The sequence below is a fragment of the Muscardinus avellanarius genome (genome assembly GCF_963383645.1).
Source record: "Muscardinus avellanarius genome assembly, chromosome: 1".
Lineage (NCBI taxonomy): Eukaryota > Metazoa > Chordata > Mammalia > Rodentia > Gliridae > Muscardinus > Muscardinus avellanarius.
The window spans coordinates 223,391,912-223,458,551 of record NC_137786.1 but is presented as its reverse complement, the minus strand read 5'-3'; the positions used below and the strand labels follow the sequence as shown (position 1 = coordinate 223,458,551).

Here is a 66,640-nt window from a genome sequence, read left to right as displayed (position 1 = left end):
ATGTTTGGCTTAGTGATTGACTTTGATATGTTGTGAATGTACCTCATGTACAGTGGAGAACTGCCCTCTTCCCCCTCCCATCCCCTCAGTTGGGTCACCTTATTTGCTCGTCTATAGTATCTCCTTCTTCTTCTTGAGTTCCTCCTCTGACCAATTTTCTCCCTAGCTTTCACATATTAGGGAGAGCAGCTGATTTCTTATTTTTTGTGACTGACTCATCTAATTTAGCATAATGTTCTCTAGTTCTATTAATTTCCCTGTAAATGATGTAATTGTGTTCTTTTTTATGGCTGAGTAAAATTCCATTGTGTACATATCCCACAGTTTTGTGATCCATTCATCTGTTGATGGACATCTTGGCTGGTTCCACAGTTTGGCAATGGTGAATTGTGCAGCTATGGACATAGATACACATGCATTAGTTTGTTAGTTTGGCTTCCATTCTTTGGGTAGATACTCAGAAGTGGTATTGCTGGATCATATGGTAAGTTCATTCCCATTCTTCTGAGGATCTTCCATATAGTTTTTCAAAGTGGTTGCACTAATTTGCGATCCCACCAACAATGTATTAAGAAATGTCGCTGCTTGTCTGAAAACTTTGATAATAATCTCTACTGGGATAGAAAAAGTGTGTCTCTGCTTTTGGTCCAGTTTAAGTTCAAGCTCTTATAATTCTGCATTTTAAAATTATATCATGAGAGTAGATGATTAGGAGAGAAACAGTGAAGAAAGTCCTCTATTATATATTAATTAATAAATAATGGTGTGCTTATGTTTGGTAAGATTTTCCACAACAATACCTGTGCACTCACATCTAGTTTAGGCAACTAGAACCTTGTCTTTCTCCCCTTCCTTCTCCTACCCCTCCTCCCTAGGCCTGTATCCAGCTTCCTGGATCCTGGGATATTTAGTACACTCAGAAGTAGTAGGCAATTCGTGGGCGTTACTTGTTGCAACAGGAAAAGCATTTTATCATTTGTGACTCATAAGCTTCTCATCTGGGGAAAAGGACCCTTGTCGTTAAAATGATTCAGTGTCTTCCCATCCTGTGGGTTTGTGTGACTCTGGCCTTTTTTGCATTTGGTGAGTCTAGAATGGAAGAAATTCTCCTCCTCTTCATTACCATAATAACCATAATCTAAATGGATGTTCCCTCCTAATGAAACCATTCCATTTGCCTTACTTCATTTGATTGTTACCACTATGCTGTGATGCATATGGGGAAGAAGCATTATTCACTGCATCTACTTTATAAATATGGAGATTGAGGTGTAAACTGTGTAAGTGACCTGACCATGTTCATTATAAAACAAAGACAATGATTTGAAATTAGAATAAGGGTTCCCAACTTCTGTGCAATAACTTTAACTTAAACACAGGCAAATTATCATTGCTTAATTTTGCCAGGAAGAGAAGAGCTTTAGAGAAAAACAGGGTTTCAGGGAAAACCATACAAATATAATCATATGAGTTTTCCTGGGTTGAGTCCATGCTATGCCACTGCAAAACTTTAACTCAATTTCTCCATCTTATTCCATGTTTCAAGCAATGTATGCCCTTTCTGAATGCCTAAATTTTAGTTTGAGTCTCTCCAACTAAAATTTCCCTGAGTGGGATACTCATGGAGGATTAGTGAGTTAGAATTTGGTCAAGAAGAACTCTCCTAGGTTGCTGTTATGCCTGGCACATGTTACTCCTATGCTCCACTTCCCAGGCACCTGTACAGGCAAACACACTGGGGTGGAGGGTGAATTGGCATCATACCCAATCCATCAGCTCCTGGGAAACTATTAGAAATAATCCCCCAAATGCCAATGTCAGGGCCTATGAATACTGTCTAATGTCACTTTACTTAGGATTTCCTGGCATAGGGATTAATGAGCATTGATATGGGGTTGTGTATTTTTCTAGACCTGAAACTCTGCTCTCCCCAACCCCACCAGTGAAATCAGTAACATTTCTCAGCTTCACTAAGCTTCCCTTTTTTTCCCGTCTATATAACTAGGTTAATCATGGGGCTGTTAGGAAGAGTAAATGAAACCATGACCCAAAGCTTGTAGTTCAGTCTGTATTGCTTGGTAGATGCTCATTAGTATTGGTAAGAATTTTATACAACAATCCTATTTCTCAGTATTTATTTTTGCAGTACTAGGGATTGAACACAGGGCCTCATGCATGCTAGGCATGCCAGGAAAATGCTGTAACACTGAACTACATAACTACATTTCCAGCCCTCCACTTCTGGGAATATATATATATATATATATATATATATATATATATATATATTAGAATTGGCTATTTAGGCTTCTTTTGAGATGTGTCTGTTGAGATCATTTGTGCATTTATGGATTGAATTACTTATTCTCTGGTAATCATTTAGAGTTCTTTATAGTTTCATGATATTTATTTCTCTTTTTCTGGTACTGAGGATGAAACCCAGGGCATTCTACCTTTGAGCTATATCCCCAGGCCTATTATTTACTTTTTATTTCAAAAAAGGGCCTCACTGAGTTGCAATGGGCTTCATTAAGCAGTACCTGAGTCTGTTGAGAACCTCAATCCTCCTGTCTCAGCCTCCCAAGTGCTGGGATTACAAGCGTGTGCCACCATGCCCTGCTCATGATAATTATAAGATGAGTAACTTGCAAATGTTTTCTGCCATTCTGTAGGTTATATTTTATTCTCTTGATGTCTCCTTTACTATGAGAAAGTTTTCAATTTGTTTTCATTTCTCAATACTTGCTTTTATTTCCTGTTCATGGAATTATTGCCTGTGCCAATATCTTAAAGTGTTTCCCCTATGTTTTCTGCTACTAATTTCAAAATTTCAGGCCTTACATAAGGTCTATTTTTTTTTTTTTGGTGGTACTGGGGTTCCTGGAATCCCTTCTACCTCCGGGCTACACTCCCAGACCTATTTTTACATTTTTATTTGGAAACAGGGTCTCCTAAGCCAGCGCACACGGCTGGCTTCGAACCTGTGCGATCCTCCTGTCTCTGCCTCCCAAGTGTGGGGATTACAAGCGTGAGCCACCACTCCCGGCATGGTCTAATTTGTTTTGAGTTTATTATTTGTCCAGGGAGAGAGACCGCTACCTACTTTTTAATATTTCTACTTGTGGACATCCATTTTTCCCATTGAAATGAGGAACTCAGAGGGTTCTTAGCACTCCCATGTTTATTACGGTAGTATTCACAATGGGCAAGATACGAAAGCAATCTAAATGCTTAGAAGTAGATGAACAGATAAAAATATAGTATGTGCATATTTATCTACAGAATTTATAGATAGTACATATCTAATATAGTATTAAATGCATGGAACCTAATAATGGAATATTATTCGGCCACAGGAAAGCAAGAGATCCTGTAATAAGCAACACCTTGAAGGCATGATGCTAAATTAAACAAGAATATAAAAATACCTCTCATATATTTGATAAAGCCAATTTCTATCTAATTGGAAGAAATTACATTAACATATTTTTATAATCAGAAAATGTTTTTCAATAAGAAAATGTTAAATGGCATATAGTTATGGAGTAAATTTCAGTTTGCTTGGCAGGTTGCTAATCTATTCCACCATCATTTTTCTGCATTTATGATCTCCATTGATTTTCTTCTCTCATCCTGTGATGACTGGTGTTTGCACTTGGTGGGAACTGAATATATTTTTATGGAAATAAGGATCAGATTCTAAGGTACCCTGTGTGCCCTGGCCCGCCTTGTACCACTCAGTGCTTGCAGGCTCTGCTTCAGCCCGGCTAGCTTCTTTCACCTTCCCTCTCCCTGTTGCCGCTGGCCTTTGCTCCTGGTCCCAGTGTCTGTCTGAAGCACTGTATCACCCTCCCTTTCCAGTCTCCTTCTTACCTGGTCAAGCTGACACTTACCTTCCTTCTTATCTAGCATGTTATTTTCCTCATGACACTCAATTTCGTGTTTATTATTCTCTTGATTCCCTTCATAACATTACTACATGGATCCCTAGATGGCATATTTTTCAGTCTGCCTCTTTTTATAAACCACAGGAATACAAAGGATGAGAAGAAATCACTACGAACAATTATGAACCAACGAATTGTACAACCTATGAGATACACATAAATTCCTTGGAAAAGACAGTCTACCGTGACTGAATCATGATAAAATAAGAATGTGAACCAACCAGTGAAGAATAAGGAGATCAAATCAGTAATCGCAATCCTCCCGACCAAAAAAAGCTTAGGACAAAATAGCTCAGTATTTGTTTTGAACTAATATCACATTTCCCCTACATAATCTATCTATATTTTTCAGATCTACAAAGTGGACTCGTTTTGACACTGAGTGGGGAATTTCTTTGAGGTAATTAAGTTTGCCAGAGGAAGATTTATAGGTGTTTCTAATGACCGGAAGAACAGTGTTTGAGAATCTCTGGGACTCGGAGCAAGCGAGAGATAGAAAGCCAGTCACTGGACTCCACTGCAATTTCACTTTTAAGGCAGGAGAAATCATTTATAGACCCACCAGAAGGGAGAATAAAAGCTCCCGACACAACCATTACAAAGCATCTTGATGTTGAGGAGGCTTTTTATTCTTCCCAATTTTTGTTTCATGTTCCTATTTGACGTTATTGCTATTTGAACTTTTCCCACTCCCAGATGACCAGTTCTTGTTTTCTTAGCTTTGATATCTGTGCCAAATTCCCCAGGTGCTGTCAGTGACCTAATGTATTGTCTTCACTAAGGATTTAATTAAGAAACAAACAAACTGAAAGGGTATTTGCAGAGTTGGGAGGGAATGAATGTTTACTGGTAGGATTTCAGACGACAGATAGACCAGTGATGCTGATTTGCTTGGAGATGGAGAAGGAAGCTTGTGGGGTTTATTGTCTCTTCTTGCAGCTAGCATTGGCCTTAACCTGTACCACTAAGAAAATCTAAGCAAAACCACAGACTCGAGATACCAGTATGACACTAGGCACATCCGTTAATTCCTCTAGCATGGAAATTTCTCATGAGAAAGAACATAATCTTGTTTGTCTTTGGATATTTAATATTTGGGCCAAAGTTGAAAATGCTTGGACATAGCCTAAAATCTCTATTATAGAAAATGAAGCTTTGTTTTTTTATTGGGGTGACATAATAAGGGGATATTCAGTAGTTCTGCTCTGGTGGGAAGGGAATAGGCAACCGGATCTTGCGCTTAAGAAATTGCCTATTTTTCAGCCAAATGTAAAATGCCTTTAAATGGAGAACTGCTTGATCAGTTGCCATTGGGACTGGATGTAGGCAATTTTGAAAAGAAATTTTAGAAAAATTGTGATTTTTTTTCCCATGTGAAAGCAATGTATATAGGCTCTAATTAGACATAGGCGGGCATGATAATAAATGCCTGAAGTAAATATTGAAATATTCAAAGATATTTAATGCTCAATGTAATTATATTTAAAGAAAAAGATTCATATATTTGAAAAGAAATAAGCAAAAATTTGTGCTTCAACAGAGTCTTCGTATATAGATGATTCTCTTCTGAGGGCAATTGCGCTGTTCTCTAACATGCTTTGTCCGATGCCTCCCCTTCGGCTCACTTCTTTTGTCCACTTCATCTGTAAAACGTTACCTGTTTACTAGCTTATGCTTCCTGACTGAGATAATCTCACTGTCTACCTGTAGGACTAAGTTTAAGATCCTAATGAAAAATAAAAATGCAGTCCCATTTCACTTTCATCACCCTGGCCAAAGTCATCTTTCTTCTGCTTCATGTTTGCAGAGAGACCTCCAGGGAAGGGATCATCATGTATCTTTCATATTCCCGGCACACTCAGGTATGCCCATGGAGCTATTTAATTCCCAGTTAAGCAGGGAAGAGTTTGTGTACGTCCACCAACCCCCTTCAGAGATACAATGAGATGTGTGGTATCATTCGTAGTAAGCATCCATCCAGAGGGCTGCAGATTTCTTCAAGGACCTGTAGGTGGAGGAGAAACAAAACAAAACAAAACAAAACAAAAAAACAAAAACAGAAAGTGAATCTATAATGGAAGAGGAGTTACTTCCAGGAACAGTTCTCCTTTGCTAGACTCAGGGAAACATTTTTTCCAGCTGTTTCAGGTAAGTGTCACTCTCTGTTGCTTATGGGAGGGTGTCAAATACATGAAAGTATTTTTTAGTAGATGCATTTACTTTTCCTTTATGGAGAAGATTTGAGTTTTATTTTCATCTTATTCTTTTCTGTATACATATACCTATATATCAAGCCATCCTATATCTACCTAGATACACTATCTTAAGATGAGAATGAGGAGAAGATTGCTCTAGGTATAGAGCAATAGAGAAGACAGATGGGAATATCCTTCACAGTTCCTATGCTAGCTTGGGAGATATGTACTATATAAACGATTACCTAATAATTAATCATGGTTGTGATAAAGGTCATCAATGGAGAGAACCAGGTGCTGCCAGGAGCACGTGATGGATTTAGTCTTGGAGATTTGTGAAGACTGACATGAGGAAAAGGAATTTGAGATGAGCCTTGGAGAGCGGGCGTGGATGGACTGACGAGGTGATATGAAGAGAAGTAGTGATTTGCAAGAATGTTCCAGACAGAATAAACACTAGCAAAAAGGCCCGAAGGCCAGAGGCAGGAAATTTTGCAGCCACTGAAGGTAGGCCTGTTAGAAGCTGGGGCAGTATCCGGGGATCAGATGAGATTGGGCCTGGCCTGGCCGAACCTCAAGAAGGAATCAGTTAAAATGCTACGTACGTATATGCAATTATCAATAGCAACCTCAAGAACATGCATTGGGGAGGAGAGGGAATGGGGTGGGTGGGATTCAGAGGGATACATACCAAGGGCTGTGTGCATGTCTGTTCCTACCACTCTGAACCTCACTGTGGTGTATAATTACAATGCGCCAATAAAAGTACACTTAAAACATTTTTCTTACCCTCAATTTAAAAAGAAAAAGGTTATTAAGCCCAGACTATTGGCTGTGCATTTGGCCAGCACTTAGAAAGCTGTGTGGGGATGCTTAGGATAAATATGGGCTTTCGGCTCCTGCAAGACTCACTGCTCACGGACACTCACCCCAGCATGCAATGCATCGCCCGTCCCACTAGACCTGCAGGCATCTGAGTTTGCAATGACGGTATCAGCAGATATAACAGTCCTTCCTATCACCTAAGTTCTAAAGCATGTACTTACTTCTATGGGGGATACAAAGGCTTAGTTTCAGGAAGCTCAAAATATAGGACAGTAAGGCATTTCCACTAAGAAGTACGTAGAAGCTAATAGGTGAATGGTTAAGTGTTTCAGTTTTGTCCCCCATAGTGTCCTGTGTTTAATGCTGGACTCAAAGGTACCCTTTAATCAATGGTTTTGGATGAATGATTCACAGGCTAGTGACAAGTGTGGGGACTGACAGGGAAAATAAGAGCGATGAGCCAAGAAATGATGCTATTACCTGGCAATATCTCCAAATGCCTTCAACATGGGCTTACTCACATACTGCAATCCATGCTTGGCACACAGTGACCTCACCAGAGGAGCCACTTTGTGATAATTGTGGCGTGGCATCGTGGGGAACAGACTAAGGAAACAGACAGGAGATGCAAAACTTAGACCTAAAGAGAAACCCAAGGAGTTTTCTTTCCTGTATTACCAAATAAATGATAACAGTAATATAGACCCAAACGTGACCTTGCATAATCCTTCTGAGAAGCTCAAGAACTCCTGCCAGGACACTGTCATCTTATCTCTTAACACCTCTGCAAGCCATGTGGGTGGCAACCATTCGGGAAATATAAAAATAAGTATTAGCTCCATCGAATCTGTCTTTCTCTGGCCAGCTCAAATGAAGCTATGAGTTATCTATCCTTTTGAATTACCTAGATAACTACAGATCTCACCCTTTCTCTGTTTTTTTTGGTCTGTCTTTCTCTCTATACATTTAATTTCCCCATGAATAGACAAGTCATGGTAAATGACTAGACTAAAGTCTAATCATGGTAAATGGGGAAACGTCTCCGGAAACATGAGTCTTATCCAAGGTTGTCCACTAATCAGCCAGATGACCTTGTTTGGTTTTAACTTTCTCTTTGATAAAATATAAATCACAATCTTTGCTAATTCGCAAAGGTTTTTAAGAACTAACATAAAAGAAAGGATGACAAAATTTCACAAATAGGTATAAGATCTCTTTCCTTCTCTGACTGTCCTAGATAAAGCTTAAAGAAAATATAGAAAGAAACTTCCCTGAATATTCTGGAAATATCCACCCTCCAAGTGTTATCATATTCTCTTTCTTTATTGTATTTCTGCCTAGCTGATCCATTGGTAAAATATTGCCAAATACCATTTGGAAATTGCATAAAGAGCTGGATTTCATTGTTTCTTACTTTGTAACTTTGTTCTAATGACATAGAAATCTAAAATAATTTATAATTGAATTTTAGCACATCTTGGTTACTCAAGTGCACACACATATACAAAATCTAATTCTAAGACTGAATGTAAGCTAAGTGTGGTGGCACACACCTGTAATCTAGCTCTTGGGAGGCTGAGACAGGAGGATGGCAGGTTCAAGATCAGCCTTAGAAACTTAGTGAGACACTTGGTAAAATAGTGAAACTCTGTTTCAAAATAAAAACTAATTTGCCAGGCGTGGTGGTGCATGCTTGGCGAATGTTTGCAATCCCCGCGCTTGGGAGGCTGAGACAGGAGGATCGCACAGGTTCGAAACCAGCCTCAGCTACTGAGTGAGGCTCGCAGCAACTTAGTGAGACCCTGCTTCCAAATAAAATATAAAATAGGTCTGGGAGTATAGACCGGAGGTGGGAAGCCTCTGGGTTCCACTCCCAGTACCACACACACACACACACACACACACACACACACACACACAATCTAATTTAAAAAAGAGATAAGGGTATAGCTTGAAGGTGAAATGTCCTGAGTTCAAATTCTAGTACAGCCAGGTGTGGTGGCACATGCTTATAATCCCAGCATTTGGGAGGCTGATACAGGAGGATTGTGATTCGCGGACAACCTCAGCTACTTAGTGAGGCCCTCTGCAACTCAGTAAGATCCAGTTTCAAAAAAATAAGGAATAAAAAAATAGGGCTGGAAGTGTAGTTCGGAGGTAGAATGCCTCTGGGTTCTATCCTCAGTACTGCAAAAGAAAAATCCTAGTACAAAACAAACAAGCAAGCAAACTAACAAACAAATCTGAAAGTATCTAGAAACTAACTAAAAAACCCGAGTGTATCTGGTACATTTCTAGAAAATTCCTCCACTTTCTTACAATTGTTAGGCCTTTTCATTTCTTTTTTCTTTCCTGTACCATTGATCCTAGTAGAAAGATAGCAGCCTTTGGAAAATCCTGGATCATTTTTTCCCTTCTGAGATTCTAAACTGAATGACTCAATTCTGTACTCTATTTTGGTACATTATAAGGGTCTACACTTGACCCATCATGGACTATTTCTACTACTTACTGGTGCTCTATTTGGAAGTTCAGGTGCCCAGTGAACCAGTCATTGAAAAAGGACTGTTCAATATTACAGGTTGCCAATACCTGCAAAGAATAAAGCTTGAATTAGATATAAATTAGCCCAAGTGTCAAACAAAAAAAATCTGTTTATTCTGTTATTCAGTCAACCATCAACAAGTGCTATTGAGTGCCTGTTTTTGTACAAGAAATTATGGGGGATATAAGACATGTACAGTCCCAAGCTTTAAAGAGTTTACCACTTAAAAAGGCAACGAGATATTTTGCTATGAAGTATATACGAAGCAATAGATGTGAGTGAGTCTATGGGATCTGAGGAGAAATAGTCACTATCAGTCCTTAAATAGAGAAGAAAAGAGATCTTTATTCATGGATGTATGGTTTTAGGATTATGGTGGGAATTATAGTAGTAGGTCACCATTTCCACAGAGTGAACTTGAAGAGTTCTAAAGGAGGAAAAAGACATTCAAGAGTCTTAACCAAGATTCTGTGCATGGAAATATACCTGGTCAAAGTAATTTCCTTTGTAATCTCATGTATTTTATTATGAACATCAACAAGAAGTACATCATTCTCTCTGGAAGGCCAAGATTAAGAATCCATATAGATGTCATTTTATTAAATGCTTTTTTTAATAAAAAAATTAAACCTATAAAAAGGCATTGAGTAGCTGGAGTTGTTGCTATGGTGAATGTTTATACATGGTTATTCTATGTTGGCATTAGTAAAAGTGTAGTTCAGAGAATCTTGAGGTAACCAAGACATTTTCTTGGTATCTATAGGTTGAAACTATTTCTATAACATTCCTAAGGCATGGTGTGCCTTTTGCATTCTTGTTCTCTCATGATTATGCAGAAGGATATTCCTGAGGTTTTTAAACATGACATCTTTCTGATATTTATGTGTATCGGTGTTATTATTTTATAATTATTAGTAAGTAAACATCGTAAATTTTTATTTTAATTTCAATCGTACTAGATATCAGTGAACATAGTCTATATAAACCAAAGCTCTTGGAAAGTTTCAAAACCTTTTGAAAGTATATGGTATTTTTTTTGTGTGTTTCTTGTATTCGTAAGATGGAGGAGAGCATTTGAAAGATCACGAATCTGACAGCTTGGTGGAAAGGTTTGACTAACTACATATATTAGCTATAAATGTGATATGGTCATGTTTTATTTTAATTAAATTCCTTAACATAGCTTCATGTTCTGATCATCAGTAGGTAGGGTGAATGAAATGAGAATACAAAGTGGTTCACTAAAACGGGTATTTTCAGGGATATTGTAAGCAAGACAAAACTAAATATCAGTAAGTCCCTTCTATAATAAAATTATAGAACAAAGAAACAACCATGGCGATGTTTGTATTACAGACAGTCTGTAAATATACCAACTCTACAAAGAGTTATTGAAACTCAATAAGAAACATATGAGGACCCAGAGGGACTAAGCGTGGCTAGGCAATTCACAGAAAAATTAATACAAAGAGCTAGTAAGTGGCTGAAAAGGATTCATTTTAACTAGTGCTTAACTAAGTGATGAATAAGAACAGAAATATGAGAAGTGATTCTGTGACCAGGAAATTTAAGAACTGTCCTTCTGTTCCCTCTACGGAGTCCTCTGAGTTTGAGCAGGAGCTGGAAAAGGAAGCGTGATAACCACTGGATTGTAGCTGGGCCAGCAGAAAGAGACTGCGGCTTAAGAGGCAGAGGTGTTTTGAATCGATCAGAAGTTTGTTGTGCAGCAATTGCATGTGTAGAAAACACGCCGCGTCCTCACTCTGGAATGCCCTATCTGTGTCATAATAAATATGAGTTAATCTTCAGAGTTCTTACAGGTGTAAAATTCATTCTGCAATTTCATGAGTCTCAGATTCACTTGAAAGGCTGTGTCCTGTGGGATATTTGAGCAAAGGTCAGCAAAGCTTTTCTATAAAGTGCCAGGTATGTATTTTAATCCTTTCATAGACACTCCTCAGTTCTGCTATTATAGCACAAAACATTCATAGGTGATATGTCAGTGAGTAAGTATGGATGTGGTCTCATAAGACTTTATTCATAGAAACAAGTAGTGGGCAAACATTTGGCTTCTGGGTTGTGGTTGGCTGACTTTTGGTTTGGAGTCTCTATAATCAAACTGCCTAGCTTTAAAATCTGCTTCTAAGCTGGGCATGGTGGTGCACACTTGTAGTACTGGTACTTGGGAGGCTGAGACAGGAGGATAGTGGTTCGTGACCAACCTCAGCTACTTACTGAGGCCCTCTGCAACACAGTGAGACCCTGTTTCAAAATACAAGTTCCTGAACATTTTCATGCCTTAATTTTTATCGTTTTATAAAGTGAGAATAATCATGGTTCATACCTGTATATTTACATTGCAAAGCACTTCACAGTGACAGTGCCTGGCCGTTGGGACACATTTGATGGAGGTGAGCTATGGTTATTTGAGAAAATAACCATATTCTCAGCCAGTCTGGTTGGAAGGATTCTCCTTCAGGGATTCCATGATTACCTGAGTGCTAAGCCAGTCTCGGTTCTCCTCGAAGCTCATTTTCATTGGTATGTGGCTCATCTGGGTAACATAAGCAATCCAGGGACTTTCAAGAAGCCTTTCAGGGAATAAAGGGAGGGAGAGATTACTTTATAGCGTCTTTCAGTTGTGATCACTGGGCGTGGTAACCCCTGGCAGACCTGCCCAAGTGCTGGAAGAAATGAAAGAGATTCCAAAGTTCCCATAAAATAATGATCATCACTTTCCTCTCTAAATACCCTTGCTATATAGAATTCTCTCTCTCTCTCTCTCTCTCTCTCACACACACACACACACACACACCTATCCATGTGACCTTCCCTGCTTGCTAACTCATGGGAGCAATACCTCCAAAGACCTCTGTAGCTCTCAAGAAAGGGTTAAAAGACACCAGGTTCAGCCAAGTGTTGGTACACGCCTTCAATCCGAGTACTTGGGAGGCTGAGACAGGAGGATCGCTGTTTGCGGACAGCCTCAGCTACTGAATGAATGAGGCCCTCTACAACTTAGTGAGACCCTGTTTCAAAATAAAAAATAAAAATCAGGGCCGGGATTGTAGCTTGGAGGTAGAATACCCCTGAATTCAATCCCTAGTGCCACAAAAACAAACAAACAAACAAACAAACAAACAAACAAAAATAAAAAACATCAGGTTCCCCAAGGATTTGTGCAAAGTGGCTGGTGGCCTGGGCTTTGTCATCAGAGCTCGGTTCAAGTTCTGTCTTGGCTCTGGCCTTGGCCCTTACTTGTTCTATTACCTAAGGCAAGTGATTTAATCTCTCCAAACTCCAGTTCCCTTATGAAAAAAAATGAAGGCGATACTATCTACATTGCAGGGTTATATAGGATTACATAAAATAAGATAATGTGTGTAAAGCCTTTAACACTGTGTCTAATGCATCATGGCTGTCACTAGCCTTATAATTATCTAGGCTTATTTAGACTAATAATGTAACAGAAGGAGGAAGGAATAAATTGGAAAGTTGGACATGACTGTTTAGGCAAAAGGATAGTTTTATTTTATTTTGGTTTGGGAAAAATCTAGTATTTAATAATTTTCAAAACTTCCTCTCCAGGAGGATCACAAGTTTGAGGCCAGTCTGGGCAATTTAGTGAGACCCTGCCTCAAAATAAAAAATTTGAAAGTGCAGCTCAGTGCCCCTGGGTTCAGTCTCCAGATCTACCCCCACACCGCCAAAATAAAATCCTGTCCTATCATGATTTGGGCATAGCATAATATCCAAATAGATTGCAGGTTTTGTTTTGTTTTCTGGTGGTACTGAGGATGGAACCCAGGGGTATTCTACCTCTGAGCTAAACATCTAACTCTAATATTTTTTAATTCTTTATTTTCAAACAGGGTCTCACTAAGTTGCAGAGGGCCTCCCTAAGTAGCTGATGCTGGGCACGAACCTGTGATTCTCCTGTTTCAGCCTCCCAAATCCTGGGATTACAAGCGTGCGCACCACGCCCAGCTTAGATAGGAGTTTTAAAGGAATTGGGGGGCCAGGCAGGGTGACACATACCTGTAGTCCCATTATTTGGGAGGCTGAGAAAGGAGGATCTTAGCAATTTAATGAAATTCTCAGCAATTTGGTGAGAAACTGTTTCAAAATTAAAAATAAAACAAGGCTGGGGATGTATCTCAAAGGTAGAATGCCCTTTGGTGCAATCCTCAGTACCATCAAACTCACTCACTAACTAACTAACTAAGTAACTAACAGACTTGGTTATCAACTGAAATGTTTCAACTGGGAATAAAGCAAATGGAAAAAATAAGAGTTTGGAAAAATTATTTTTGCAAATACTTCCAATGTTGCTTTTTCTCATTTGCTTAAGAATACCTCCTCCACTGGGCATGGTGGTATTACATGCCTGTAATCCCAGTAATTGGGAGGCTGAGACAGGAGGATCATAGGTTAGAGGCCAATATCAGCAATTAGCTATCCCCTCAGCAATTTATTGAGATCCTGTTTTTTTACTTTCTTACATAGCCCAGGAGTCACATCCATCCCGTCCACTATATTGAGCCTTTTCCTTGTTTAAAAAAAAAGTTAAAAGAATAGGGGAGTATCTGGGAGGTAGCATGACCCTGGGTTTAATCTCCAGCATAAAACAAAATAAAATAAATAAAACAGAAACAAATAAACCACCTTTCCAGGAAATGAATGAAGGAAGCAATCTGTTAAAGGTAAGAGGGCCATTTGAGTTACAGAAGTGAGCAAATAGACTTACTTGACCAAATATATGACCAACACAGTTCCAAAAATTCCATAAAAAGGGCCAAGTGTGATGAAGTATCGAAGGTAAAAGCTGCTGACCCAGGCGATGTCCTGCAGAGAAAGGCCTGTGAACGTTATGCCCTGGATGTCATTTTTCTTCCTTTTCATTGGGCTAGGGTCCCTTCACTTGCTGGCCAAGTGTTACATCCTGTTACTCAAGGAAGCCGCATCTGCGGGGCACTCAGCCTTTTCCATCCCCCACTTCTGCCCGATCCGGTTTCAGACAGTGAGTGAAGTTACTCACCACCCAGTACTTCTGAAGATACATCACTTGCATGGATTTCAGATTGAAATACACAGGCATGAGGAGAGGGAGCCCAACTGAAAAGAAACAAGATAACAAAGATGGCCAATAAATGAGAATGGATGCAAGATGGAGACCCGCACGGTGGAGTCCACCGAGCTTTTTCCAAGCCCAAATGGCTGAACTGGGAATCTGGTCATCAGCTCCAGAATTGAGTTCCCTCAAAGCAGCCGTGGAATCACTGAAAATTTAAGGCCTTGTTGATGGTGGCATCCCTGTAAATTTTCGTATCCCTGGAATCCTTTAGTTCTCCCCAGTCCTTGGTGTTGAGTCCTGTCTCAATATGCTTGTGTGGTGGGAATAAAGAAGGTGCACTTATTCCTGTTCGGAGAGCTGTTTATGTGATCCTCCCCAGCATCAGCAAGGCCTCTCTGAGCACACAAGTCTTACAAAGACCTTTTGGCTTTGGACCAAAACTCTTTCCTTGACAAAACTTGTCAAGGGAAGACAGGGGTTCTCTGAGTCCCCCTTGGCCTAGAAGGACTACATAGTCCCAGTACGATTAATTTAAACCCCTCACCACCACCCCCAACATGACTTTAAACATTAGTAGAGTTCCTAAGAGCTCAAGGCAAGGTTCTTGGATGATCTCCCTTAAAGTTATTTTTTTTCATGATGAAGCTCAATGCTGCCCAAAGAATACATTATTTGTTTCAGCCCAAATCTGACTCTAGGCTCCTGAGTTCTCATTTCTTATAGCATTTATAGTAGAATACTTATAATTGTAATCCTTTCTTTCTTCCTCTAAAATTTATCATCTATAACCCAGTGACCTAGTAGCTATTCCTTTGAAATGTTATATTATCAAAAATTAGGGTCTCCTTCCTCCTGGTCTTTGTGGAAAGGCTTGAAGTTTAACCTCAATAGGATCCTGTAATCCCGAGGCTGGGTGTCATGGTACACACTTGTAATCCCAGCATTCAAAAGGCTGAGACCAGAGGATTGCGGTTCACAGACAGCCTCAGCTACTACTGAGTGAGATCCTTTGCAACTCAGTGGGACCCTGTTTCAAAAGAAAGAATAAAAAAATAGGACTGGCGGTGTAGCTCAAAGGTAGAATTCCCCTGGGTTCCATCCCCAGTATCACCCACTCACCCACACAAAAAGAACCTGTAATCATAGTACTTGGGAGGCCGAGACAGGAGGATCACAGGTTTGAGAACAGCCTCAGCAACATAGTGAGACTCTCAGCGACCTAACAAGACCCTGTTTCAAAACAACAACAACAAAAAAATTAAAAGGGCTGGGTGTGTAGCTTGGAGGAAAAAGCCACTTGTGTTCAATCCTCATGAGAGAGAGGAGAGAGAGAGAGAGAGAGAGAGAGAGAGAGAGAGAGAGAGAGAGAGAGAGAGAGAGAGAGAGAGAGAGAGAGAGGAAGAAGAAGAAGAAGAAGAAGAAGAAGAAGAAGAAGAAGAAGAAGAAGAAGAGGAGGAGGAGGAGGAGGAGGAGGAGGAGGAGGAGGAGGAGGAGAGGGGATGAGAGGAGAGAGAGGAGAGAGAGAGAGAGGAGAGAGGGGAGAGGGGAGAAATGGGAGAGAGGGGAGAGAGAGAGAGGGAGAGAGAAGAGAAGAGGAGAGGAGAGGAGAGGAGAGGAGAGGAGAGGAGAGGAGAGGGGAGAGGGGAGAGAGGAGAGAGGAGAGAGGAGAGAGGGAGAGAGAGAGAGAGAGAGAGAGAGAGAGAGAGAGAGAGAGAGAGAGAGAGAGAGAGAGAGAGAGAGAGTATTAGCCAGCACAGCTGGACTAACCTAATCAAACTGAACCACTCCTCTACCTCCAACTTCCTCCATCACCCAGCACCTTTCAATGTTTTTCTTTAGCATACAAGCCATTTAAAAAGCTTCTCTCCCACCTTCAGTTTAGCAGGGTTAAACTCAGTTTATACCAAAGCCTCTCCCTACTATTTCAACAGCCTGAGTGACTTTTGTCTTGCGATCTTGAGCAGATGTCTGACTCTGTTTTCCTGTGACAGCTTGGGTCTGACTCAGTTGTACCTGTGTGCTATGCTGTCATTCAAAGGGGAGGACACAATGGACCAACTCGAAGGTGTGTGGTTTGGGACATGGGCACTCTCTAGTGAATGCACACCCTTCACTCGTTCCTTATGAACTAAGGCCAGATTTGCACCACTCCAGAGAGAGGAAGTGAGAACATATCTCTCAGAATAGGTCAGGAAATAAACTGTCTCACACAGACACATCCAGCAAGGCTGGGGTCAGCTACCTCCCAAAGATGGGACACCGATGTTCTCTTCCTTTCAAAATGCAAGAGGAGGGTTAGATGATGGGTTGGTTGGGGAGACTGAATACCAGCTAAGCGGGAGCTGTAATGGGTGGTCCTACATTTTAAGAAATTTGAACAGTAACCGCACTCCTTGGGCATGTTGCCATTGGCTACTGTGACCTACCCACAGCGGCCAAGTCAGATCATATGAAACAGAGTGTCTCAGCTTCAGCATCATTTGAATTTGGCACCAGATGACTGTTTGCTATAAGGTGTTATTCTGTGCGCTGTAGAATATTTAGCAGCATCCCTGCCTTCTTCCCATGGAATGGCAGTACCATCCGCCCCTTTCATTGCTATAAGTAACAATGTCACCAGACACTGTCAATTGTCCCCTGGGGAGAAGAAAATGCCCCTGGCGGAGAACCACGGGCCTACAGGCAATCTTTGGTTTCTTCCCAAAGTAGTTTGGCTTAATTTCTAAATGTATAAGCATGTTTTAGATGAAGACATTGTAGATTCCTGGAAAACTTTGGGAACTATCATGAGTTTTATTTGGGTTCAGAGAAAAGCTCTTTGCCATGATGTTCTTTTGTTGGTATCAGAATCGCTCAGCTAAATTTGCTTTCAAGCCTGGCCAACATGCCCAAATGAAGATCTATTGATCTATCTACATGTACATCTCATATATTCCACTGCTCTATGTAGGTCATGGAACTTCAAACTTTCTCCTACGTGGAAACTCTTTTGTGGACTTTTATTCCCGGGCTCAACTTTTCTGGCACCACATTATAAATGCGTCAGCATTATTTCCCCATCTCCTCTTTTTCCCCCACACAAATACCACTACTCTTTTCTCTTGATAATGTTTAGTCTAAGATGAGAGTTCTGGCTACAGGACCCTTTGATTGGCATTCCACCTTCCCATCCTCTCGAGTCTCCTCCCTTGCCTGCCCCACACCCAGAGTGATGAGATATCTGTTAAAAATGCCTATTTGCTTTCCAATTTTTTTTTCTTTTCAGATTTTCACACCAGTGAGCCTGAAATAAGACATGCTACTTTTCTCAGTTACAATAAGATACGGGCTGGTTTCTGTGAGAGGATTCTAATCATATCTTCTGGCTTGAAAAGTGCCTGCTTTAAGAAAATGGGTTGATAAGAAAACTGGGTCTAGGAGACTCACCTAGGTAGAAGTACAGGTGCTGTTTCTCATAGTCTATGTATTTGATTTTCTTCTTGCCATACTGAAAGGAGAGAGAATAAAACTCAAATGAGTGACAATACTTCTGGTCGTCAACTGAAGGACATTTGTGTTCAGGCATGCACGTGTGTGTGTGTGTGTGTGTGTGTGTGTGTGTGTGTGTGTGTGTGTTCTGTATGCAAAGAACCATCTGATTAGCGTTCATTGGCCATCAAACCCGAGACACTAGAAGAACCAGAACTGGGATGTGAGTAAAGATTGTGGCCTCTTACTCTTTTAATCAAGTGTGGGTAATTTTTGCACAGATAGATTATTCCATTTTGCTATGGAGACTGCAATTGGTTTTATTTAAAAAAATTCTCCTGGAAGTCATTTAAAATATTCTTCTCTTTATGTGAAGCAGTACAGTAACTGGAAAGAGACATTCCTGATGAGTTTTACTAGTTCCTCTTCAAGGACACTGTGTAGAATTCTACTTGAAGTTCAGGCTCCATCTCCATTATTTCATCCAATGGACTCTTGTTAAATGGTCACGTGACAAGAGATGTAGGAATGTCCTTCCTATCCTTCCCATGTTTCCTCTTTTGTGTGTTTTCATCATGGATCTCACATTGTGATTTATTATTTCTAAGGAATGATTAGAGTATATACAAAATATTTGGTATACATATGATCTAATTTTAGCTTTGATATATAATTATTATATTTCATTCATCACTGAGAATTTGATTTGTTTCCTAGGATTTTTCTTGGTTAATTTAGTCAATGCTCAGGGCACAAAGACAACCAATGCTTTGAGAAGAGGCAAAGAGATAAAGTTTGTAACTTTAGTATCTAGCAGAAAGTCGATAAGTGTTTTTTGAATGAATGAATGAGTGATAATTCATACCCCTCTCTATATTTTCCTATATTCACTCAGTTATCACACTATAGACAATGTGGAACTCTTATTTCCTCATCTGATATCTTTTCTCCCATCACTAGATTTCTTCCTTTATTTGGATTGTATGTTCAGTCCCTCTTTCTCCTATTATTTCAAATAACAATAAACATCATGGTTATGAAGTAAAAATAGCTATTAGCAGTTATTTTCAAACCTCCTAATATCTAAGCAATAAGAAAAAAAGAAAAGGGATGAGGTGGAAAATGCTTGGGAATTAGACCCAGGCAGACTAGCTATTACCCTAAAGGAAGATTCTAAGTCTTAAGTGATATGAGCACAGAATATAGAAGCTAATCAATGCTTGTTGAAAATTGATATTGATGAAAATAGTAAAAATAACTGTCAGGAAAAAGTTCAGGCAGGACTCAGAATACATGTTTTTAGGTGGTGGCAAAGGCCTGTAATCTCAGTACTTTGGAGGCTGAGACAAGATGATTGCAGGTTCGAAGTTAGCTTCAGCAACTTAACTAGACTCTGTTTTAAAATAAAAAAAATAAGAGGAACTAGGAATGTGGCTTTGAGGTAGAATTCCTCAGAAGTAAATCCCTAGTACCGCCAGAAATAATGCTTTTGATGTAAGACTACAAATTTTCAGAGTTTAAATACTATCAAGTCATGTCTTACACTGTAGCCTTAAAACTATAGAGTGTAGAACTCAAAGGTTTTAGAAATGTGTTCCAAAGGTAGCTACATAAATTGGATAGGAATCCTTGTTATTTGTTAAGAGGCAAAACATGAACCAATTACATCTGTATAGAATGAACATCTGGAGAGAGTCAGGCGGCTTTGTGAACTTCATGAGGCAAACCTTCCTTTGGGGAGACCATAAGAGCATACAACACAATTCTAATGATAAGTAAGGAAGTTTACAAACATCAGGAAAGTCCAACTTGTTTGTCAAAAGCAACTGACTTGTGATCATATCAAGTTTTAAATAAAAGCAACGCAACATACTCTAATTCAGCTTGGACAGAGGATGAGTCTCTTAAAGCTGGGAAAAACCTTTATTTAAGGAAGACTCTATCTAATGATATTTTGGGATTTAAATAGACTTTCATGTGACAATTTTTAGTTGAAGTTTTAAAAATATCAACAACTGAGAGATTCTAGTGATTTATTTCCCCTGCCTTTTTCTGAGACTTAAGAAGCCCAATTTAGAAGTGAAATCTCCAAGCATCTTACTAGGCATTTTAGCTGGGTGGTGCATGTCTAAATTTACTAAGATTAACTAAAAATAACAGCATAGTCTATTTGAACTGAGCTAGAATTAGTTTATATAACTAAATTTTCAGATGTACACGGTCTAGTGCTCATTGAATGCTCTGACCTTTCTTCTCTTTGTGAACAGGTCTCCACATCTTTGCTAAATTTTGGAGAGTCATGCCAGCCTCAGTCATTTGATTTCACTTTTTAACATTGTCTCGTGTTGCCTCAGAGGTAGTGATAAACACTGGGCAGGAACCTATCTGTCACTGGGATTGCTTAAGGTGAAGCAGGTTATCATACACCTGCTATGGGAGGTTCAACTGGATGACCTTTAGGGTTATACAGTCATCACTCTAAATCTCCTATTCTTACAAACCCAGATTTAGTAATTTCAAATTTATATCCTGGACCTAAAAGAAGGAAAGATCCTCTGAGATCATGCATGAAGTCACAACTTCTAGTTTGATCTTCCCAAGACAAGGATAGAAGACTTTCCAGAGAGCACATCCAGGATCAGTTTTCTGGCGCAGTTTCTCAGGACAATTAAACATACCTTGACAGGTTGAGAATCTCCAACCAGAAAAAGTGGGCCCACATCAATATCTGGATCTTTAGGGTAGATGTTTGGTTTAACATGGTGTTGAAAATGTCGGTCATTCCACCAGTTTGCTGATAAACCCTAAGAAAAAGAGAGGATCAATTAGGTAAGAGAATTCTGAAATACCCTTCACTGTCTGAGTTTTCTCTCTACATTCTCAAAGTCAAAATAATATACTCGACTTTCTCAAGCTTGCCTCCCAGCTTGGTCACAGCATGACTCAATGGACAAAGGGTCTCAGAGTTTATGAAGAAATAATCCTCTGATCCAGGAACACAATTTAAGGCCTAAAACAACTCCTGCTAATAAAAATATAAAAACCAACAAAAATAAAGTGTTTTCCATCCTGTTTTTAAAAAATTTGATCCTTATTTAAAAAAAAAATTCTGAAAGTAGGTGGAGCAGAGAGAGTATTATTTTCTATTTTACATATAAAGAAGCCTCAGCTCCAAGACTTTAATTAGTTCTGAGAAAAAGTGGCCCCAGGAATCCTACTTCAATGAATATTTCAAAGAATCAGTGATCTGAAGTCTTTCCTTAGGGAGCTTGGCTCAGATCATTGCCTGTCCCAGCTTCGATGCTCTCATATAAAAATAAATGGGAATAAAAATATTTTAGCTAGTGCCAAGCTTGAATCACCTCTGATTAAATTGTTTGTGACTTTCTCTTTCTCCCTGAAAGTTGTAATACCAAGCGATTTGCAGATATATCAACAGATTTTCATATGCTAGATATATAAATGCTGCTGTGTGGTTTGGATGAATCACCCATCCCCTTCGAGTCTCAGTTGCATCTCCCATAAATACAGTATAATGGCCTTTACCTCAGTGGGTGGTTGAAGGAGAAATGAGACACTGTATGCAAAATGCTGACACATTGAGATATTCAAATTCTTCTCACTTATGTTAATAATTTCCAGAAAAATAAGCAATGGTAGTGATTTCTTTATTGCATATTTGCCACTTCTTAATAATTGGTCTATGCATGTTTTAGTTCTGTACTATCCAATATAGGAGTCACTAGCTACTTAAGGCCAGCTGAATTAAGATGGGCTGCGAGTATAAACTGTGTCCTGGATTTTGAAGATTCAGTATGAAAGAAGGAAGGTAATACATATCATTAACAATTTTCACATTGATTACATGTTGAGATGATATTTTGAATAAATATGGAGTAGTAAAGTTATGTTTTACATGCAGTTAAGAGAAAATTAAAAATGATATATATTAGTGTGTCTTTTTATATTTCTCTTGGATAATGCCATTCTGGATACAGTATGCCTATGGTGAAGGTAGACAGGCATGTTTGAAAATCTGTAAGCATGCCGGGCGTGGTGGCACACGCTTGTAATCCCCGTGCTTGGGAGGCGGAGACAGGAGGATCGCGCAGGTTCGAAGCCAGCCGCGCTGGCGTAATAGACCCTGTTTCAAAAATATAAAATAGGTCTGGGAGTGTAGCCCGGAGGAAGAAGGGCTTCCAGGAACCCCAGTGCCACCAAAAAAAAAAAAAAAAAAAAGTAAGCATTAGTGCTGCTTTTCCACAATCCATAGAGTTAGCTGTCCCTCATCTTCCTCCGGCTAACTGGAGTGGGATCCTCTTTTTTCTTCTAATACTTCCTAATATTTTTATAGTGGAAACTCCCTCCAGCCCAGATTTCTCTCCTAAACCTCATGCCAAGTAGGCAATGACTTACCAAACATTTCTTTTGGTTATCTCATGATATCTCAATCTGGACATGTTCCAAATTGGACTGATTGATTTCTCTTTCCTCTTTTGTGGTCCACTGCCCTTTGTACTTCTCCCGTCAAATTGCACATGACTCACTGCTCTTACATTTGTACATTCACTCACGTATTCAACCATTCATCATTTACTTTGAAGTGCTTCCTACGTATCAGATTCTGAGATGAGCATTTGCAATATCAAATAAACATCATAAAATGGGGTTCCCATACAAGCAACATATTATCTAATGGGAATCCTAAACAACTCAAAGAGTGTGCTAGTTTCTCTTTTTCCTGCTAGAGTCAACGTTTTGGCCTCTTCTACCCGTAAACTCTACCCATTTAGCCAATGTCTAATTGTGGTAATTGGTAATAGGGGAGACAAAGTTTTGATGTAGAGTAATTCAAGGATCAGATCTTAATAGAACAAGGCATTACAACAGTAGCCAGCTTAATGATGAGTGTGATCTAAACGACCATCTCTGCCTGGGCCCCTCTGTCTAAAAGATGCTTTTCACAAGGCAAAGGAGAAAACACTTCATGAACAAGTGAAGATTATCAGCTGCATGTTTACCTGTCTTTGCACCAAAGTTCTGTGTAGAAACCAACCTTAGTTACTCCTCAATTCAGTTAGATCCGTTCTGGGTACGTAGAAAGAATCCAGGCTTTGGACTGAGGAAATTTGTATCCTTATGTGGCCATCTACTAGGTGTGTAATGTAGGCAATTTCCTTATGGGTGAGGTTGTTGAGAGAATTATAGGAAGCAGCATTCTTGACACTGTCTCTCCTCTGCTGCCAAATGGTTTAGAATGTTATAGAAAACAGCATAAGCCAGATTTTTGAGAAATAACTTAATTTTAAATATTCTGCTCCATTATCGCTATAGTAATAGGAATCATGTATTATAATAATGAATTATAATAGTTCTACACAGAATTCTGGTGATTATAATCATGTATTATAATAATACGTGACTCAGCCAAGTGTGGTAGCGAACGCTTGTAATCCCCGCGCTTGGGAGGCGGAGACAGGAGGACCACGCAGGTTCCAAGCCAGCTGTGCGCGCTGGCTTAAGAGACCCTGTTTCCAAATAAAAATATAAAAATAGGTCTGGGAGTGTAGCCTGGAGATAGAAGGGTTTCCAGGAACCCCAGTACCACCAAAATAAGATAAACAAACAAACAAACAAACAACCACGTGACACCTATTATTTCCAAATCTGACTACTGAGATGCTAGAAAACATCACACAGAGTCCATTCTGAGTTTAGTACAGTTTGAATATCTCATATCTGAAATGCTTGAGACCAGAAGTGTTTGGAATTTCACTGCTATTTAAATTTTAAAATATTTCTATGTACATATGAACTCCCTTGGACATGAAACTCAAGTCTAAACACAGGATCTATTTATGTTTCACATGTGTGTATATATATATATATATATATATATATATATATATATACACACACATAGCCTTGAGGTAATTTTAAATATTATTAAAAATTTTTTTTTGCATAAAAGAAAGTCTTGTGAGGTAGAGTTTTTCACTTATAGCATCATGTTCACACTCAAAAATGTTAGGTTTTGGAGAATCTCATATTTTGGATTTTTACATTAGGGTTATTCAATCTGTATTGCACAGGGTCCAAAATACATATATGAACATTTTATGGTGTGTCCTCAGGGGGGCTCTTCTATTGTGTATACACTGCAAAGACCTTAATGTATATATCTCTCCATAGCTAATAAATGAAAATCCCAAATAATCTCAATAGTTGTGCCTTTTCCAGGGTGGGAAGAAGAATGTATGTTTAAGTCAAGTTTTTAAATTTAAAATGGTGATGCATGTAAAAGGCAGAGATGTTGCTGCTTGTAATTTCCCTTGTCATCTCCTTCCTGTCCACCTTCCCTTCCTACAGGTAAAACTGTGTCTTCTGCACACAGTTGAAACCCATATTCAGTTGGTTCATGAATCACTGGCTTTGCCTATAAAATGGCAGTCCTCTTGGCTCGCTTTCAAAGCCATTGCCCATTTTCCTCCTCGGTTAATGAGTTGTCAGGGTTATATTAATTTCACTGAGCACAACATTATTTCTGGGGATATTGAGAAAGAACTTTGTGCAAATTTGGACCAATTGGAAAACACTGATTTTTAAAAGTGCCAGCCAGGGTGGGGCGGGTTGGAAATATTCCAAATACTGGCACCACATCAACTGCCAATTACCTCTAGGGCAGATGAGTCCTGGCTTTTGTCTGACTCAGCACAGGGGAGGGGAAGTGGGCAGGTTCATTGCTTGAATCTCACAAAGACCTTAAGAAACTACCTCTGCTTTTATTCTGTGGCAAATATTCCCAAATTCAGAAACACCTTGTCTAGCTATCTCTGGTGAAAAAAAGGTAGAAAACTGTGCCTATTCCCAGAAGTTACTGATTAAATGAACTTGTCACATAAAATGACAAAATTATTCATCCTAACCACTTTGTGGGACATATTTCTAATATAAATTCAGAATCAAACTCTGTGTTATTTAATCTATTTATACCTCAGTCTACTCAATGGGAAAGAATTAATAAGAATAGGTGACTCCAGGCATGGTGTACCTTCCTATCTTCTTAGTATGATCACTATTAAACATCTTAAGTAGTGATTCTGGGTCTTCATTTTAATCACGGGAAGATTGTTCCTATTAGAATATTATAGTGATACATGCATATTCATGGTTATAGTAGCACAATCCACCATAGCAAACTATGAAACCAGCCTAGATGTCCACCAACAGATGAAGAGAAATACATACTCAGCCATAAAGAACGGAATTATGTCATTTTCAGGAAAATTGATAGAACTAGAGAATTATTCTGCTAAGTGAGATTAGCCAGTCACAGAAAGTGAAGGGTCATAGAATTTCTCTTATATGTGGAGCTAAGGGGAAAATGGGATATAAGAGGAACTCCAGATAAAGGAGGAGAAACTTCAGTGTATTGATGGAGGAGAGGTCTAGGAAAAAAAGGAGACTTGATGAAGGAAACATTTTGATTGATGCTAGGTACACATATAAAATTATCAGTACCCATCTTAATATCACATATGGGGAAGGGAAGAACGGGGGTGGATCCAGGTGAAACTCACCAGGTGCTGTGTATGTGTATGTCTCGATCACTCTGAATTTCACTATGATGTGTGTTTACAATGCACCAATAAAAGTACGCTTAAAAAGGTTGTGCCTAATATTAGAAAACAGCTAAAATTACTAAGCGTTTCTAGGCACTGTGCTCCACATGTCACCTGAGTATTGCATATAACCCTGATGGCATTCTCACAGGTTGAAGCCATCAACTACTCTCACTTTACAGTTGAAAAAACTGAAGTTCAAGCACACTAACTGACTTGTTCAAGGTGACCCCAGGGAAACTCTGTGGCTGAGTTTCCCTGGATGGCAGCTCTGGGTGTGTGTGTGTGTGTGTGTGTGTGTGTGTGTGTGTGTGTGTAGGGAGGGGCGAGTAACAGTCTTCAGTCCTGGCTGCAGATTTGAATCACCTGGGGAGCTTTCAAATGTATGCTGATGCCTAGACCCCAGCACAGATAAATTAAAGCAGAGTCTCTACAATGGTGCCTAGGCATCCATGTTTAAAAAAAACTCTTCAGGTGTCTGCAAATGGTCAGACTCGAGAAGCACTTCTGTACATACTGCCCTATTTAATATCACACTATGAAATTTTCCACTTACCTGTTTCTAGACATTGACTTAAATTGTTAACTAACCACTTTGAAGATTCATCTCAACTGAAAAATAGGAGGACTATGAATCTTACCTCCTGAGAATTACGTGAGAGAGGATAAACTGAAGGGGACGGTTCTGAACCTGGTGCTTGGCTGGCTCTTTGCTCTGCTTCCCAGCTGTATAATTTTCCATCCCTGGTTACTCCTAACTGCTCTCTGTGGGCCCAGCTCCAGCATCCTCTTCACCCTCTTATTAGCTGGTCACTTCCAAGCTGCCCTAGGCTGGGGAACCAGATAACCAGGTTTCTTATAACATAGAGAGACTCCAGATGAAGAACTAACAGGATCTGAGTCAGTGCCGGTGGATATTTCCTAAGAGGACCTGCCTTGAATGCAAGGACTTGGCATAGAGAGAAACTTGCCCTCCTTCTGGACGAGAGCACACAGTTACTAAATTCAAGCAAGTTACAGAAAAGCAGAGATCTAGATGAACATCTAAAATTATAGATAGGAACACGGAGAGCAAGAGGAGACAGAAGATTTGCTCGCAATCACTCAGTGAACACTGGCAGAGTAGGGTCAAAAGCCACTCTTAACAATCCTGTTGCTTTGGTTACTTTGTTTCTACACACACACACACACACACACACACACACACACACACACTCTCATTCAACTAACACTTATGGAAAGCCTGCCCACTATATGCCATAAACTCTCGTATGCACTGCATTACATGGTGCACAGGGCCGTGGACCTGCTTCTTGGAGCTTATGTTACGTTAGGGAGAATAAGACTAGCTGCCATCACCACTACTTGCTTTTTCCAGAGGTATGGGTTTTGCAGCCCTCCTCTCAATCAGAGATTCTTGGGCTTCTCTAACTATGCTTTCTCTTTCCCTTCATTTTTATCTATCCTCCTGATTCTTTTGCCTCTATTTCTTCACCCCATCCTTCCAGGACGATTTAGGCCTGCCGGATTTCCCTAGCTTCCTAGCGAATACATTTTGCACTCCTTCTAAGAATGTTCTCCTTTGGTGATTTCTAGTGCACATCTTCATTTGTAAAGGCATTACACTTTCTTCTGGGGGGGGTGTTTCTTTAGAACAACGGGGATGCCGTGGACTGGGGGAAAATGATAAGGCTATGTTAATGAAAAACATAAGCGATTCATAAATAAGAATCAACATTTTTTCTCTAAAATTTAAAATTCTATTTTAGCACAAATTTTATAATGTTATACATTATTAGATGTAACTTTCAGTAGTAGTTCTTTTGTGTTTCTGCATGGTGGATCAGAAGCAGTTTTTACTGATGTGAGCACACCATCAAACATAGAGATCCCTGCCTTGGGGAATGAGGCTTGAGTATCTTCATCATACTTCCCAACATCCAGTACCTTGAGATGACACATCACGATTTTGTGCATCAGGTGGTTCCACCTGGACTTCTTAAAGATGGAAAGATGTCCTATGTCATGCTGCAAAAATGAACTCTGAGCCTAGGAGAGACAAAGTTGTCAGGGACTTTGGGAAGTCAAGAAGAAATTCATAAGTCCATGAATACACTTGTGAGCCTCTTTGGGAATAGTGGGAGCTATCATCTAACCTCAATTTGATCTTTCTGTTTCCCACAAACGTCATGGTCTAACCTCTATCCCTTGGTCCAGATCGCTTTCTCGGCCTGGAAGGCCATCTGTGCTCACAATCTTTCAGTGTGAAGCAGAAAAACCTGGGTTTCAGAGTCAGACAGATTTGCTTTCTTTATCATTTATGGGATTCGTAGTCCTGGGCAAGTTACTTGCAGCTCTGACCCTCTGACTTGCCTGATACATGGGGATAATAAAATCTGACACATGGGGTATTGTACAGCTTACCTACTGTAAAGTGCCCAGCTAATGTTAAGCACCAAACATGTATTTGTTTCCTTTCTTCTTTGCAAAAGTTGCTTTCCAAAGAATAAGAAAGCTGGCTTTTCAAGAAAAGAATTGACATACAAATTCTCAATCTAGAAACACCTAATATTGGTAAATTTTTGCAAAGCTTTCCACATCATGCCAATGAGAATTAAATGTCCTTTTCTGCTCCAATAGCATGTGTTTGTTTCACCTACTGGCATGCAAACATCTTATTCCTCCCTGTGCTACATTCAGTGGAGTGACCATCACCCTTCCTGGGCGGCCCCTTTCTCAGGCACAGGGATCTTCTGAATTTCTCTTCACAACTACACACAGTCAAAAATACCCACCTTATTCAACAAGGATTTAACAAATGCCCTGCTGAGCACCGGTTATTCCTCATTTAAAAAGGGACTCATAAGATTTTATTTTCCTATGAGAGGATGTATCTCTTCCCTTAACTTAAACAAGATTGTGTAAGGGCTTACACATTCATTAAACCTTTACCATAGGGCAGACACCATGTCAGATATTTTACATATTAGCATGTTCTTTCCTCTTCAGAATGATTTCATATTCATTGCTATGTTTATTTTATAGATTTCACAACTGGGACACAAAGTAGATTAATAACTTGTAGATAAATGGCAGACCTTCATGACCAGGTAGTTTGCCAAGAAGTGTCAGTCTGATGCTGACAACACTCTCAAGAGGGAGAGAAAACAATCTAAACTTCTTCCTGAGGACACCACCGGGACTTAGGATTCTTGCTTACCTGAGAAACTGTGAGAATAAAGGAAATGAATATTGTGACCTTCCAGCCACTGCCAAAGTGATGCAGTATCAGCAACACCAGGACTTCCAAAATCAAGATCTGGGCAAAGTGAAGGAAGAAGAAACCCAGATTGGCTTTGAACATGTGCGTCGTCTCTAAGGTCCTGCGTAGTTCTTGGAAATCTTTTACCAACTCGGGCTGTGGAATAAATATTTAAGGCAGGATTTAATTCTTTCAGTAAAAGGGAGCACAAATAAGCACAAGTAATCACTTATGGATTTGGTAATAAAATTGCTAAATTATTATTTGTTTATAAAATTAATGAAATTTTATCAACACGAATAAATTTAATTGTTCAGAATTTAAAACAGGAAAACAATGAACCAAAAAAATGAATCTTTGAAAAAGGTAATGATCACTTTTTTCCCCCTGGAGGTGAGAAGGATTCTAGGGCCAGGGTAAAGGATGAGCCGTAACTTGTACACTGTTCAGTTGTTCGAGAGATCAGTTAAAAGTAGTGTTTTGGGGGCAACCCTTTTCAGGGCTCCTCCTCTGCATGGAAACTTTTCTGTTTTTTCCTCTATTATGCCTATGCTGAGTTATGCCAAAAAATGTTATTTTATGAAGAGAGGGAGAGTCAGTTGAGAGATATATAAGCCTATTAGATATCTTTGAAGCCATCACTATTATTTCAGGTGTTGACTGAGTTCTGTTTATTTTCCTTGAAGCTGGGTTTTCTCTGTGGATTTCTATTGGTGCAGCTACTGGTGTCATTTACAAAATGCCTTTCCAATTATTAGCTCTTTAATGTGTGTAAAGGATGCTTTCGTAGGTGAGCTGAGCATAGAACACTATAGTTCACTTAAATTAGCTCCAAGGATGAGTTTTCTGAGAACTTCTCAGTGTGTCCTCAGGAACAAGACAGGAATTCCACTGGCTGGTGCGAGTGGTCCTGCACAGATGTACCATCTCTGTGCATGCCTGTGTGTTTGTGTACAACACTAGCATTAATTTCCAAGCTTGGCACATCAGACTGAGGAGCATGCAAGTGTTAGGAAGAAACATCACTTGTCATAATTACTATAATGGGTTTGAAACCAGAGCAGTTAAGAAAGTGATCAGGGTATGAGAAAATAGCAGGGATGTAAACATGTAAAAGAGAAGAGAAACTGGAAATTTAAAAAGAGCTGTGAAAGTAATTCTAGAAAATAAAAATTTAAGAAGTCACCTATGCAACATTTAAAGTACCTACTGTCTAATCCCAGCATTTGAGAGGCTGAGACTGGAGGATCACAGTTCAAGAACAGCCTCGGCTACTTAGTGAGGCCCTTTGCAACTCAGTGAGACCTGGTTTCAAAATAAAGAATAAAAAATAGGGCTGGAGATGTAGCTTGGAGGTAGAATGCCCCTGGGTTCCATCCCCAATACCACAAAATAAATAAATAAATAAATACAGTATCTATTGTCTAAAAAAATCTGGTTAAGATTATCTTCCAAGCCCCCATCAACCTTGGAATTCTGCTAGCCATAGAAAATTTTAGTTACTTCATAATGTTAGTTATTTCTAGGGTTCTTCCCAGCCTGGTCATATTTTCCCACCCATTGATTGTATAAAAGAGAGAGTCAGAAAATCAAGAAGAGCGACTGGCTTGAAATCATCAGCAAGTCAATGACAGACGCTGGACTTCAGCCCATACCTCCTGACACCCAGCTTCAGTGCTCAAACAACAAAGTTCTATATATAGCCAACTGAGTACCTACACAGAGGTACTGAAGGCAATTTATGGCAGCCCTTTCCCTCTTTGCGACTAAAGCCATTTTAGATAATGATTATATTATAGTTCACAATAATTAGTGGGGTTTTATTTCCTTTACAGATAATTTTTAAGAAGCTTTGCATCATCTTTTTTTAGTGAACTATCTGGAAGTTTGTGAGTTCTGGTTACCACCACAGGGTTCATGACAGTATCTAAATTTAATGGGTATTAACTGTATTACAAACATTGCTCTAAGCACTTTACATGATGTTACTTCTTTCAGTCATCTTCCCAATAACTCTTATAAAATTCTTACTCTATTGTTGTTGTTTTACATAGAGAAATTAAACCACAAAGGGGTTTGGAAAGTGCTGTAAACCTGTGAGATTTGAGTGCGGCAGGGGTGGGGGTGTGAGTTCAAGCTGTATGCCTTAGAGTCCGTTCTTCTAAGCAGAGCTATGTGGCCAGTTCTGTGTCCTGAGATTAGTCTTACTCTCTATCTGAGTCTGTCTCCTCACTTTTTTTTCTTGTTTTGGTCTTGAGGATTGAACCTAGGGGCACTCTGCCTCTGAGATATACCCCATCTATTTTATTATTTTGAAGCAAGGTTTTGCTAAGTTGCTAAGGATCTTTATAAGTTGTTGAGGTTGGCCTCAAATCTGTAATTCCCCTATCTCAGCCTCCTAAGTACTTGGATTGCCAGACTGTGACACCAGGCATAGACTGTCTCCTCATTTCTTAAAGAGGAAATTAAGCCCTTACTCTCTCTGTTTCACAGTAATATATGGATCAGTACTTTATGCAAATCAAAGTAATTAAGAATTAAACAAATGTAAGTTCTTATAAAAACAAATTGCAAGAATTGAATTACTCATGTTAATTAAATCTCTTTAAGCTTTATTTAAAAACATCCAAATAAAAATTTAAACTTATAGAAACCCTTAGAAAAGAGTAGTCAAAATATGTAGTCTAACTATGAAATAAAATATGGTTATACTAAGAACTAGGGGCCAGAAAGAAGTTATTTGGAATCCCAGCTCTTTGATATCCCAGCAGTAGAACTATCAGAAACTAATTTGTTCTCCATGAATAAGTATTTCTCCAAATGCAAAAAAGGCAATGTTAGAATATATTTACATCTTTATTCAGTAGCTATTTATGGAGTTCCTGCTACATGTCTGATCCTGTGCAGGAGCATCTGAAGGAAACAGAAATGAGCCAGATAGACATGGCCTCTGCTCTCATGGAACTTAGGTTAGCAGAGAACATAGACATAGACATAGACATCAAGCACAGAATCACAAGCAGTCACGAAAAAAAAAAAAAGTGTAAGTGGTGAAAATAAAGTGAAGTCAGTACTTAGGGACATAGAATTACTATTGTTTACAGCATCAACAATTCAATTCCTTTGTTTCAAAGAAGCTTAAGGGGTCTGAGGATCTAACACATTGCTTTGAAATGTGCAGAAACCTCTCATTTACAGTAGCCCCCCCCCCCCGTATATCCAAGTTTCAGTTATCTTCAATCAACCACGGTTTGAAAATACTAAACAGGAAATTTCAGAAATAAGCAATTTGTGTTTTAAGTTGCATGTCATTCTAAGCAGCATTGTGAAATCGCCCACCACCCTGTTCTACCCTGTCCATGAGTCCCTTTGTCCATATTGTTCATGCTGTATACACTACCCTCCCAACAGACACTTCATAGTCATTGTGGCCACCAGATCAACTGTCATGATATTGCACTGCTTGTATAGAGGGTTCAGTAATATCCCCTTTGTAGCATTCACTAGGAGTCTTGGAATATACCCCCTAGAGTATGGGAAACTACTCTGTTGTATGTTAACCCGGACATGACAACTGGCTTCTCACAGAAAATAGTCAATTTGCCTCTAAATATTTCTTGTTTCCACCATTTCACCACTGGGATTCTGAGATTTCACTTACATTTTTGTTTTTCTCCTGGCTGGGCTCTTCTGGGGCAAGTTCTCCAATGAGCAGAGGATTAAGGTACAACTGCACAATGTCATGCTCCAGATGCATGGCCCTGAAGGCATCCTATGAATCAGAGACAGCAGTTAGAAGCGCAGAAGACACATATTTATTCACAGATTGGCCCCCCCTTCCTTACCTCACCATGTGACCAACCCAGGAACAAGCACAAACTCTATTACAGAGGACTTGCTTCTAACACAAGATTGATGCTTCAAGCAGATGGACCAAAATTGAGGCCGTCGTAGAAAAGCATGATGCTAGGGAGGACCCACCTACCACTGATGTTTTTCTAGGCATGAACAATAACAGCCAGGCTCTCCTTGAATACTAATGAGATCATTGTTTATTTTATTGAGCACCAGAAGAAATAAATAGTTGCTTTAGTTTCTTGGTCATGATTAATCTTTAAAATACAGCATCATATTTTTTCTTTCTTTTGGTGTTATCAGGGATAGAACCCAGGGGCATTCTACCTCTGAGCTACATCACAGCTATATTTTCTTCTTCTTCTCCTCCTCCTCCTCCTCCTCCTCCTCCTCCTCCTCCTCCTCCTCTTCTTCTTCTTCTTCTTCTTCATTATTATGATTACATTATTATTATTTTGAAACATAATTTCACTAAGTTGTGGAGGGCCACACTAAGTAGCTGAGGCTGGCTGAGAGCCTGAGATCCTCCTGTTTCAGCCTCCCAAGTACTGAGATTAAAAGCATGCACCACCACTCCTGGCTCCAGCTTCAAGTTTTTTTTTTTTTTTTTGAAGTGTCTTACACTGTCTGGAGCATGCAGCATCAAGACTGACCATGCATGTCTTATCTTCTACTGATGGTCCTCTCTTGGTTCTTGGCTAAAGCCCCTGACTAGTTATTTCTGGAGAAGGACAGGTTAAATTTGATGACAGTGGCTTAAGACAAAGAGACAAGAGATGATGGGATTACAGCCCTTGAGCCTTGGGTTGTCTAAAGTAGTGCACTCTTTGTCACTGGAGAACTCTCATCACTCTACATAAGTGCTGTTGTTAAGTAGCAATCCCATATGGCCATGAGAAGCAGTGAGGATCCTACATCCTGTTTATGCTAGGAAGTAAGAGACTCTTTCCTCTCAAGTATTTATGCAGGGTTTTTTTTTTTTGAGGGGGAGAAGGCTTCCACAGGAGGGAGATATGAGACTTTCTGTTACTATAACTTTGGGGTGGGAGTAATTAAAAATGAAGAAATATAACCAAAGTTGTAACTTGAATAAATAAAAGCCATGACAATCTGGATTGGTGTCATTGTACAGTACTGACTCAGAAAAATGGTCTTCCTGCCACCTACTAGCTGTATAATGATGGACAAGTCTCTTGACTTATCCAGAGTGTTTTATATCCTCTTATTTGAATGTGGTTAATAACAACCATTCAGTTCATAAAGGTTCTACACTGTCCATTCCACTTCTGCACACTTCTTATGACCCCTTGGGAGATGATTGATGGGTTATATTATTTCAAAAATGTTTTTAAATTTTCATACTCTCTGATCCTAAATCTTAGCTCCTCCAACCAGGAGAAGATTGATTCCATAGTTAACAAAGTGATGAGTGTGTCTCACAATATTCCATATCGAAAAACTCATGTTTTGTTACTGTTTCAGAACAGGTTAGAGTGAAAAACATCCTGATGGGTCAAGGTCAAGGTGTGGAAGAATGATCTATTGCAATTTCATCTTATAGTGTGCTGGTAATAATATTCTTCTAATCTTATTGTGTCTTCTGATATCCAGGAAGTTTCAGAGGTCACTACTGTGACAGCAGATACTAAAGGTCCACTGACTATTCCAGAATAGTGGGCAATGGCCTTTTACGTGGAGATTTTTTCATTGCATTGACAAAACAGTGCAACTAAGCAGTTTAGGTAGCCTTAAAGTATTCAATAATTTTCTAATGAAATCCAGATACTAAATAACTTGTGAAATCTCTTCTTGAAAGCCTGCAAAAACAGGTTCTGTTACCAGCATTCTTGGGCAAGTAAGCTCTTGCTGAAGAAAGGAGGGGGTGAAATGAAGGGAGAAGGGGATAGTGCCAGTATTTGGAGTGTGTCCTACGTACAAGGTCCTCTGTGGGCCAACTTATAGCCATAACCTTACTTCTGTGACTTTCTATTGCTTCTTTTGTGCAGAGAAAGACACCAGGTCTCAGAAAGAAGAAACATCTTGCTCCCGAATGCCACAACCAATTGAAGAGCTCAAGGCTCACAAATTTGAACTCAGGGCTACGAGACTCTGAAACAATGAGGCAATAGCCATTCATTCCAGCACTGACACGTAGAGTTCCTTTTCTGAAAGTAGCAATGCTGGGTTGTTTTGAGATGATGTTAAAATCAGTTTGTGTTTGCTGGGAAGAGTGTCATGGGGTTTTTCCATGCTGGGATTTAGTGACATAAAACCCTTTGACTCTGGCTCCTACCTGGCTCCCCATAATTTCCTTCCTATATACCTGCCATGGACCCTCTTCCCCACTAGAACCTCCCATTCAATAAACACTCCATGCCTCTCTGTGGCTCTGTAGCTGTGCACAGACCATTCCCTTTGCCTTGACTTCTTTCATTTTCTCTACATAAAAGCTCCTCTTTACTCTTTAAGACTCATATTAATCTCTCCCCAGGCTCTCCCCAGGCTCATTCAGGAAAGTTATTTACCCTAGGCATGTATAATGCTTTCATTGTTTCTAGAACTTTTTGAATTATGTTGTGAATAAATTATGTTCTTGCCTCCTCTTTAGTGATTTGTGAGTTTCTTTTAAGATTAAAACTATGCACTATCATTGATCAATATATGCCTAATACTTATTACTGCTCCTGGGATATGACATGTGATGAATCCATGCCTGATGAGTAAGGGAGAGGGTGAATGAATAGAGAAAGCAATTTCATAATTTGAAATTGGGATGCTCAGCGTGTCATGCTCAGAGGATACAGGTCTCTTTCTTATCTGAGAATCTATTTTCTGACACCTTTGCATCTCCCATTTTCATTGATTAGCCTTTTGACTCTTTTCCATCCTTATCCAATTCATCAATTTACATTATAGTTCATCTCAAAAGTGATTAGTTCCAAAATAGTATCAACGCGGGAAAGACAAGATTATTATCTTTGCTTTCACAAATACCTTAGGAATACCGTTAATTTCCTTGCTGCTCTTTAGTGGGGGATACAGAGAGTGTGCTTTACCATAAAAGCAGTATGGTCCCTAGTAGAGGAGAAAAGCATGCATAGTCAGAAGGCAGGAAATGAAATCCTGTTTTTACAACATCAGTTCCATAGACAGGTTGTGCCCTGCTGACCGGCACCCAGCCAAGAGGGCAACTGTGGCATGGAATTCAGCCAAACCTGTGCTTATGAAGCTGTATCCACCCAAAAAGTGTGTCTTTCACACAAATGCCCAGTAGAGAGGAACAAAGGAGGAGCTGGCTCCTAATTGCACAGATTGTTTAGTTTCTCTAAGCCTTAGTCTTTTCCCTAAATATACACAACTTTACCTAGTCTTTCCCATGTACTCACTAATTCCTTCATTCATTTGGTCAGCTATTTTAAAATCCATCCAGGTTCTGGCCTATTGACTAATAACTTAGGTTTTTGGAAGGAGATGTCAATAAATTATTGCATATTGTTATTACTTAGTTCATCTGATAGGGGTTAAAATCTTCCAGAAGAACATAACTAAGAAACAGACGTGTTGAGCATGGTGGTACATGCCTACAATCCCGGTTACCTAAGAGGCTGAGATAGGAGGACTGCAGGTTTGAGGCCAACTGTAGCAATTTAGCAAGAGCCTCAGCAACTTAGTGAGAGACCCTGTTTCAAAATAAAGCATAAAAAGGGCTGGGGGTATAGCTCACAGGTAGAAAGAACACTTGTGTTCAATCCCTAGTACAAAAAAAAAAAAAAAAGAGCAAAGCTGGGCATGATGGCACACACTTGTAATCCCAGTACCTGGGAGGCTGAGACAGGAGGATTGGAGATTCACAGCAAGCCTCAGCTACTTAGTGAGGCCCTCTGCAACTTAGTGAGACCTTGTTTCAAAATAAAGAATAAAAATAGGGCTGGGAGTGTAGCTCAAAGGTAGAATACCCCTGGGTTCAACCCCAAGTACCCACCCCCCCAAAAAAAAAGTCAGAAAAAAAGAAATGACCAAACATAAGTTTAAAGAAATGCCCAGTGGAGGCTGCATGTCACAAAACAAGAATATGATATTGTAGACCTTGATTTACTCACCTCAGTACAGATCATGAGAATATTCAATGCCTAGCCTCAGATGAAAAGCCACACCTTTGGGTAATTCCTCTCCTGTTTCTTTCTCAGATCTCATGTGCTTCAAAGCAATGGCTAGGCTAAGACTTTTTAGATTTCAGATGAAGGGAGACCTATGAACAGGCTGATCTGGTCAGTTGTCCTGTGGGGGAGCTAGTTTGGTGTGAAGGATGCTCTACAAGGTCAACAGATTCCCTTTCACCAGTACTTTCCTGATGCAACCCAATCCATTGTTTGAGAGCTCCTATTATTTGAAAGCTTTCCCTTATACTGAGATAGTTTTCTATGATACTGTCAGCTAAGAGCCAGTGTGCAAGCTTGCTCGCACCTGTGTGCGCTCTCTCTCTCCTCTCTCTCTCTCTCTCTCTCTCTCTCTCTCTCTCTCTCTCTCTCTCTCTCTCTCTCTCTCTCTCTCTCTCTCTTCTCCCTCCCTCCCTTTTAAAACTATGCATATTCCTTGGCACTCTTATTTCATAATGAATATCGCCACCAAGTTGCCAAGCCAAATAGCCATAAATCAATTTAGACTCTTTCATCAGGCTTACTTATCCAGTTACTCATCAGATATTATGAGTTAGGTCTCCTAAATGTCCTTCCCACCCATCCCCTCGTCTCCAGTCCCTTTGCCAGTGCTTTGTTTGGGCCTTCGACATGCTTTCTGGATGCCACCCTGGTCTTCCTTCATCTTGGCTGGCTCTTTTTAATTTCATCCTTCACTTCACAGCCAGGCTGAGCTTTTGGAGATGCAGTCTCTTCTCAAGGCTCATTTTCACCTGCTAGAACTTGGCCTCCTTCCTCTCTCTTCTCCCCATCTGTTTTACCACTAGAACCATAATTCAAATGAGAAACGAACCATTTGTAAAATGTTGACAACTCAGAAAAGATGCACATACTACTTTCCCTTCAAGCAACATCTTGGAAAGGAGGCCAATTTTATTGCGGTGGTGAGGGATGCTGGCTCATTGTTGTGGGAGGAGAAGCAGCTGTACAGTACTGTGCAAACCCCTTAGATAAGTGCTCAAAAGAATCTTCAACAAAATAGTATCAGTGCAGGAAAGATGTAAGTTGTCTTTGTCTTCCCCTTTCTGTTTCTTTTCCTGTGCCTTCATCTTCCCCTCTTATTATCATCACGCCATGAGAGTAAATGACTTTAATTGAGTGCGTAATTTTGGTCAGTACTGTGCTAAGTAAAGGAAGTGGCTAGCCTGGGCTGCCTGTGCTGTTTGAGCACCTACTCACAATATGAATCATGTCTGTACTCCACCTTGCACGCATCTCTTCTTTCCACTGCCCCAGACTTGCCTCTGCTCAGCTCATCTCAAAGCACCTGGAATTCTTTCTTTTAGATTTTCATACAGCTCTACCTTTTCCTACCCAGGAGTCCTCCAGATTATTGAAACAGACTCTGTCATGCTTCCTCTAAGCCTTTGTCATTCCTTCCTTGAAATATTCGTCTTTGACTCTCATAAGAGAGAACCTGAGTTTCTTGATGTCCCTGCAAGTGCGGAGTCCAGGGATGTAGAGTCTGCTGCCCAGTACACACAGCACCAAACTTTCTTTCTTTGTTCTAAACATACTGTGCCCGTGTGTCCATTACAAGGTCACATTTACTTTTTCATGGAACTTAAAACATACTGTTGTCTTCTATAAAAAATATCGCTAACTATTGTATTGTGTGTGTCCCGTCATCAAAATGTGTTGTAAGCTTCATTTTACTGATTGAAAAGTAGCTCATCATGCCAGGTATCATGGTACATGCCTATAAATCCCAGTACATGAAAGGCTGAGAAAAGAAGATTGAAATTCCAGGACAGCATCAGCAACTTTGAGAAACCCTCGGCAACTTAGCAAGACCTTGATTCAAAATTAAAAAATAAAAAGAAATGGGGGTGTATAGCTCAGAGATAGAATGCCCCTGGGTTCAATTGCCAGTAACAACAATAACAATAGCAACAGCAACAAAAATAAGTCATTATATTTTAATTATATTGTATTTTGGGGGTACTAGAGACCGCACCCGGGGGTGTTCTATCTCCAAGCATCACCTTCAGATGCAAGTTATTTTTTATTTTGAAAAAGGGTCTCATTAAGTTTCTAAGGCACTCACTAGGTTTCTTAGGCTGGCCTTGAACATGTGATCCTCCTGTCTCAGCCTTCCAGGTACGAGTATTACAGTTATGTACCACCATGCCAGACATAATCTTTATGATCAGTTCTTTTTGTTGGACTTGAAGGCTCTTTCAGGAGCTCAAACAAGTGATAATACCTGGGTCCAAACTCAAGAATCATGACATTAATTTAAAATCATGTAGCCTGAAAAAATGTTAACTAATTTGTGCAATAATAGAAGCTTACGTGCCCATTTTGCTTTATGTATTTTCCTTAATGACATTCTCCGGAGAACATTAGGATCCATCTGAGGAGAATGAAGCAATAATAAAATAAAAGAACCGCCATTTATCGAGTATTGGATCTATGCTGAGTACCATAAGCAGAACCGACTTTTACAAACAAAACTAAGATGAAGGTATTACTGTCCCCACTTTTTAGATAAAGAAACCAAGACCCCAGGGGCTTAAGCCACATCCTTAGGACCTTCGTAGTAACTGTAGAACATGTATGCAGTCCAGTTTTATTATTTCAAAACCTGTATTTTCCAGAAGTAGGCTGGACCCTAAAAGGACTTTAGAACAAATGACTGCACCAATGAGCGGACTCATGAGTCCAATGGGATGGGCCGCTCAGGCACTGCTATCCACTGGCCATGAGACCCAGAGAAGAGTCCCTGTGTACACAAGGGGAAGGTGCCCACCTGAGGAGGTGCAGCTGTAACTGAGGACCGGCACACATAGCATATACCTCCCTGCCAGCCAGGGCACTGCGAATGCCCCTTAGTTTATAGAGCATCATTCAGCCTCAGGTCTCTTGGCTTAATGCTCTGCTCTCCTTCACTAGAAGGAATGAAGCTTCTCCATCTACCCTTCTGCTCCCAATCGAATGGCACCATACCTAATCAGGGTTTCTAAGCGGATGGTGGAGAATGAAAAGTAATAATCACATTTCTAAGGATATAGATATTGGTAGTATTAAAAATAATACCAGTAACTGGGAAGGTTACTGAATTCCAACGGTTAGGGTCCTGGTCCTCTGAATAGCCAGGAGTAGTGTAATTGTCAGGAATCTGTTGGTGTCCTCCTATGAGTCTTGAGCAATCTTCCCTTGCAGAATCTTTTCTCTGAACATTTTTCAGATTTAATTTCCTAAAGTCTAAGATACATGGATGAGCATGCATGTGTTTTTCTCCCTTAACATATGTACATCCTAAAATGCCACGGGGAGCCGGGCGTGGTGGTGCACGCTTGTAATCCCCGTGCTTGGGAGGCAGAGACAGGAGGATTGTGCTGGTTCGGAGCCAGCTTTGCTGGTTTAAGAGACCCTGTTTCCAAATGAAATATAAAATAGGTCTGGGAGTGTAGCCCGGAGGTAGAAGGGCTTCCAGGAACCCCAGTAGCACCAAAAAATAAAAATAAAAATAAAAATAAAATGCCATGGGAATCCATCCCTAAAGTTTTGATGGTTTCTATGACAACAATGTATTCTTTCTCATTGGCTAGAGTCAGATGTAGGAGCATAACCACTTCCTGACTTCTATGGAATAAAAATCATTAGTAAATTACAAATTGATCATTGGTTGCTTCAAACAGTGAAATTCTCTTAGTTTCAACATGGTTGAAGGCCCATGTCCTTGCCAACATACCCTCTGAATTCTGTGACTAATGTTAGAAAAGCCTGGTTCATGATTTCCCTGAGTTGTGGGGATGCTAGATGGAGATGCATTGCTATTTTAAATGCTTTTTTATTTGTTAATCTTGCTCCTGTTATTTTCAGGCAAATGTTCTCCGCCTTGCTTCCTCCATCCTCTGCTCTCTAGATTTCTACATAGTATCATCCCGACATGCATAATACTACTATCACATGATCTAAGCTAATGATCAAGGAAAGGCTGATCTTTGTTTAAAAAATATCAGATCTGACTGAAGCAGTGGGAATGGGGCAGGGTATGTCTAGAAAGACATTAAGTGACTATAGATGGCAGGATAACAAAATCTAGACAGAGAAGTGCGATTAGAAATAAGGAAAAAAGCCGGGCGTGGTGGCGCACGCTTGTAATCCCCGCGCTTGGGAGGCAGAGACAGGAGGATCGTGCAGGTTCGAAGCCAGCCGCGTGCCCTGGCTTAGGAGACCCTGTTTCCAAATAAAAATGTAAAAATAGGTCTGGGAGTGTAGCCCGGAGGTAGAAGGGCTTCCAGGAACCCCAGTACCACCAAAAGATAAAAAAAAAATAAAATAAAATAAAAAAAAGAAATAAGGAAAAAAAAACCCAACTAGAGCTAGGTGTGGTGGCACATACTTGTAATCCCAGCATTTGGGAGGCTGAGACTGGAGGATTCTTGGTTCAAGGACATCCTCAGTTACTTAGTGAGGCCCTTTGCAACCTAGTGAGACCTGGCTTAAAAATACAGAAAAAAAATAGGGTTAGGGTGTAGCTCAGAGGTAGAATGCCCCTGGGTTTCAGCCCTAGTACTGAAAAAAAAAAAAAAAAGAAAGAAAAAACCTGAAAATTCAGGAAAATATATTTATGGCATCAAAAATAAAATATTTTATTTTATTTTTTATTTACAAATTTGCCAGGTATATGCTAATTCCTTATTAGCATGTACCATTTGCAAGCTGGCACTTAGCAAAATGATGTCTCCAATTCTGTGCTTTGAATTTACATGCTAATTTGTTGGAGAATTTATATGCTAATTTGTGAAGTCAACAGATGCAATAAAATAAAAAGCCCAGGTTTAAATTTCTCCCCTATATTAATTTTCTGGCCTTAAATTAGTTGTTTAGTCCCTCTATATCTATGTTTCCTAGTCTTGTGGAAAATAAAATTTTCAATTGAGAAAAAATAAACATTCTTATAATATTTTAAAAGGGGTTCCTAAATTCACTTAGGATTGTGGAAGATCAATACTTATCAAATATGAAAGAGAAAAACCTGTTTTTAAGGGAACCAAATATATAGAGTTTCCTGGTCAAACCAACCTCATCGCCAAATTTGCTACTATCATATCAAATACTAAAGAGAAAAATCTGTTTTTAAAGGAACTGAATACATAGAGTTTTCTGGTCAGACGAACCTCATCCCCAAAATTGGCACTATCAGTTGCTGGCTGTGTGGCACATTTTTACTTCTTTGAACATTAACTTTCTCATCTGTACTACAGGAATGATATTCACTTTCCTTATGGGGAGGTATAAAGTGAGTCGGTACAGTTCAATGATTCCATAAAAGTAGGTTGCATCACATTTATCATGCTGAATGGGCTACGGGATGCAGAAGAAACGTGCAAACTTTAAAATTCTAGGTAAGATGGGTGTAATGGTATATGTTTGTAATCCCAGTACTTGGGAGGCTGAGACAGGAGGATCATGCAGGTTCGAAGCCAGCCTAAGCTACTTAGTGAGGCTCTCAGCAACTTAGTGAGACCTTGTTTCCAAATAAACTATAAAATAGGTCTGGGAGTATAGCCCAGAGGTAGAAGGCCCCTGGGTTCCATCCCCAGGAACACACACACACACACACACACACACACACACACACACGTGCGCGCGCCTAGGTAATTATTCTATTTTTTCCATTATTAAGGACATCTCCAGGTCCACTGGATGAATTGCTTTCTTTCTTTTAGATACTCCAGATATCAGTCTTAGACATTTCCTATTTGTAACTTCTTAGGAGACTCCATTTCAAAACAAAGCAAACAAAAACAACAACAACAAACACACCAAGAACAGAACCAAACCCGGCCCGCGCAAAAGCAGTCAGTCTCCACTAGCAACATGTGAGTTCATCCCAAGCTGGGTGAAGATAATAGCCAGACCTCAAAGCTTAATTTGTTTCTAAAATCTTGCTAGATAGGAATCCAGAAAAATTGGTTTGGTAGGAGATGAGTGATCGTGGAGTCTGAACACGTACTTGAGTGTTTTTGGGAAGAGAGCCAAGATCTCAGTCACCCAGGAGTTGGGAGAGGAAGAGAGAGGAGAGAGAGGCATGGAGGGCGTTCCTTACCGTAGCATCTTCCCCGGAATAGTGATTGAGGACCCGGGATCCACCTGGATGCCTGTGTGCCCAGTCAGTAACATTGTACACTTTGCGGTTGATTACCAGCCACTGGTCGGTCTCTTGATTATGCCTCTGGATCTCCTGCCAGGTGTACGTGTCGAGACTTTTCCTGGGCACATCTCTCTTGCCATTTGTCTCTGGCTTTCCATAGACCTCAGCTTTCCCATTTGCTGTCGGTTTCCCGTTTGCCGGGCGCATCTCATCCAGGCACGGCTGACTCTTTCCTGCAAAGTTCCCATTGGTCTGAAGCTTTTCTTCAAACTTCATGGTTCTTGGACCCCTGGGGTTATCTAGGTTGGCTCCTAAAAGTTCTAATCTTTTAATTGGACCATAAGAAGACCGCTCTTCCTCCCTTTCATTCCACGATGCGGAATTTGTTCAGATGCTCTCCACTAATCTGGTAGTCCCTTTCCAGCCTGTTCTTACTCTTGTCTGGCACGAATCTTTTCTACTCTATGGGGGTTCGACTGTCTTTCTCTCTTCACTTTTCTCCCTGCACTCTGGCTCTGAGCATCCTCCTCCATCCTTAAAAGGTCCCTGAGCAAGAAACCCCAGGCCAATGGCAGTCAGTCCCACTAATGAGTCCCGCCCCCAGAGAGGCGGGCTAAGCTCCGGCCATGCTTCTCCTGCACCTCTGGGCTGGGTTGGGTTTGCCTGCTCTCTGCAGTGTCTGTGAGTGTGGACCTTCAGGCACATTAGTTAAATCAACATGTGAGCAAAAGCTTTCCAAATCTCCAGGATGTCACAGAGCATGGCGCACTTGGGCAATGTTCTTTGATAGCCATCATTTTAACCAAAGGCTTTTAAATATTTAAAAGTTTTTTTTATTTAAAAGAAAACTTTTTAAAAATACCAGTACTGGGGATTGAACCCAGGGGCATTCTGCCTCTGAGCTACCCCTCCCCCCTCCCTCTTTTTATCCTTTATTTTGAAACAGGGTCTCACTAAGTTGCAGAGGGCCTCACTAAGTAGCTGAGGCTGGCTGCTTACCTGAGATCCTCCTTTCTCAGTCTCCCAAGTACTGGGATTCCAAGCATGTGCTACTACGCCTGGCTAAAAGAAAGCTTTATTTTATAACAACAAACAAAAGCAAAACAGTAGCAGCAGCAACAATAAGAAAAAAACTCACCCACTAAAAACCCAAATCAAGGTAATCAATTTTTTTAGCCTTTTTCCTTTGAAAATTGTCTAAATCTGACACCATATGTCAAGGCAATAGCAACTGACATCTGCGAGAACACATGATGGCTGGCAAAGCCCTTGTCACCTGTTTCATCTCTTTTAATCCTTATATAAATCTTTGAAGGGAGGTACTTCTGGTGCCCCACTTTCCAGGTGAGAAAACATTTTTGGGCTGGAACTCTCAGGTACCACATCAGGATCACCAGGTAACAAGCCATTGTCACTGCGTGGGTGAGAAGACAACTGGTACGTAAATCTGATTTCCTTAATTGTCCGTATTCTAGCTCTTTCCATCCTTTCTCCTATACTGAGGGTCCAGACATTTATAATACTAATTTAACATGGTGGTTCAGACACAAAGAAGAAGAGAGTCCAGACTGGAAGTGGGAGTGGTGGTGGGAAAGGGCCTTAATTTTAGAAAAAGAGGCTACATGGAAAAATATCAAAGGCATATTTTTATATTTAGGGATCTATCTGAACTTTGTCCTCAGTAATTCAATCCAAGATTTATGTACAAAGGAATTTGTTCCGGCATTATTATTATTATTATTATTATTATTATTATTATTATTGTGGTATTGGAGCATTCCACCTCTGAGCTACACTCCCATCCCTTCTTATTTTTTATTTTTGAAACAGGGTTGCAAGAGGCTGCTGAGAATCTTGCTATTTCTGAGTCTAGACTGGAACCTTGCGATCCTCTTATCTCAGCTTTTCAAGTACTGAGATGATAGATGTCGGCTACAGTAGCTTGCACAGCATTGTTTAAAAAATCAGAAAAATCACAAGTCACCTGAATGTTCAGCAAGAAGGAAGAAGGCTGCCTTAGTTATGTATATATTGAATATTAATAGATATTGGAAAAGAAGTATTTACAGGATTTTTAATGGCATAGACTCATGCTTGCAGTATTACAAAGGACAAGTTAGTCAATAAATTGAATTTACTGAAGGGATATAATTGGAAGAAAATGTGCCAAAATGTTGACATTATCTCTCATTGATTATGGTGTTATGCATGATAATGTTCTTTAAAAACTTTTTTTTTTGCTGTACTTTCCAAGTTTTCTACAAATTAGCATATGTTATTTCTGTAATTAAGTTTTTAAGGAATTACAGAAGCAACAAAAGATAAAGCATAAATTTTTGAAACTACATGGATCTGGGTTCATCCTTTAGCTCAAACTAATTTTCAGCTGTAGAACATCTGGCCAATTACTTCTTTGAGCTTCTGTTTCCCACCTGTAAAAAACCCCACAAATATTAAGATTGCGTGGAATTAAAACAAGCGCCATGATGCTTGCGGGGACTCTAAGTATTTTTTCTAATTTCTGAATTGGAGTTTCATAAATATAACATGCCTATGTCCAGTGTTTGTGAATCATGTGCACAGATTCAGGATAACTCCAGAATTTTAGTATCAGGGAGGTTTGAGGGCAACCTTGTGTTTGGAACTTTGGTGTGGCTAGGTCAAGGGGCTTGGTTAGGACAGTTGTCTGGAAATTTCTGTAAGATTAAGATAATGTCCTTTTGCCCTCTCATTTCATGCAGACACACTTGTGTGACAGGTGTGTGTGTGTGTGTGTGTGTGTGTGTGGTAGGTTAGATAAAGACCTTCATCTTCCTCATTTCCAAGTATGGCTAGGATAACACTGTCTCTCTCTCTCTTCATGTGCAAGGTTTCTGGATACTCAGAAGGCATCAGTAAAGGCGTTTTCCTAGCAGAAGTCCTCAGTATGTGGTTCAGTCAACATTCTCACTGATGGCATCTGAAACAACTGACCACACAACCTAGAGGAAGGATATTTATTTTCTCACAGTTCTGGAGATTTCAGGGGTTCCATCCATGCCAGGCCAGTTACAAAGAGAAGCGCAGGGCCTGGCATTGGGAGGCAGAGAGAGAGAGAGAGAGAGAGAGAGAGAGAGAGAGAGAGAGAGAGAGAGAGAGAGAGAGAGAGAGAGAGAGACAGGCAGATAGACAGTCTAAAATCAAGTGAGAATAATAGAATAATATGCCTGGATCCCCATAAATGTTTCTTTTCAGAATGGATGCAAGTCTGTCAGAGTGTGGGTATATGTAGACTGTGTCCACATCTTTCCAGAACCTGAAGAGACCTTTCTCAGATGCACAGAGGGAGATAGATGGTCCCTTTTTGTTTCCTTCATCACAATATTCCACCTCTTCCATGGGAACAATTAAGTAAAGTAAATGCCTCATCTCAGACATAGTGCTAAAGATAGGTATGATTGCAAACAGACGTGTTTACTCTAAAGTTTCTTTTAAAGAAAAGATTCTGAGACGATGATCTCCCAATGTTTTTGGAAGACCTGGCATATTTACCAGTGGAAGGAGAGTCATTCTGTCATTTATTTACAATCCATTCTTTGAGACTGTATGAGTGGCTTCCTTGGGCTGACATTGGGCCTCCAGGTCTTTCCCCACCTTCCAAAACAGTCGGGTCTTTCTGGATTCATCACTCAGCAGGAAAAGAAAGTAGAGATTACTATGACTTTACTGAGGCAATTATTTAGTAGATTACAGGCAATATATCTGGGCCAGACCAGTTCAACGCTCAGAATATTGGCACATCAGCCCAGAACTGGTCAGAGGCATTATGGAAGTTTTTTGACATCTAGGACCATTTTACATAATTTATTGAAAATTTATCAATAACTTACTATTTTCTGGTTGTAATGTTGGGTAACCTGAGATGAGAGAAGAGTGAAACTTTCTCTCAATGGAAAGCCAATGAAAACAAGCAATATCAATAAAGAAGCTCTCCCCAACTCACTGTACATTCAATTTATTTGTAGAGAACTAGATGTCTAGGGTTCAAAATTGAGTGCCAGTGCCATGAGCTTGGACAGGCACTTCTCTTATGCACCTCCGATACCTCAGTTTCCCCATTTTAAAAACACAAGAAAGCTAGTAATACTAATGTCTCATATATTTTTCCTTTGTGATGATTAAATATGTTAACTTATAGTTTCCTTTGTGACAACTAAACATGGTTGCTCATGCACAGTGCTTAAAATAACATTTGGAAGTTTTCTGTAAATGTTAGCTACTGGTATTGTTCTTCCAAAAAGTTATTTTTAATTGACATAGTAATTGTACATCTTCATGGGATACAGTATGATATTTCAAAACATATATACCATATATAATGATCAGTGAGGGTAATTGGTATATTCATCACCTCGGATACTTTATGGTGGGAGCATTCAAAATCCTTTCTATTAGCTATTTTGAAATATACACTTAATTGTTCTCCTACTGTGCAATAGAATATTAGAAGCTATTCTTCTTACTTAACTCTTGTACCCATTAACCATCCTCTCTGCGGGCCCCCTTCCTCCTACTCTCCCATTATTCTGCTATTTGCTTCAATAAGATTAACATTTTTTAAACATCCACATATAAGGAGAACATGTAATATTTGCCTTTTGGTGCCAGACTTATTTGACTTAACATAATGTCCTGTGGTTTCATCAATGTAGTCACAAATGACAGGAGTTTACTATTTTTATGACTGAATAATATTCCATCACACACACACACACACACACACACACACACACACCCCCAATTTTTTATCCATTAACCTGTTAAAGGGTACCTTGGTTAATTCCACTTCTGGGCTGGCCGTGAACAGTACTCAATGAACATGGAAGAGCAGATGTCTCCTTGATATTCTTATTTCATTTCTTTTAGATATATACCCAGTAGTGCTGTAGCCGGCTCATATAGTACCTCTAGATGTAATTTTTTGAGGAATCCCCATACTGTTTTTCATGAGGGCTGTTGCAATTTACACTCCCACCAGCGATGTGTGAGGGTTCTCCTTTCTCCACAACTTCTCCCACACTGTTATCTCTTAGCATGGTGTTTGTTGACAGCAAACATTTGTTGAAGAGTTGGTATTGTCAGGTATTGCTCTTCACAATAATTGTGTTTTCCTAAAGAAAGCAAGAAGATAGACAATCAAATGGGCAGGAAATGGGCAAGCATGCACCAGAGAACAAGGTGAGGCACAATCGAAGCAGGCTGATTCTTCTCTAACTGACTAGGACCTGGTTTTCTGAACCTTAACTGTGCGACTTAGGGTTTCTCTTCTCTAGGTTCCTTATACTCTTTTAAGTCAACAAGTGACCATTCTCAATCTTTGCAATGTCATAAACCAACCCCCAATTTTTTCTCATATGAGAAAGCTAGAGAGAAATTGGAAGATGAAAAGGACTTCAGATAAAGGAGGAGAAATACCAGTTGAAAAGCAGAAGGGATGCTGGGCATGGTGGTGCACACTTGTAATCCCAGCATTTGGGAGGCAAAGATAGGAGGATCGGGGTTCAAGAACAGTCTCAGCTACTTAGTGAGGTCCTTTGCAACTCACTGAGACCCTGTTTCAAGATAAAGAATAAAAGATAGGTGTCGCTCAGAGGTAGAATGCCCTGGGTTCCATTCCCAGTTCTGCAATTAAAAAAAAAAAAAAATGGAAGAGACTAAAGCAGGGGAAGGGAGAGACAATGAAGGAAATAGTTCAAATCCTGCTACATGTTTATGAAGTTCTCAATATTAACGTTACTAATGTGTTCATGGAGGGGTAGGAAGCTGTATGGGATCCAGATGGAAAAGTGCCAGATGCTGTGTATGTTAATAGTGTTCTGAAATGTGTAACTGCAATGCCCCAGTAAAGGTATACTTAAAAAAGTAAAACTAATGCATAATCTCATATTAATGCCCTCAAAACAGAGCACTGCTTTTTTAGGTAAAAATGAAAATCATTTATACATAGGTTTGGGATAGGCTCAGATGAACGTGTATGCCACTTTTAGGTGCTGACGGTTCAGTGTTGTCACTAGTAGAGAAAGATCTTTGAGGGTTAAAGGTTCAGGTCTTCGCACCAGCTGAATCGCTCATGCCTTTCTCAGACTGCTTCCTTCTTAAAAGCCATGCATTTTCCTTCATGTGTCACTAAACTGTCTGAACCTCAGTTTCCTTTTCTGTTAAAGTGTGTATGTTAGCCATCCTGCCTCTCTCTAAAGGGTTATTCTGAGACTTAAAAGAGATAATGGGAGTGGAAGTGTGGTTTTCATGCAGAACCTGTTATTATGATAATTGTGGTTTTATAATGAGTGCAAGATATTCCAGGTTCTCCATGGGAACTATTGCAACTGGATGTACTATGTTACATACAGAAAAAATATCTAACTATTCTTCTTAGCCATGGAACCATGTAGAAAATTGGCCTGAGAATAAGAAGATTCATCTCTTTGGTTTACTCACTATCCACCTACCTGTCTGTCTATAAAGTGCTTGGAGCTCCCTGAGGTCTGACATACGTGTGTGTGTGTGTGTGTGTGTGTGTGTGTATGAATGTAGCTGCCATTATAACTGGCAAGTCTGCTTTCCAAATAGGTTCATTTAACTTGGGGCACACCCTACCTAGCTCTGTGTGTTTGAGCCACCGTGCAAACTGCACACCCATTTTCCCCCAGGGCAATTTGTTCTTAAGCACTGCTTTATCATGTGAACAAAACAAAAACACTGCAATTAGCTGCCGGTTCCTTGGATGAAGAGAGCATCATTGTTCTGAGGCAGATATTCAGGAAGGACTGCTTTGGCTGGTCCCCTTTCAGCCTGCCATTGGCCTGGCCTGGAGCTGCTGGGGTGGGGTGGGGTGGCAGTATCCAAATGGGATAGAACAGCTTGGCTTTCTCACAGAGTTTACTATGGCCCTCCTCTTTGGTGCTGTGGTCTCAGCTGCTACCTGACCTTATGAGGAGAAAGGAGAAATGGAGGCCTATCTCCATGGACACCTAAGCATGTGCGTAACCAGTCAAAGGAGAGATGAGTAGGACTGGAAGAAAGGAGGCTAAGTTCTTACATATGGGAGGCAGAGATTTTTGCCTTTTTGCTTATCACTATCTGTAGAGTTTGGATGGGGGTTAGGTCCTCACCAAATACTTGTTCAATATTGAATAAAAGCACAAATGGATGATCACAATCTTGAGACTTAATTTCAGATTTGATGGTGATCTTCAGCTGGCCTTCCTGGTGTACTTTGTGTAGTGAGAAAGAGAACAGATGTTTGTCAAGCATTTTCCACGAATACCTCATGTTTTCTTGTTTCATTTTACTAAATTCTCACCATGGAGGGGTAGGAGAAGTGTTAGCCTCCTTTCTCTGAAGGGAGAAATTAGTGTTAATGAGACGTTCAATCCAGGGGCCTGATAGCTTAAAATTAGTGGCCATTGTCACCAAGTAATAATTTCTCCTTGGTCTTTGCTTCCTCCATGTGGAAAAGATTCATGTGGAAAGCTTGAATGGGAGAATATGAGAGGTTTATTTGGGGAAAGTGAAGCTACAGTGTAAATAGGACCATGGTAAAAAGAAAAAGAAAGAAAATAAACGAATAAAGCAAGCAAGCAAGCGGGAGGGAGGAGGGGTTTACATTCCTGAGAAAAAATATCTAGAACAGGCCAATTTCCAGAGTTAAAAAGGTGTGGAGTCTTTAGTGTGGCAACTTTATATTTTTTCTGGACACCTCTTTCCTCAAGCATATTCTACTTGGAGTAGGATGTTGTCCTTTTCTCTCACACCTTAGCGAGTCTGTACTGTTGTTTCTGCTCCTTTGTTTCCCTTGCTTCAAGTTTCTCCCAATTTGACCCACTTACTCAACTCTTAACTACCTAAAATTATCCCTTTCAAGAGCTGGAAGCCCTAAAATCTGTCCAGAATAGAATCAGAAGGCTCATCTTCTATAGCTTTCTGCAGCTGGGCAGGCAGGTAGTTTCTTAATTTTTTTCTTGGGGCTCTCATACTTCAGAAAAATAATCACATGCCCTAGGGGTTCCCACTTCTGGTAGCTTCAAGTGACAGGTTAACACAATTTTACCTGAACACCATTTGGAAATTTTACTTCCTGCTCACTTTAATTTGGGGAGGTGCTACAGGTTACCCCATGATTTCATAAGGCCTTTGGTCTCTGGTCTGATGAGTTTTGGGTCATGTCATTTGTCCTCCAGGATACAGAGGCCATGGTCAGGGGTACTCACACACCGTTCCTCCCTACCCACCAAGGAGGCACAGGGTCATGGCTGAGTACAGATGTGGCCAGAACATGACTTACTGAAGCAGATGCCATCCTCACATAGATGTCTCGATTCTTCTCATCTTTCCACTCCCTCCTTTTTCACTTCTTCTGTTTTCTCCTTTTCACCATCTTACTATTTTCTTTCTCATTCTTTTTTTTTCTTTATTCTTTCTATGAAACTTTCACAGAATAATAGTGTCTCTCTTCCCTGTGTCTTTTCAGGTAAATGGAAAATGGGCATCGTGTTTCTCAAGATCCTGTTGTTACTTCCCTTGAGCTCAGATGCACAGGTCTGTGTATGTTTGTCCCTTCACAGTGTAGAAGGGACCATTGTACTGGCCAGGGTAAGCTAGCTAGCTATCATCTAACTATCTATCTATCTATCTATCTATCATCTATCATTTAGCTATCTATCATCTATCTAATTTATCTATCTATATGCATACTGTTTTGACTATTAGAACATTTTGACCTTATTTCATCTTGGTTAAGATACATTCTATGCATTTTTTTAGTATATGTGTTACTGGGGGTTGAATCCCAGGGAAAGACCCTTTTTTTTTTGGTAGTACTGGGGTTCCTGGAAACCCTTTTACTTGCAAGCTACACTCCCAGACCTATTTTATACTTTTTTATTTGGAAACAGGGTCTCTTAAGCCAGCACGGCTGGCTTTGAAGCTGCGCGATCCTCCTCTCTCCTCCTCCCAAGTGCAGAGATTACAAGTGTGTGCCACCATGCCTGGCTGTGTGCAAGACATTTTTATATTTTATTTTGAGACAGGATCTTGCTAAGTGGCCCAGACTGGCCTTGAAATGGGATCTTCTTCCCCAAGCCTCCCATGTAGCTGGGGTACAGGCTTGCACCACATCACCTGGCTCATGTTATGCAACTTATAATTATTATATCAAACAATTTACACTTTATAAGACATATAGGTAAGACTTATAGATAGCAGAATAAACATTCTGTGTGTGTGTGTGTGTGTGTGTGTGTGTGTGTGTGCACATGTGCACTACTGGGGATTAAAGATAGATGATGGTCTGAAAGACACAGGGGAAGTATGTAACATTTTTTTAATTTGCTAGTGCTCATTTTGTGGCCCAGGATGTGATCTAGTTTGGAGAAGGTTCCTTGAGCAGCTGAGATAAATGTAAACTCCACTGTAGTTGGGTGAAATATTCTGTATGTGTCCAACAGGTCCATTTGATCAATGGTGTTCTTTAGGTCTGAGGCATCTTTACTGACCTTTTTTCTGGAAGATCGGTCTAATGGTGTGAGAGGGATGTTGAAGTCTCCCAGTATTATTGTATTGGGATTTATGTGTGACTTAATGTCACATAGAGTTTGTTTTATGAAAGTAGCTGCACCTATGTTTGGGGAATAGATGTTGAATAATGATATTTTCTCTTGCTGGATTTTTCCTTTTACCAGTAAAAAATGACCTTCTTTGTCTCTTCTAAATTTTGGGCTTTAAGTCTAACTTATCTGATATCATAGTTGCTACTCCTACTTGCCTTTGAGTTCCGTTAGCATGGATTACCTTACTTCAACCAATTACCTTGAGTTTGTTACTATCTTTACTTGTAAGGTGTGTTTCTTGCAAGCAGCAGATAGATGGATTCTTGATTTTAATCCATTTTGCCACTTTATGTCTTTTTATTGGGGAGTTGAGGCCATTTACATTCAGTGTGATTATTGAGAGATGTTTTTTTTTTTTTTTTTTTGGTGGTACTGGGGTTCCTGGAAGCCCTTCTACCACCAGGCTATACTCCCAGACCTATTTTTAAACTTTTTAATTTGGAAACAGGATCTCTTAAGCCAGGGGAGTGGCTTCAAACCTGTGCGATTCTCCTGTCTCTGCCTCCCAAGTGCGGGACTTACAAGCGTGTGCCACCATGCCCGGTGTGAGAGATGATTTTTAATTGCTAACATGTTAACATTTTATTTCTGTTTGAAATACTATTTATTCTTTGCTTAGTTGTCTGCTGGATGGAAATTCTTGTTTCTCTGGTTCTGGCATGTATTACCTATTTCTTCTTTGTAGTTAACTCTTTGAGTATTTTCTCTAGCACTTGTTTTGAAGACATAAATTCCTTCAGTTTCTCTTTGTCATGAAAGCTTCTTATTTCCCCATATATTTTGAAAGAGTTTTGCTGGGTAGGAAATTTTTGGCTGAAAGTTTTTTTCTTTCAGTTTGGAATATGTTACTCCATGCCTTTCTGGCTTTCATAACTTGGTTTGGAAAGTGTGGAGTGATTCTAATTGGTTTGCCTCTGAATGTCACTTGGCCTTTTGTTTTGTTGTCTTTAAGATTCTCTCCTTGGCTTCTATATTGGTCATTTTGACTACTATGTGGCGTGGGGAACCTTTTCTCTGATCTTGTCTAAAGAGAGTTCTATAAGTTTCCTGAACTTGGGTATTGACCTTTTGCTCTATGTTTGGAAAATTTTTTGCTATTACTTCTTTGAAGAGATTATTGATCCCTTTTATTTCACCTTCTTTTCCCTCCTCTATTCCAATTATTCTTAGGTTAGTTCTCTTAAAATAGGCCCCTGTTTCTTCAATGTCCAATTCCTGCTGTCATATTTTTTTTCTAAGTTATAAACTATGTTTTTTTTGGAGTAATCATCTTCTAGAGTGAGATTCTATTCTCCATGTGGTCTGATTGATTGTTTATAGTTTGAATTGAGGCCTTTACTTCAATGATTGCATCCTTTATTTCCTTCAGACTCTCTCTAAATTCTTTTCAAAAGACCTGTATTATTTCTACAGTTACATTCCTGATTTGATCTTCTGGAGATCTCTGCATTTCTTTGTTATCATGTTCTGATATTGTGGGGTTGTGGGAGCCCATTGCTCCATTGTTGTTCCTTCTTTCCATGATTTCAGAAGTTTGTGCCTTCTCTGGGTTCTTCTCCAGGTTACCATGACTTCACTTATGGTTACCTGGATAAACTCCTTTACTGAGTTGTATCGCAAAGTCTCCGACCCAGGGAGTAGTAGAGGCTGCGCAAGACCCTGGGGGCACCAGGCTGGGCATTTTCCCATGGGGAGCTTTGACTAGTGTGTGGTATCTCTGCCACCACTACTCCTTTCCTTCGTTGAAATAAAGGATCTCAGACTGAGATCTCAAAGGGAGTTTATCAAAGCTGTGCTAGTCTCTGGGGGGGTACAGAGCTGCGATTTCTCCTGTAGGGGCTGCAATTTCACCCTACATTTTTGTTGCACCCTGGTCTGGAGCTCTCACGCACGTGGTGAACTCACCTCAGCTGCTGGTAATATGGCGGTGCTTACACGCCATTGGCCATGAGCCTGGTGTACTTCTTTTCTGGTTTTGAGCTCTGCTCTGAATCTCTGGATGGTGTAATGAGCTTGGCAGGTGGAAGATTTAGAAGGTCTATGTGCTGAAAGAACTGCTGAATTACAATCAACTAATCCGCAGCTGTTTGTTTCAGCTCCTTGTTTACCTTTTCCTTTCTGGGGCCTAGTGCTGAGACAAATGGCACCCATGTGGCACCTGCCGCCGCAAAGCGGGCATGTTTCTTTTCTGCTCTCTGGTTTTACTTCTAGTCTTCTTTTTCTCTGTCCCTCATATTTATAGTTTTTATTTCTCCACTGATAGTGTTTTCTGGCTAAGTAAAGTGCTGATTTTATGGCAGTAGAGATCGAGTGTTAGCATGACGTGTAAACGCTGCTTTTCTCAGTCGCCATCTTCTGAATGTCAACTTTTAAGAATAGGTTTTTGGAGTAAAATAAGCCACGGTAATAAGGGTGACCACCACCAAATGAAGTTGGAGTATCTTCCATCACTTCACTGTCCTGGCACCGTGAAGCTCTGAAACAATGTCAAAGGGGAGCATGAGGATCTCCTGATTTGTAACATTTGGGCTTTGAGGCCAGACTTAATCTGATTTAAGACAATTTAGAATGTGTTCACTTAGGTTGGTGGTAAATGGTAAATATCATGGGATTTATAATAATACAAGATCAGTCCATAAAATCAGGTCAAATTTATAGAATGGAATTTTTCTTTTTCCCTTTTCATATAAAATTTAAAATAAAGAGAGAGGAGAGCTTCTGAGGAACCCAGAAGAGGTTGTATTAAGAAAGTATAAAGGCATTTAAAAAATTATTACTATGGAGTTCAGGAAATCTACTTTCTCAGGCTTCTTCCTCGCCTTTTTTCTCAGGAACCACTGGACAGCTTTCTGTCACTTTTCCTCAGATTTTATGTATGTGGAGTCATCCAATTTTGGGGAGAAGTTTGGTTTCTTTCAATCAATGTATTTATTTTAAATAAATCCATGTTGTAGTTTAGTATGAACATTAAGAAACACCCTGAGCCAGGCATGATGGTTCACACTTTTAATCCCAGCATTTGGGAGGCTGAGACAGGAAGATTGCAGTTTGCAGCCAGCCTTAGCTACTTAGTGAGGCCCTTGCAACTCAGTGAGACCCTGTTTTAAAATAAAAGAATTAAAAAATAGGGCTGGGAGTATCACTCAGAGGTAGAATGCTCCCTGGGTTTCACCCTCAGCACTGAAAAAAAAAAAGAAAAAAGAAAAGAAAGAAAAAAAAGAAACACCCTGGGAGCTGGGTGTGGTGATGTTGGAAGCTGGGTATGGTGATACATGCCTGTAATCCTAGCACTTGGGAGGCTGAGAAAGGAGGATTGCAGGCTCAAGATCAGTTTCTTCAGTTTAGCAAGGTCATCAACAAGTTAGTGAGACCCTATTTCAAAATCGAAAAAAAAAAATAGGGCTGGGTATAGCTTCAGAGAGAAAGAGGAAAGAAAAGATAAAGAAAAGAAATACCTGGTTCTCTCAACGGTATTGTCTAAATGTCTAAATTGTCTCAATTTAGACAATTGAACATAGTCTAAAAAGGTCTATCTTTTTTTTCTCTCTTGCACTACTGGGGATGGAACCCAGGGGCATTCTACCTCCAAGCCATACCACCAGTTCTATTTTTTATTCTTTATTTTGAAAGAGGGTCTCAATGAGTTGCAAAGGGCCTCACCAAGTCATAGCTGAGGCTGTCCTTGAACCGTGATCCTCCTGTCTCAGCCTCCCAAATGCTGGGATTACAAGTGTGTGCCACCATGCCCAGCTTAAAAGGTCTATCTTAAAATATACGTGTAGAATAAATCAACACAGAAGACTAAAGACCAAGAAGTTCCCTGGTAAACTTCCCTGAGGAGGCATGACAAAATGAAAAGAAGGGTAAAGGAAAATGCAAAGGGCAAGCTCTCATTTCACTCTTTTATTGAATATGACTCTCCCACCAAATTATTTACCTGGAAGGATAATTGTCAACAGTTACACCCTTATTAAAATTCTTTAATGGCTCTTTTATTGTTTGAATAATTGTTTCTAAACCCATTAGCCTGGTAATCAGAATTTTGGCCTACTTCATGACTTCCTGGTTCCCAACACAAATCCTCTACTTCATTTCTTACCAAGCCCCTTACATGGACATCTCTATAAACCCCAGCTTACTTCTGGCCACTGGGCTCACTCTTCTTCCTTCAAGGCCCAGCCAAACTGCTACTGCTGTGAGAGGGTGACTTCTTTCTCTCCTGGTTCAAAAACTTGGCCTACACTATATATATATATATATATATATATATATATATATATATATATATATACACACACATACATATATATATATATGTGTGTGTGTGATTAATAAGAAAGTAATAACATTCTTTTAGATAAATATTTATTTTCATTATCTCTGTAGGAAAAAATGTTATGAATGGGAAATGAGTTTGAGGATTTTTTTTCTCTATTAGGGATAGAACCCAGGGGCATTCTACCTTCACACTATATCCCCAGCCCTATTTTTTATTCTTTAGTTTGAAACAGGGTCTCACTAAGTTGCTGAGGATCGCACTAAATAGCTAAGGCTGGCCACAAACCTGTGATCCTCCTATCTGAGCCTTCCAAGTACTTAGATTACAAGTGTGTGCTGCCATGCCTCGGTGTTTGAGTATTTTTGAAGCTATTGGTCCCTATGATCAGATGACTTTTGATATTTACATTGTCATTCAAAATTTTTATTTTTTTATTTGTACTAGGGATTGAACCCAGTCACATTCTACCTCTAAGCTACAAACTTAACTTCTATTTTTTTTTTTTTTTTTTTGAAACAAGGTCTCACTTAGTTGAAAAGGCAGGCCTAGATCTGTGATCTGTGTTTCGGACTCCCGAGTACTGGGATTGCAGGTGTGAGCCACTGTGCCTGGATTACACTCTTTCATTTTATTAAAAATTGAAAAATTGATAAGTCACAAGAACACTGCCAGGGTCCAGCCCTAGCAGGGGTCGGGTCATGTGTTGGTGAGAGAAGAGTCGAAGTCGAGGGAGAGAAGACTCTGACACACGAGACCAGATGTAAGTTTCTCCAACTTTATTCAGGATTTGTTACAATCTTTATACTTTCTTTTCTTGGCAGAGTAGACAAAACCACAGTCATGCAAGCAGAAACTTCAAGGACAGAAAAAGTCTTTAACAGACTTCAGGATGGGGCGCCAGACATTTAATAAATCATAGAAAGTATGCTTCATCTCATCACAAGGCCAGTTTGAACTTAATCCTATATGTTGGCCCAAACTAAGGTCAGCTTGAGCTTAATCTTCGGCCCGAACTTTATCCTTGGGAAAAGAAGATCTTTGCTGACTCAGTCTCTCACATGTCGCTGCCCATCTACTTTAGTTATAATGCATATACATAAAATTCCAATTACATGTATTAATTCAAATAATCTTAAAATAATTTTTTTGAAGAAGGAGATGCTAATCATGTTCATGGGGGAGGCTTTTGCTAGTCCCCTTACTGAGCTTTTGCTCAAGGCTTGCACGAGATGCTGTAGCAGAATACACTTAAAAAATACTTTTATTGGTGTATTGTAGTCTCACATCATGATGTAGTTTAGAATGATGGTGACATACATGCACACAGTACTTGATGAGCCCCCCCCCCCACCTCCTTTTCCACTCCTGCCTTCCCCACACATGATATTGAGATTGCCAATTTCACATATGTACATGACATTAATGGAAGTGTTTCCTTTACTAATCCTCTCTCTCCTGCCTCACCTTCTTCCTTGCCCCACTGGGGCTTCAAGGAGTGAACTTTTTATTTTTACCCATCTATTTGTGTATTATAGTCTCAAATAATAATCTAGCTCATAGTGCTAGTGACATACATGCATACAGCACTTGTTGGGCTTTTCCCTGGATCCCTCCCCACTCCTCCTTCCTCATACAGGATTTTGGGATTTACCCTGGTATTCTCATATATGTACATTATGTCAATGGAAGTGACTTCTTCATTGATTCTCCCTCCCACTTCCCCTGGACCACTTCCCTGCCTCTTCTGGAGTTTCTCCTCCATTATCTGGAGTCTCTCTGGTATCCCATTACTTCCTAGCTTTCACATATGAGAGAAAACATAGGACCTTTCGCTTTTTAAAATCATAACCATATTTTATTGTCTTCCTAACAGAACAAAAGATGAAGATTAGAACTAGATCAGTTGGTCCTTTCTCTTCTTATCTCCTCCCAGTTCAAAATGCTTGCACCTCTTAATAGGTAGCATTCTCTTTGATCTACTGATGGGCTCAACATACTCAAGACTCATACAATCTTCTTTGTAGTTTTAGCCTTTTTCTGGAAAATTGGCTTAGTCTGTCTATTGTAGCCACTCTGCTTCCTGCCATAATGCTGCCATCCCTGTGCATACAGAGAATCCTTATCCTTTTTGGACTCTGTCACTTTGTGGGGCTGATGTTTCCTACATTTCTTACAGAATGTCCAGTGGGTTTTTGGAATGTTCACCAAGTAATATGATGTTATCCAGGTCCATCCATTTTCCTACAAATGAAATAATTTTGTTCTTCTTTATTGCTGAGAAGAATACCATTGTGTGTATAAGCCATAATTTTTTTAATCTATTTGTTTGTTGATGGACACCTAGGTTGGTTCCATAATTTGGCTCTTGTGACTTGTGCTGCTATGAACATGGGTATGCGTATATCACTGTAGTTCTCTGATTTCAACCACTTTGGAAAGATACCTAGGAGTTATATAGCTGGATTATATAGTGGATCTATTTCCAGTTTTCTAAAAACTCTCCACACTGATATCCATAGTGGATAGATTAGTTTGCAATCCCATCAACAATGTAGAAGAGTGCCTATTTCTCCACATCCTCACCAGCATTTATTGTTGTTTGACTTCTTGATGATTGCACAATTTGAATAAAGACCCTTTAAAAGGTGTTTTCTAAAAAAGATGGTAAAGTAGAGGAAGATGGCATGTTTTGTTTGCTCTGAGACTTGGAACTTAAGCAGCAGGAAGACTCTTTTGTGGGAAAAGAAGAAAAGCAGTGAGAGCTCAACAGAAGAAAGACAGTCAGACATAGTGGAATTGGAGACATAGTGGAATTGGAGGTAGCACACAGAACAGAGGACTTAAAAGAGCTCCCCAGGTCTCATCTAGGGAGTGAAGAATGGAGGCAGCTTCATTTTACTGAGTCATCCCAGGGCTGGTGGCTGCTGGGACCTGGTGGCTCTCAGAAGCCAACTCCAATAAAGAAAAAGAAGAAGTAGATGAGATGGAAACTAAAAAGCTTCCGTTTGTCAAAAGAAACCATCAAGATTCTGCAGAGAATTCTCTTCATTGTTGTCCATCTGATTATTTCAGAAAACTATCATAAAAAACAATATTATTATCTCCATGCTCATATATCTCAAGACTGACTCCCTAGACCACCTATCCAAATCACCCAGTGAACTTCTATGACTGCAACTGAACTCAGACTGAAAAACAAAAGGACCTTCCTTTAGGAGCACCAGTGGCTACATCTGGCCTCATCAAGACTACAGTGAAGCCAGGCATGGTGGCGTACACTTGCAATCCCCGTGCTTGGGAGGCGGAGACAGGAGGATCACGCTGGTTCGGAGCCAGCCTTGCTGGTTTAAGAGATCCTGTTTCCAAATTAAAAAAAAAAAAAAAAAAAAAAAATATATATATATATATATATATATATATATATATATATATATATATATATATATATAATAGGTCTGGGAGTGTAGCCCGGAGGTAGAAGGGCTTCCAGTACAACCAAAAAAAAAAAAAAAAAAAAGACTACAGTGAATCATCTGACCAACTAGCCAAACCACACCATATACTCCTGGGGCTGCAGCGGAAGCCATTCCTTTCTACAGAGACCCAAGCAGCACTGGTCAAGACCATGAGTTTACAAATGTTTCAGTGGGAGCTTGTGTGGCTACAGAGACTTGCATGACAATAAACAGACCCAAATGCGGGTTCTGAGAGTTGGCAAATCATCCCTACAGAGGTGAGGTGGGGGCTACAGTAAGTCACAACAGAAATTTGAATTAGCAGACACTCCCTAAGGACACTTAAGCAAATAGGACCTAGGAGCTACAGTTTGCTGAGCCTCGGCAGGGCCTCCAGAAATTGCCCCAGGACTGCCAACAGTGGTATCTGTGGGGTAAAATAACTCATGCTGTAGGCTTGGAAGGCTATACATTCATGCCTGTTGGCACCACGAACACCAAGGCTGGAGGCCAACAGAGTATCATGTAATCACAGCTGCCCAGAGCAGTAGCAGTGTCCCTAGGGCTAAATAACTAAGTGACCCAAGCCCCAGACTCAGAACAGTACAAGGTCTCTCTGCCAGAGCATGGACCTTGAAAGCAATCAGGCCAGAGGTCAGCAGGGGTTCACACAATCAGAGCTCTAGACTGAGAATACAACACTTTTTCCTCCATTAAAGTTTGGGCCTGGCAAACACAGCAGTTGCCAGTGCTCCATGTGATTATATCTAGCAGATCATTAGTAGTGTCCCTGAGTCATCAAAGCTCAGCCAGCTGGGTCACAAGCTCAGAATATAGTGATTTCTGGGCCTACTGAGCTGAGACCCAGTAACCCCAGAGGCCAGAGGTCAGCATTCTGCAGTGTTTCATGGGTTCACAACCAGAAGAAAAGGGGTGGTATCTGTGGGGCATTAAATCCCAACTAGTATGTCACAGGCTCTGAACAGAACATCATAGTTTCTGGCCATGTTGAGTTTAGGCCTAGAGAGCACAGTAGCCTGTAGCCATGAGAGACTCCTGTTCACCAGTACTGACTAAGAACTACATATATATTTTTAATTGGTACATTGAAGAGGTTCTAGGGGACAAACTCAAATGTCTGGTTATATGAGACATTTATTGAGGCAAATATATGCCTCCTGCATAAGTCTTATTAAAAACAGAACAACAAATGTACACAGGACTCTTACACGAAGAGGAAGGGGATGCCAAGACAACAGAAATACAAACCAGAGAATTTAAAAATGTGAGAATAGAGACCAATGAGGAAACAATAAATTCCCACAACTCAACAAGAGAGATCATCAATGCTGAGCTGCAGAAAATGCCAGAAAAAGAATTCAAAATTCTGATTTTCAATATGATCGAAAGCCTCAAAATACAATCAGAGAAAGTGTACACAAAATGAAAGAACATATAAATAGAGAAATTGAAGCTATAAGTAAGAACAAAAAGAGGCTGTGAATGAAATGGAGGCAATAAATGAAAAGATATCAACAGAAACCATATGAAAAATAATCTCACTCTTAGAAGACAGATTACACAGTCACCATTAAAGAGAAGACAATATGAAACATGACCAGAACATTCAAGAAAAATTGGATTATTTGAAATGATCTCATGTATAGATAAAAGGCACTGAAGAAGGTCTAGAAGCTCAAACCGAGGGTATTATAAACCACTTCAGATAAAAAAGCATCAGATAGTTATCAGAACATAGAAAAAGAGTTGGACATCTACATAAAGGAGACTTTCAGAACACCCACAGGAAAAGATCAAAGAAGAACTTCATTCCACATAATAATCAAAATGACTAACATACAGCTCAAGGAAAGAATCTTAAATGTGTTAAGAGCAAAAGAGCAAATGACATGAGGGGTGAAAACAATAACTCCAGACTTTTCAATCTAAGTCATTAAAACCAGGAACAATCGATATGATGTACTCCAAACTCTGAAAGAAAACAACTTCTAACTAGACCGCTATATCCAGAAAAGATATCATTCACAATTGACAGAGAGATAAAAACTTCTCAAAATAAGCAGAATCTAAAATAATAAATGACCACTGAGCCAGCACTAGAGAAAATACTTAAAAAAATAAAACACAAAAAAGAAAAAAGAAATAAATACCAGAAATAGAGGAAGGATGAATTCCACCAAATGGGAAAATAAGCAAAGAAGAAATAACACTATATGAAGAAAAACAGCTCAAAACATCAGAAAAAATTATCTCTCAATAACCTTAATTGTCAAAGCACTAAACTCCCTACTTAAAAGGCATAGACTGGTAATGTGGGCTAAGGAACAGAATTAAACTATATGCTGCTTGCAGGAAACTCACTTCATGGGCAAATATACCCATAGACTAAAAGTAAACAGATAAAAAAATGATGTGTTGTGCAAATGGAGACTAAAAACAAGCAAGGGTAACAATGCTCATTATCTGGCAAAGCACCCTTTTAAGACAAAGCTGATCACTTCTTACTAATAAAAGGAACAATCTAACAAGATAATATAATGATAGTAAACATTTATTCCTCAAATATGGGTGAACCCACTATCATAAAACAAACATTTGAGACATTAGGTCTCCAAGAGACCCAAATGCAATAATATTGAGAGACTTCAACACACTGCTCACACCACTAGACAGATCTTCTAGGCAAAAGATGAGTGCAGATTCTTAAGAGCTAAAGAAAACTATAAATCAAAATGACTTAATAAACATATACAGAATACTCCAACCAACAACAGTGGAATAGACATTTCTCAGCTGCTCATGGAACATTCTCCAAAATAGACCACATTCTGGACAACAAAGAAAATTCAGAAAATGTAATATAATTTATTGCATCCTTTCAGATCATAATGGAATCAAAATAGAAATTAACAACAAAAATAACAAAAGAAATTACATAAATACATAGAGACTAAATGATACAATTTAGAACGATAACTAGATCATAGGAAAATAAGGGAAGAAATTTAAAAATTCTTAGAATTAAACAAAAATAGGCACAACATACCAAAATCTATGGGACATTTTGGATGCATTTTATTTTATTTTATTAATTTTTTGTGGTACTAAGGATGGAACACAGGGGCTTTTCTACCTCTGGGATACACTCCCAGACCTATTTTTTTAACATTTTATTTGGAAACAGTCTCACTAAGTTGCTGAGAACCTCACTAAGTAGTTGAGGCTGGCTTCGAAATGTGCGATCCTTCAGTCTCAGCCTCCCAAGTGCTGGGATTACAAGCATGAGCCACCATGCCCAGCTTTGGATGCAGTTTTAAGAGGAAAATTTATAGTACTGAGTGCCTACATACAAAAACCAGAAAATCATCAAATAAACAGCCTAATTACATACCTTGAAGACCTCAAAAACAGGAACAGGCTAATCCAAAAAAAGGCAGGGGATTATTAAAATCAGAGTAGAAATCAATGAAATAGAGAAAAAATCTAGAAAATAAAAACTATCTCTTTGAAAAGATTAACAAGGTTTTGTGTAATATCCTGAGTGGATCCTGGTTACCTTCTGCACCAAAAAAATCAGTGATGTATACATTCAGCGGAAATTTATGTGATTTCTACTATTGGGTATCCACTTGTTATTTGTTATTCTTTCTTCTTTATGAGAAATAGGCAGTTATTTTATTTCATCTTTACCTAATCAAATTTAATAGGTAAAAAATGTTGTTTGCTATATTTTGCAGTAAAGTATAGAGGTCAAGTTACATACTTCATATCATATCCATGTCATTAATTGACAGCTAGTTGCTTTTAGGGTTTTGAAAAGTAAATTTTTTCCTTTCTTTCTCCCTCCCTCCCTCCCTCCCTTCTTTTCTTGAGGGAAGGGGAATGCCAGGGATAGATATAACCTGTGACCTCATACATGGTAGGCAAACTCTCTACCACTGAGCTACACCCCAGCCTTAGTTTTTCATAAAAAGTTAACTAGACTCGCTAAGAACTCAGATCTTTTGCACTTGGTGAGATTCATTCATTCCAGGGTAACTCCATGAGTTCTCACATAGTGATGGGAAGCTGCAGTGACAGTCAGTGACCTATGTCCTTAAAAAATAAAAATTGAAAACAGAAATTTGCCTCCCAAAAAAAATGAGATTTCACTGTGGAATATATTTGAATGAGGAGTCTTTTCTCAAAGTATAACAATAATTGGTTTTATTTTCCTCAATAATCCTTATCTCTGTGCTCTTTGAAATCTCTCTTTCCTGGTTGGCAGTGAGATTTGTTAATATGATTGCAGACAAATGACTTAGCTATGCAGTCATTTTAGTTATTAAAAGTGTTATTTGGATTACTCAAACAGTACTTTCTACTTAAACACTCTAGTCTCATAAATGGATGGCTCATGTGTTGTTGATGGGATACTGACCCATTGGAAAACAGTGGACAATCTCTTATTAAGGTAAATATACACTTAACCAATGAATGTCCCAGCAATTTTATACCTGAGTATTTGTCCTAGAGAAATCAAAACTTATGTCTGCACAAATCCTGTTTATCAAAGCTCGTGGCTGCTATATTCATAAGAGCCAAGAACTGGAAACAACCCAGATGTCCTTCAACAAGGAAATAGATAAATAAATGGTGGCACCCTTATACGATAGAATACTATCCATCAGTAAGAAGGAATGAAATATTAATACAAGCAATAATTGGGATAACAAATTGAGTATATTATTCTGAGTAATAAAAAAACAAAATATTAAAGGGTTGTACATTATTCCATTTGTTTAATTATTAAAATGACAAAATTATAGTGATGAAGAAAGCATTGGTGATTATTAGAGGCTAGGGTTGGAAAAACATGTCACTGGAAGAGATGGCATGAGGGAGTTTCTTCACAGATTTGGGATAGTTCTGTAGGTTGGTTAATGATGGGGATGGTTAATTGAGTCTACCCATAAGATAAAATGTCAATGAGATGTATGCCAAAAATGGCAAATAGAGAAGAGAGTGCATGTCAATACCTTGGTCTTCAACTCCTTCATTTATTAGGTGAGGCACAGGTGAGGACATACCCAGTATCATCTGCAGTAAGTTATAGGCCTGAGCTGTACTCAGGGTCTATAACCCAAGGTCAGTGACTTTTTAATAAAAGTACTTCCTGAAGTTAAGGGTGTTTGATTGGTTATGTACCATGAGAGTTAATATTATTAACTGTGGAGCCAGATAGAACCAGGTTCAAATTCCAGCTTCACATTAAACCAGCTATGTGATGTTGTGCAAACCTGGTCACCTCCCTGAGCCACATCTCTAAAATGAAGTGCAAACACTTCCTAATCCCCATTCTTATTTTCCTCCTCATCAAGTGCTTTGACATTTGGAAAACTCTTTCACATACATTTGATCTTCTCAACCCACGGGTGGCTTCTGGAATCAGGTGTTAGTGACTGTTTTATAGATGAGGAAATAGATTTTGAAAGGTAAAGACTATTGTCTAAATCCATACATCCTGTCAGCATGAAAACATAAGTATAGGTTTTCTGATGCTAAGATTACTGATTTCTTTTCTGAGGCTTAGTACCTCCCAATTAAGATTTTGGTCTTGATGGCTATCCCATAGTTATGCATATTGTAGGTGTTGGATAAGTATTTGCTATAAAAAATTCCCTTCCTTCCTTCCTTGGTGAAGCTGAGGATTGAACTCAGAACATTCTCCTCTGAGTCATTTCCCTAGCTCCTATCTATTTTGAAACAGGGTCTTGCTAAGTTGCTGAGGGTCTCAGTAAGTTGCTGAGATTGACCCTGACCCTGCATTTGTCAGGGTCAGGCCTCCAAAGTTCTGGTATCACTGTCCTGCACCACTTCTTCCTGCTACAGACAATTCTTCGGTTGTTTCTTATGTGTTTATTCTCTTCCCAACAAAACATTTATTGAAAAACTTCTTAGAGGGCAGTTTTTTATCTCAAGTATCTGATAAGCAGTATCTTTGGTTTGGAAATAAACCCACAAAATGTTTTCCACAAATGACTGCTGATGCAGGTGAAATTATAATTGCCAAGGAAGATATGATATGAACTCTAATGTCCAAGGAGTTTTGCAAACATCAGAAGCAGAGGCCCAGATGGGTGTTGAGGACAGGCAAGTAGAGT

General features: G+C 39.6%; 1 protein-coding gene across 1 annotated transcript; it reads right to left on the bottom strand.

Annotated features, from left to right (window-relative positions):
* Positions 1-5,903: 5,903 nt before the first annotated feature.
* LOC308260095 (fatty acid desaturase 2-like protein FADS2B) lies at positions 5,904-54,893 on the bottom strand (the record flags this gene model as incomplete). The annotated part of the gene is given in 14 exon segments (XM_080691425.1): positions 5,904-5,952; positions 7,448-7,573; positions 9,480-9,559; positions 12,007-12,103; positions 14,260-14,357; positions 14,551-14,627; positions 18,013-18,073; positions 20,733-20,858; positions 27,624-27,725; positions 28,897-29,094; positions 32,600-32,710; positions 43,051-43,392; positions 43,394-43,420; positions 54,648-54,893. Coding segments are annotated over 14 exon segments (1,740 nt in total).
* Positions 54,894-66,640: the final 11,747 nt, after the last annotated feature.